This window comes from Zalophus californianus, chromosome 2, assembly GCF_009762305.2.
Source record: "Zalophus californianus isolate mZalCal1 chromosome 2, mZalCal1.pri.v2, whole genome shotgun sequence".
Lineage (NCBI taxonomy): Eukaryota > Metazoa > Chordata > Mammalia > Carnivora > Otariidae > Zalophus > Zalophus californianus.
Window position 1 is genome coordinate 75,061,181 of NC_045596.1, and position 72,089 is coordinate 75,133,269.

Consider the following 72,089-nt stretch of genomic DNA (forward strand, 5'->3'; position numbering starts at 1 on the left):
TGATATTTTTTTCACTTTTCAGTAACTTTTTAGTATGATGTAGTCTCATTTGCTTATTTTTGTTTTTGTTTTCTTTGCCTTTGGAGTCAGATCAAAAAAAAAAACATTGTTAAGACCAATGACAAGGAGCTTATAGTCTATGTTTATGGTTTCAGGTCTTATTTTCAAATCTTTAATCCATTTGGATAAATTTTTGTATAAGGTAAAAGAAGTGATATGGTTTCATTCTTTTACATGTAGCTGTCCAGTTTTCCCAACATTTATTGAACAGATTGTTCTTTCCTCATAGCATATTTTTGCCTCTTTTGTTTTAAATTAATTCACCATACATGCATGGATTTATTTCTGGGCTCTCTGTTCTGTTCCATTGATCTATATGTCTGTTTTTATGCCAATAATACACTGGCTTGATGATTACGTCTTTGTAGTATATTTGAATTTAGGTCATGTAATACCTCTACTTTGTTCCTTCTCATAACTGTTTTTGACTAGTCAGGGTCTTCTCTGGTTCTATATAAATTTCAGAATAAATTGTTCTAGTTCTTTTAAAATCACCACTGGAATTTTTATAGCGATTTCACTGAATCTTTACATTGCTTTGGGTAGTATGGGCATTTTTTTTAAGTTGAACATTTCATTCAATAATATAATTTCTAAGTAAATTATTATCACTTACTAAAGACAACTTTTTTTAAGTTTTCATTTAAATTCCAGTTAGTTAACAATGAGTGTAACATTAGTTTCACATGTACAATATATGATCCACACTTCCATACATCACCTGGTGCTCATCACATCAAGCACACTCCTTAATCCCCATCACCTATTTGACCCATCCCCCCACCCGCCTCCCCTGGTAATCAACAGTTTGTCCTCTACAATTAAGAGTCTCTTTCTTGGTTTGCTTTCTCTCTCTTTCTCCCCCCTTTGCTGTTTTGCTTCTTAAATTCCACATATGAGTGAAATCATATGGTATTTGTCTTTCTCTGACTTACTTTGCTTAGCATAATACTCTCTAGCTCCATCCATATCATTGCAAATGGCAAGATTTCATTCTTTTTTATGGCTGAGTAATATTCCATTATATATACCACATTTTCTTTATCCATTCATCAGTCAATAGATACTTGGGCTATTTCTATAATTTGGCTATTGTGGGTATGCTGTTATAAACATCGGGGTGCCTGTATCCCTTTAAATTAGTATTTTTATATTCTTTGGTTAAATACCTGGTAGTGCAATTACTGGATCATAGAGTAGTTCTATTTTTAACTTTTTGAGGAACCCCATACTGTTTTCCAGAGTGGCTGCACCGGTTTGCATTCGCACCAACAGCATAAGAGGGTTCCCCTTTCTTCACATCCTTGCCAACACCTGTTGTTTATGTTGTTGACTTTAGCGGTTCTAACAGGTGTGAAATGATATCTCACTGTAGTTTTGATTTGTATTTCCCTGATGATAAGTGATGTTGAGCATTTTTTTCATGTGTCTGTTGGCCATCTGTTGGTCTTCTTTGAAAAAATGTCTATTCATCTCTTCTGCCCATTCTTTTACCTGGATTATTCATTTTATGGGTAGCATGGACACTTTAACAATATTAATTCTTCCAATCCATGAGCACAGAATATCTTTTTATTTATTTCTACCTTCCTCAGTTACTTTGTTTTGTACTTTCATATTTTTAATGTATTATATGCATATATGAATGTGTATTATATATGAATATATATATATGAAAAATTTCATAATTTTCAGTGTACAGGTCTTTCACCTCCTGGGTTAAATTCACTCCTAGATATTTTATTCTTTTTGATGAGATTGTAAATGAATTTTTTTCTTGATTTCTCTTTGTAATAGTTCATTATCAGTATATAGAAATACATCAGATTTCTGTATGTTAAGTTTGTATCTAGAAACTTTACTGAATTCATTAGCTCTAACAAATTTTGGGGAGACTTTTCTATATACAGTATGATGTCATTTGCCAATAGTGATAGTATTACTCCTTCCTTTCCAATTTGTATGCTTTTTATTTATTTTTATTTCCTAATGGCTCTGACTAGGACTTTTAGTACTATGTTGAATAAAGTAGGGAGAGTGGTCATCCTTATCTTGTTCCTGATCTTAGAAAGAAAGCTTTTACTTTTTCACTATTGAGTTGGATGTTAGCTGTGGGTTGGTCATGTATGATCTTTATTATGTTGAGGTAGATTCCCTATACACATAGTTTGCTGAAAGTTTTTATCATAAATGGATGTTAAATGTTGTCAAATGCTTTTTCTGCATTTAGTGAGATGATCATATGATTTTTACTTTTCATTTAGTTAATATGGTGTATTACATCTATTGACTTGCAGATTTTGAGCCATCCTTGCATCCCTGGAATAAATCCCACTTGATCATAGTGTATGATCCTTTTAATGTATTGTTCAATTTGGTTTGATAATAAATTGGTTAAGGATTTTTGTATTTATGTACATCAAGAATATTGGCCTAAAATTTTTTTATTATGTAATGTTAATTGCTGTTGTGTTTGCCTGATCTGGGTATCAAGGTATTGCTGGCCTCTTGAAATGAGTTAAGTGTTCCTTTCTTTTCGGTGTTTTGGAAGAGTGTGAGAAGGATGGGCCCTAAATCTTCTTTCAATTTTAGTAGAATTCACCAGTGAAGCTGTCTGGTCCTGGACTTTTGTTTTTAAGGAAGTTTTTAATTACTGATCAATCTTCTAGCTAGCAATTGGTCTATTAAAATTTTCTGTTTCTTCATGATTCAGTCTTGGGAGATTGTATATTTCTAGGAATTTATCCATTTCTTCTAGGTTGTCCAATTTTTTGGCATATAATTGTTCATAATATTCTGATTCTTTGCGTCAGTTGTAACTTCTCCTGTTGCATTTCTGATTTTATGTACTTGAGACCTCTCTTCGTGACATTAGTCAAAGGTTTCTCAAGTTCAATTATCTTTTCAAAAAATTAGTTCTTAGTTTTGATATTTTCTATTATCTTTTTAGTCTTTATTTGAGGCCTAGCATATGATCTATCCTGGGGAATATTCCATGTGTATTTGAGAAGAATGTGTATTCTGCTGCTTTTGGATAGAATGTCCTGTATATACTTGTGAAGTCCATTTGGTCTAATATGTTGGTTAAGACCAATGGTTCCTTATTGATTTTCTGTCTGGATGACCTATCATTGATGTAAGTGAGGTGTTAAAGTCCTCTATTATTATTGTATTGCTGTCAATTTCTTCCTTAATGTCTGTTAATATTTGCTTCACATATTTTAATGTTCCTATGTTGGGTGCATATATAGTTGTAAAGGTTATATCTTCTTGCTGGATTGACTCCTTTAACATTATGTAGTACCCCTTTTTGTCTTTCATTACAGTTTTTGTTTCAAAGTCTATTTTGTCTGATACAAGTATAACTATACCAGCTTTCTTTTTGTTTCCATTTGCATGGAATATCTTTTCCATCTCTTCACTTTCAGTGTGTTTGCATCCTTACTTCTCAAGTAAGTCTCTCATATGCAGTAATATGTGTCTTGTTTTTTTTATCCATTCAGCCATTTAAATTAATTATTGATATGTATATTTTTATTGCCATTCTGTTGATTATTCTCTAGCAGTTTTTGTATTCCTGTTCTTTTCTTCTCTTTCTCTCTATTGTTGTGGTTTGATGACTTTCTTAATTAATATTACATTTAGATTCCTTTCTCATTTTCTTTTGCATATTCAGTGTAATTTTCTGCTTTGTGGTTTTCATGAGGTTCACATATACCATCCTGAGTACATAACAGTCTATTTTAAATAGGTAAGTTGTATACTTAAATTTGAACACATACCAAACTCTACATTTTTGCCCCCCCATCATGTTTTATGTTTCTGATGTTACATTTTACATACTTTTATGTTATGTATCCTTTAATTAAGTATTGTAGTTTTTTGTTAATTTTACTGCTTTTGCCTTTTTTTTACTGCTTTTGTCTTTTAAACTTCATAGAAGATTTGTAAGTGATTAATCCAATACCTTTACTATATATTTACCTTTTCCAGTGAGATGTTTACTTTCATATGTTTTCTTATAAAAAACAAGTGCCATTTTTTTTTCAGTTTAAAGAAGTTTTAACATTTCTTTTATGACCAGTTTAATAGAGGTGAATTCCTTTAACTTTTGCTTATATGGAAAACTCTTTATTTCTCTTTCAGTTCTAAATAACAGCTTGGTTGGAAGATTTTTTTTTTTTCCTTTCAGCAGTTTGAATATGTCATGCCTTTTTCTTCAGGCTTGCAAAGTTTCTGCTGAAAAATCTGCTAATAGCCTTACAGGGTTTCTTCCCTTGCACATAACAAATTTTTGTCTTGTTGCTTTTAAGATTCTCTCTTATCTTTTTAACTTTGACTTTTAACTTTTAATTACAACGTGTCTTTATGTGGCTCTCTTGGGTTCATCTTATTTGGACTTTCTGGGCTTCCTGGATCTGGATGTCTGTTTCTTTCCCATGGTTAGGAAAAAATTCAGCCATTATTTCTTCAAATAATTTTTCTTCTTTCCCTCTCTGTTCTCTTTCTGGACCCTATAATATGAATGTTATTCTGCTTGCTGTTGCCCCATAGGTCCCTTAAGTTATTCTCACTTCTTACAATTCTTTTCTTCTTTTTGCTGCTCTGAATGAGTTCCTTTGCTTTGTCTTCCAACTCACTGAACCATTCTTCTACTTCACCCAGTCTGGTGTGGAAACCCTCTCATATATTTTCCAGTTCAGTTATTGTACTCTTCAGCTCTCAGACTTTTGTTTGTTAGTTTATTTTTTCTAGCTCTTTGTTGAAGTTCTATGTTCATCCATCTTCTCCTCAGTTCACTGGCTATCTTTACAGCTATTACCTTGAATACTTTATCAGCTAGATTACTTATCTCTGTACATTATGATCTTTTTCTGAGGTTTTTGTCTTATTCTTTCATTTGGAATATATTTCTCTGTTTTTTTCATTGTTTCTTTTTTCTTTCTTTTGACTCCCTGTGTGTCTTTTTTTTTTAAGATTTTATTTATTTGAGAGAGAGAGAGAGAGCACACGTAGGGAGAGTAGCAGGCAGAGGGAGAAGCAGGCTCCCTGCTAAGCAGGGAGCCTGACATGGGACTTGATCCCAGGGTCCTGGGATCATGACCTGAGCTGAAGGCAGATGCTTAACTGACTGAGCCACCCAGGTGCCCTCTGTGTGTGTGTTTCTATGTATTAGGTGAAATGGCTACTCTCTGTGTTGAAGGAGTGGACTTGCATAGGTGATAAAACTTCTTGTTCAGACTTGCACTAGATCTTGTGTCTTGATCCTTTGTGATTGTTTAAACCACCTGGAATATTCTTGATGTGTCTCTGTTGTTGAGGGTGTGCCAAGACCTGTGTTCCAAGAGATGGGAGCTCATTCAGTACCTAATTTCAGGGTGATTAGAAGCTAGACATACAGGAAGCATCTTTTAAAGTACACAGATACATACTGTCCCATTGCACCACAATTGTAAATCCTCCTGGCCTCCAGTCCGAGAGATCTGAAGTTTTCCCTGGGCAACAGTTGCAAAATACAGACAAGAGTATAAGTTTATTTCTAGGAGTCTCATTAAGCATTAGCAAAGCCAAGGGGGTATGCAAGAATGATGTCTTCATGCTTATGTTCTCCAGAAGAACCTCCCTAGTCTGTAGATGTTTGGGAAACCTGAAGTCTATTCCTCAGGCTGAAGCTCTTTGTTAAGAAAATAGGCCTTTTTCATAGGAACACTAGGGTTATGTTTCAATCTGCTCTCTGTGCAGTGCCCTGAAGGTGGTGGCTTTCCAAGAATCCCTTCCAATTCCTACAATTCCATGTAAATCAGGTAGCCAGCCCCCATTGCCCCCCAGATCCAGGAGATTAAAGGGCAACCATGTGTGGACTTCATGTGCCCACTGACTTTGGCTAGGTTAGCTGGAGAATGCAGGGGGCAAGGGATGCTTTCTGGCTTCAAAAAGGCAGCAGGAAAATGTCTTGACTGCTCACTCCCACAGGATCAGAAATGCAGTAGGAGTGTTTTATCTGTCCACATGTCCCAGGCTTAGGCTGGAAGCATGAGAGTGCCATGACCACTCATGCTTGCCAGCCCCAGCCAAGGAGCACAGGAGTTTCTCGAACACCTACAGTCACTGACGTTAGCAAGGGAGCAAGAGAATGTCACAATTGTTCATGCTCACCTTCCCCAGCCAGGGAGTGGGGGAGTGCTGCAATCACTTGTGCTCTTCAGCTTTAGTAAGGCAGAGGATTAGGGCCACTACTGCTTGCCCCTTACTTCTTTAGCAAGATGACAGGAGGGTGACATATAGGAGCTCACATACTTGTCTAGCAGGGTGCAGTGGGGATGCAAAAATGGCATCTGCCAGGGTGCCTGGGTGGCTCAGTTGGTTAAGCGACTGCCTTTGGCTCAGGTCATGATCCTGGAGTCCCGGGATCGAGTCCCACATTGGGCTCCCTGCTCAGCAGGGAGTCTGCCTCTCCCTCTGACCCTCTTCCCTCTCGTGCTATCTCTCATTCTCTCTCTCAAATAAATAAATAAAATCTTTAAAAAGAATGGCATCTGCCAGCACCTTCAATTCCAGGGAGTTTTAACTGTCCCCTGCCCCTCCAGAAGATTAATAAATGAATCTTTTAGATTAGTAAATGAATCACCTTAACGTATAGTCTAGGCACTTTTCAAATTGCTGTTTTTATGCTGGGTGTTGGGGTGAGTGAGACTGCATGGGAGCTCTTTAAAGGGGAATTGCAGTTTCTTATAGAACTCTGGGTCCCTTGGACATCAGCCCCCTTGATTTTTCTAAGCTGGGCATTTTGGGGACTTATCTCTCTGGCATAGGTCTTAGGGTTTGAGATACCTGACATAGGGCAACACTGTCTTACTCCTCCAGGAGAACTGCCAGAGTAGTAAACTCCCTCCTTATTTTGTGTTCATGTGAAGAATGTTGTTTTTTGGTCTTTTGGTTTTTTGTTTTATTTTTTTATGAGACTGTATCTCCACCTCTCCTACCTATCTCAATATGGTCTTTTTATCCTTTGTTGTGGAGAAATAGTTCATCTAGTTTTCAGATATTTTTTAGAAGAAAACAATCCATTTGTAACTGAAATTTGGTGTGTCAGTGGGAGGAGATGGGTTCAGAATCTTCCTACACCGCCATTTTGCAGAAGTCTCTCACACTGAGTAGTTTTAAAATAGAAGTTATATATAGCCCTCAGGAAGAAAACTATAAGAAAATTTCCATTTTTTGCTATCTATAACTGACTTTGGTCTTGATGTATTAAAATGAGAACAAAGTATTTTCTTATATACCTATTATTTAAAACTTTTAGCATTTCCATAATACATACCTTCCTAGTTCACAGGAAGTCATCTAACCTACTCAAAACCCCATTTGGTTTTTTCAATAAATTCGAGCATCAAAAACATAAGGGTAAAGGTAGCATTGGAACTTGGGAAGTTATTGATTTGATTTTTATGTTTTTTCTTTAACTTCTTTGACATTTATTTATCAGCAAAATTAGAGATATAAAGGTCTACCTTTAAATTTTTTAAATTTGAGAATATTTTTTAAAATACTGGTTCATTGGCTATTAAATGATAAGCAACTGATAAAAAGAAGTCATCATTAAGTATGATACAAATGTAGCAGTGTAATATTTTGAGGTGTTGATCTGGCTTTTACATTTCCCCATTCACCGGAAAGCTTTATTTATTTATTTGTTCAAAGTATAAAGACAAGAAACATCCTTTTATTTCAAAACCAAAACTTTTAATTTCAAAATCCTAAACTTTAAATTATTTAGATATTAAAATTTATGTTATAAGTAATTTAGGAAACTAAACAATCAGAATTAATTTTGGGTGGTAACTTCTGCTACCTTACTTCTACCACCACCCCGAGACTGGATAAAGTTGGTCCAGAAAAGTTAAAGAGTAAGAAATGAAACAAAAGTTTAAATGTTGATGATTCCCTAGAATGAACTTTGTCACCCATGTATAAATCCTGTGGTGAGGATGGAAACTACTGATAGATTTTAGTTTGGGGAACTTAAGAGCAGATGAGAGCCTGAACCACCTTTGCAGTTAGGGAACAGAAAGAATCAAGAATCAAACTCTTCCCCTTTCTAGCTTGATGTGAGAGAATAGGAAATATCTGCATGGGCTCTCCATGTAGCCAGTTTTGAGATAACTTGATAAAATCCCTGCGTGTACCTATCATGGATCAGGCAGCCACAAAATGTTTGCTTCTACAGCTAGGAACAGACAAAATGGCACCTCAGTCTAATAAACCTGGAAGACTATTGAGTCAAGATGAAGCAATGTGTCAAAATTAACCAAAAGTATTTGTGGACCCACTATCAATAAGCAGAAGTGAATGAGGACTTCAAAGTACAAACTGTCATAAATACATGACCATGACCTTTTTAGGTATATCTTGCCTCCCAAGCCTAGGCATTGGTCTTAATTAAGTCCATAAGAGAAACAACCCTATGAATTGAAGACCAATTTGCTAAGTTTAGTACTTGGTGCCTGGTAGAATGGAGGCTCAAAGTTAAAATGAAGTTTAATCATAGAAAAAAAATAACAATCCTCATACAAAAGTTATAGGCTAAGAATTGTAGCCATTAAGGCAACAAAGATCACTACTATTTACTGAATGCTTACAAGGTGGCAAGTATTACATTAGATGCTTTACATAGGTTATCTCAATTTTACTAACAGTAAAGCATACTCTACAAATATTCCTTCTTTTTTTTTTCTTAAACATTTTATTTATTTATTTGAGAGAGAGAGAGCATACAAGTAGGGGGAGTGGCAGGCAGTGGGAGAAGCAGGCTCCCCCCTGAGCAAGGAGCCCAATGCAGACCCTATCCCAGGACCCTGGGATCATGACCTGAGCCAAAGGCAGACGCTTAACTGACTTAGCCACCCAGGCATGCCAAATGTTCCTTCTTGGACAAATTATTTTAATGACAGACTTATTTCACTCTGATGATAAAAGTTGATATTGGTATACCCTCTTATAGTTGCTTAACACTATACACCTTAGATAAATATTGAATTGTTCTTATACTTGGTAGTTTTATATCTAGCAATTTGAAGTACCTATTCAAACCGTAATTAGCTTAATAGTAATGTCCCCTGTCTTTTAAAGCCACTTCCCATTAGTAAGACCTTTATGATTTCCCAACACAGTTGGCAACAATTTTATCTCTATCAAGCAAAAGACAATTAGAGGTATTCACTATAAAATAAATACTGATGTGAAAGGCTTTATCTTGTCTTGGGGCTTTCTTTAGCCTTCAAAAAAATTAATTGGCCCCAGAGGCTTAGGTGAATTTTAAATTTTTGAAGAGGGAATTAGACAAGGGAGGACGGGTGTTAAAATTATCATTCCTTCTTTTCCTAAGGCACCCCCTCAAAAGCTACTCAGAATGGGAAATGTGTGCTTGAGGCCTTGCCCAGGAAGAACTAACAGGAACCAGACCACATTTAGCTGTGACCTTTACAGTATATTTCTAAAAAGCGAATTCAGCCTCCAGACTTGCCAAAAGGTATAAATAAGCTTTATGGTTTTGACCTTAGCTAACTGAGGAGCAACCAGATAAGCTGACATCCAAAAAAAATTTGCTTTTATTTTTAAAACATTTCTTTCATGCTTATAAATTCTAATGGTAGAATGAGTGAGAGTAGGGATGGGGCAGCAGAAAAGCTGGCTGGGTAGGTGAAGGGTGGTTTATTTTCTCTCAATAAGCTGATAAAACTATGATGGAAACTCACATATAGAGAAAAGGAGATCAATTGTTTCTACCAATCTAACCATTGTGTACATTTTTTTGTCTCTGCACGTGTGTGTGTGCATGTGCGTGTTTAAATCATTGCATTAAAGCTAAGATTACCAAAAAAATGTTAAACCCCTCCAATATGAAAACAATCCCTGGGTATTTTTCTTGACCCTGCAAAAGTAAAAAAGCATGAAATAGTTTGCCAAGAGGAACAGATGTTTCGGTTGTATATTTCTTACTCCCTGGGCATGTTTGAGAATTCTAAATATAAACGTTCAAACAGACAGGGTGCAAACACACAGGAAGTTTGGGGGAGTGTGAGAATTCATTTAGGCGATTCAATCTGATTCACAACTTTGCACATGAATCAAAAATCAGGAAAATTGGGGAAAAGATCATTTAGACATATTAACATGTGTATAGCATAGATCTTAAAATGAAAGCAAATGTAGAAAGGTAACCAATCTCATGATTAACTTACACTACATAAAGAATAAATAGAAACAAGTTTTGAAGACATACACATATTAAATTAATTTAGCATGATCTTCTCAATGCTCTTATATGACAGATTGAATGGGGTCACATAGGTAAATTCTCAAATTTTACTCACTTTTAGTACATTTTTATATATTTAGTTAAACAATGAAAATCTCTCAGCAGAAATGTCAGTAGGGTCAGAATGAATATTCTAACTAACCAACACATTACTTGGTCCATAGTCATCTAATATAGGATAATAATCTAAGCTTGCTGATACAGATGCTATAACCAAATTAAGCTCTGAACCTCTAATGGATAGTAACTATAGGTTTCATTTCCATATTTAGGAGTCCATTCAGTCCAAAGTCCATTCTGACATATAGAATGAATAATTAACAGTCTCCTTTACAATGGTAATATAGTTTATTATCATGAAATAATATGTTTCCAGGTGATGTCATCAGGATAATGACATGGGTTGTTCCTGACTTAAATCTCCCTCATAAGAAGACCAACTAGCAACTATCCATAAACAAGATACCACTGGAAAAATCCCAAAACCCAGGTGTGAGGCTGAAGCACCTCCCTGGACCACAGAAATCAAGAAGGACCACATTAGAAGAGGAGTGGCTAGACTCTGAGCACTTTGCCCTAGCCCAGACAGGCACAATACCACAACAAGAGGGCTTCCCTGAGCCTACAGTTTTTCCAGTGAAAAATAGAAAGCTTAAGGTTGACATCTAGTTTCCCCTAGCACTGCAGAATGCTTCCGTGGAGGCAAATTGAGGTCTCACCCAGTAGAGATGACTCTGCAGGGTTTGACCACTGGGAATCAGAAAGAGAAGAGAGGGGGGATGGGGCTTACAGCAACCAGTGCTCAGATCTAAGACTACATTCCTCCTTGGAATGATCCTTGAGCAGAGATCCCAGCTAGCAAGCATCTCTGCTCATCTGCAAAGCAGAGCTGGTGCCCAAGTTAAGCCAGGGAGTTTGGTTGGCAGTTCTACTTGATTTCAGGTACTATTCAACAAGCCTTACTGGATCTGGAGACTGTTTTACCTCTCATTCAGGCAGGGAAACAAATCTGAAGCCCTGCCCAACTGTTGAGTATCACCTCCAGTCCCACATACCGAGGAAGTGTGACCAGAGAGCCTGGGCAGCTACATTGTCCCTCCTACAACAGCACTTACAGTGACACCTATACAGAGATTCTAGCTAGCAATTCTGCCCAAGCCAGTAATCCTGTCTAGTCGGGGAGTTCCACTGGTACTTCTGCCTGATTTAGGTTCCCACCCAACGACCCATACTGGCAGTGAAACCGATTCTAAGGCCCCACCCAGGCAGGGAAGCAAATCTGAAGCTCTGCCCAACTAGCAAGAAGCCTGACCAGAGAATCCAGGCAACTGCAAAGTCCATTCTGCAGCTGCAAAGTCCATTCTACAGCTGCCTTTGGGCAGGAACCCAAAGTACTACGCAACTGTTAAGTAGCCTCTGGCCCCCAATAAATGAGGGAACCTGAACAATGGCCTTGAATAACCTCAGTAACCAGACTTTAATATTGTCCAGCTGTGAAGTCCAGCCTGCAGCTTTGCCTGATTGCTGAACCCAGCCTATGGCAGGGAACCCAGACAGTGACTCCACTTAATCATGGAGCATAGTTTGCAGTCGCACATGAAAAGGAAGCGCAGCTGATACCACCTGACCTCAGAACACTGTCTCTAGCACCACCCAACTGCTGAATACAGCAGGAGGTTCACAAGACAGGCAAGATTACATCTATTGTTATGAACTGGAAGTGTGCTCATTCTCCTGCTCTTTTTCCTTCTGAACATTCTACAGAATATCACATTAGTCCACAATGTTGATGATGTCATTTTAATTGGACCCAAATGGCAAAAATTAGCAAATGTTCTAGATTACTTGTTAAGCCCATATGGGCATTGAAGAATGGGAAATCAACCCTAAAAAGAGATGCCTGTCAAATAAGGGGAAATTCTAGGGGATCTAGTATTCTGGCACCAGAGTCTTGCACCTTGCACCACCTACCTGAAGCATAACCTCTGATAGTTACCTTCAGATTTTGGAGTTAGCCCATTCCATTCTTTGGAATACTGTTACCATTTATCAGATGATTCTAATATATTAATTTCAACTGGGTCCCAAGGGGGTGGTGGAAGGGAAAGGCATTCTATAGCAAGTCCAGGCCGTGAATATACAGCACTGACACTAAGGACAACAGGACATGGAAGATCATATGATACTAGGGTGTGGTATGTTCCCTTGAGAAAAACACATCACAATGCAGGTAGAACATCTAGAAAGATTTAATGTGAATGTTGCAAGTCAGAGCACAGACCCCTGTGGCTCTGGAGGAAGGATTTATGCTGTCTGCCAGAAAGGACTATAAGCCTTTCAAAAAGCTACTCCTGAGGGGAGAAAGCTGGAATAATTTATGTTGTAATCCATTAGAATCAGAGACATCAGAAGACACTCAAGTTTAGCTTAATATGGACAGATATACATATATAAATACCTACAGACGTGTTTATACTCTGGGATACACACATATAGGTACTTGTTCAGTCAGCCAAGAGGATATAGAAACAACACATTAGTAGCAATTGGCATACCTAGTTTACAGATCTTGTTTTTTAACACAATTTTCCGGTAAAAGAACCTAGGGCTCCTTGGAGAAATGGTTGATCCTTGGGCTGGTACAAGAATTAAATACACAGTATATTGGAGTATCTTATTGTGCCTGAATAAAGTAAATCCTGGGCGGCAGGGAGGAATGGTGATGATGGGAGTATGTAAAGGGACACAGGAGCAATGAAAAGACCTACTAAAGGCCAAATCTGTCATGATGAATTTGCAATAAAATAATTACAACCCAAAGTATAAAATACACATACATGAGTCCATACTTATATAAATACATGATGGAATAAATAAATGAGGGAGAAGAGGCAAATCTCCAATACAAAAGAATTCAAATAATTTATGTAGATATTCTGCCTTCTAGGAGATGAAATACTTCTCTCTACTCTTTACATAAGGAATGTGCATAGTGTTTTCCTCCCAAAGGATAAAGTATGAAGGAGGGATAAAGAGTGTATTTATAAGTAGAGAAACCCGATGAATACCACCTTAGCCAAGTTATCAAGGTTAACATCAACAACAGTAAGTCATATTAATAACATATTTCTTTGATGTGATATAATGAAAAGAGCACTTTCTCTTTGTGGTGTTCCTTCCTAAAATATAAGTTCTATCTAGTCATGAGAAAAATATCAGAAAAATCCCTATTGCGAGACATTTTATAAAATATCTGACTGGCAATCCTCAAAACTGTCAAGACCATCAAAAACAAGGAAAATCTGAGAAATCACTATGGCCAATATAAGTTTTAGGAAACTTGACAATTAAATGTAATATTGTATCCTGGAACAGAAAAAAGATATTAGGTAAAAAATGAGGGAAATCTGAATAAATTATGTACTTTAAGTTAATAATAATATAGCAATACTGTTTCATTAATTATAACAAATCTGTGGGAGAATATGTTTGTTTGGAGCTCCATAAACAAACATATTAATATAAGATTTTAATAATAAGGAAAACTGGATAAAGGGTATATGAGAACTTCCTGAGTAATCTTCTCAATTTTTCCTCTAAATGTAAAACTTTTCTTAAGTTTATTTTTTAAAGGAAACTTTCTTGAATGCTACTTGAAAGCTACTGAGCCCAAGTTGAGATTGAGCACCTGACTATGGCACACTAAAGAGGTATATAAACAAAATTATCCATCAAGATCCATGTACTATTGGACCCAACAAGGCATAAGATCAGGCGATCCCTTCGTCTGTTGAAGGGCATCTCGGCTTTTTCCACAGTTTGGCTATTGTGGACATTGTTGCTATGAACATTGGGGTGACTGTGGCCCTTCTTTTCTCTACATCTGTATCTTTGGGTTAAATACCCAGTAGTGTGATTGCTGGGTCATAGGGTAGCTCTATTTTTAATTTTTTGAGGAATCTCCACACTGTTTTCCAAAGGGGCCATCCCACCTTGCATTCCCACCAACAATGTAAGAGGGTTCCCCTTCTCCACGACCTCTCCAACATTTGTTGTTTCTTACCTTGTCAGTTTTTGCCATTCTAACTGGTGTAATGTGGTATCTCAGTGTGGTTTTGATTTGAATTTCCCTGATGGCTAATGATGATGAATATTTTTCATGCGTCTGTTAGCCATTTGTATGTCTTCTTTGGAGAAGTGTTTGTTCATGTCTTCTGCCCATTTTTTGATTTGATTATTTGTTTTTTGGGTGTTGAGTTTGAGAAGTTCTTTGTAGATCTTGGATATCAGCCCTTTATCTGTAGTGTCATTTGCAAATATCTTCTCCCATTCCGTGGGTTGCCTCTTTGTTTTGTTGACTGTTTCCTTGGCTGTGCAGAAGCTTTTTATCTTGATGAAGTACCAACAGTTCATTTTTGCTTTTGTTTCCCTTGCCTTTGGAGACGTGTCTTGAAAGAAGTTGCTGTGGCCAATGTCGAAGAGGTTACTGCCTATGTTCTTCTCTAGGACTTCGATGGATTCCTGTCTCTCACTGAGGCCTTTCATCCATTTAGAATTTATCTTTGTGTATGGTGTAAGCGAATGATTGAGTCTCATTCTTCTGTATATAGCTGTCCATATATACAATGGAATATCACTAAGCCATCAACTTTTGCATCAACATGGATGAAACTGGAGGAGATTATGCGAAGTGAAAAAAGTCAAGCAGAGAAAGTCGATTATCATATGGTTTCACTTATTTGTGGAACATGAGGAATAGCACGGAGGACATTAGGAGAAGGAAGGGAAAATGAAGGGGGTGAAGTCGGAGGGGGAGACGAACCGTGAGAGACTATGGACTCCAAGACACAAACTGAGGGTTTTAAAGGGGAGGGGGGTGGAGGGGTGGGTTAGCCCGGCGATGGGTATTAAGGAGGGCACGTATTGCCTGGAGCACTGAGTGTTATAACCAAACAATGAATCATGGAACACTACATCAAAAACTAATGACGTACTGTATTGTGACTAACTTAAAAAAAAAAAAAAGATCAGGTGATCTCAGCAGCAAACAACCCTAAAATAGAAGTAGAACATTTGCAATGCATGCATACAACTACAGAGGGCATGTGTAAGCTTCCCAAACAAGGGGCCAACACCTCTCTCAATCTTGCACCAACACCTCTCCCTCAATTCACATATATAAACATGTATGTGTTTCCTATGACCTGCTTATAGAGGAAGTGCTGATTGGGTTTGGCAGGCATAAAAATGAACTGTGGCTTTTCTACAGCTTAACTAAGTAGTGGCTCTAAAAGACAATAGTGAGAAGAAATTCACCTAATGGGCAGAGTTTAGGGCAGTGCATCCTATGATACACCTAGTCTGAGAAGAGATGTGGCTTTATTTAAAGATATACACAGACACAGGACAGAACAAAATGGCTTAGCTGACTGATCAGTTGGCACAATGTAAGAGGAAATTTGTAATGCATGTTAATGCCCATCAAAGAGCATTCACTGCAAAAGAGATACTAAAATGAAACAAAACAAACAAACAAAAAAAACCCCACAGTGGACAGAATTACTTTGGTTAGTAATCCATCCTCTATGCTCATCTACTAGGACTGACATCTATTTCAGGTATGGATTTTCCTTCTTGTTTACAGTGCTTCATCCGACACTGCTATCAGAGGTCTCAAAAGATGTCTGATCCACTGCCGTGTGATTATGTGTACCATTGCCTCAGACCAACGGACTCACCTATTGCACAGAGGATTCAGCATATGACCATGAAATCCACTGGTCCTACCTCATACTACTGGACAACATCCCTAAGCTGCCAGCCTGATACAGCAGAGGAAGTGTTTCAGAAGTATTGCATATGCCCTGGTTTGGAGGTAACAGCCAGTAAGCACAAGGCACTACACTTCAGAACAATATACAGTTTAAGTCAATGGCTATTGTATGATACTCTGTCATTAATAAGTGAACCTACATGGGATAAAGAATGTAGAGATAAAAGTAGGAATGGTCCTCCTCACCATCATTCCTACTGACCCATTTAGGAAATTTGTGCATCTTATCCCCACAATTCTAGATTCTAAGCATTTAGAAGTCCTTGTTCCCAGAGAGAGGAATGCTTCCACCAGAGGACACAATTAGTGTTTCCGTAAACTTAAAGCTATAGCTACTGACTAGACAATTTGGATTCCATGTTCCAGTTGACTAACAGGCAAAGGAAAGGTGACTTTTTTTGGCAGGTTATAATTGATTTTGAACATTATGAAGAAATAGGGCTATTCTGCTACATAACGGGGACATAATAGATGATATGTTTGTCACTTATATTATATGCCCTGTTATTTTGTGGGTTTTTTTTTCCATCCCCAGTTTTATATTAAAATGGGCAAGTACTGACAACACAGTGTCATAAGGAGATGGTAATAGGGCTTCAGAGAAGAGGGTCTGAATTACACACTGAGTAAGTCATTTAGACAAGCAAACTCCTAGCCAAGTGGGGGCAAAATTTAAAAGAGAAAGTAAAAAAGGGAGATAATGAGGGTCAGTTAATAGCATGGGACCAAATATGGTAGCAAGAACTATAATTCACACTACTAACTTCCTCTTATAAATTTTTTTTTCCAAAAATTGTAACCAATCCAAATCCTAGGGAAGTATACCTGAATGGAATGAATCTAATTTGACAAGCAGAGCTCATGGATACAAGCAGATGACTGTAGTGGACATTGTTGATACTGCATGAAGATCTCCTTTACTAATCTGTGTACACATAATCTGGCTACAATGAATATTGGATGCTAAAACTTGTAGCTGCCCCTTTTCCTGAATAATTGCCACTGGCCAAATGGGAGTTCTTTCATATAAAATATTATCCCCACATACCTGGGGCAACCCGCAGTAATTGAATGATAAGGCAGTACAAAAAGCTGTCTTTGTTGCTTCAAATAAACCAATTCTATGGCACAATTTATGCTCCAGTTTCCCATAAGATCCAGCTGAAGCAAAAACCCATCCGAGACCACTTCCTTACTGGCCATGTTCTCTGTACTATTCCCTTTCCCTCACAACTTTCTCTTGAGACTACCCTTTCAATAAACTGTGAACATTGAAACAGGTCTCAGGTCTGCTTCTAGCTAACTCAGTCAAAATCAAGTTATTCATGAGTAAACAGTAAATAGAAATTTTTTCAGGGAAGAGTTTGGGTCATTTCTTACACAGAAACTCTATCGTCAGTTTGTTTGTTTTTCTTTTTCAGTTGCTTTCTAAAGTATTAGACATTGACCAACAACTTAAAATACCCATCCAACAGGACTTTGTCATACTGCTGTACATATACTATCTCATTTAATACTCAAATAACCCTATTAAATAAAAGCACTGTTATGATGTTCCTTTTAGAGGTGAAGGAACTGAAGGTTATAAAAGTTTTAAAAACCTCCCTTCAGGTTCTAACATAAGAAGAGAAGGAAGCAGTATCTAAGCCCAAATTTTAGCTCAAACTGCAAGCTACTCATGAAGTCTAGTCTGAAAAACAGTAAATCCATTTATTTCTGTAGGTGAATGGTTTTCTTTTTCTCAGCTTATTCTCAAATAAGATGTGCAGAAACACAATACATGATGTAGACAAAATAGTTTTAGGTTCTACAGTTGAAACAGGGTTGTAGAACATGGACCTGTACATGCTCAACCCCTCTGGACACTAAAATTGCTTAATAAGATCTCTGAATTTCTGCAGAGAACAATTTGAAAATGATTATTCTGTAGTATATCTATTTAACAGAAATGGCCCATTGTTTACCCAAAACTTGCTCACTCTTACCCTTTTTTCCCTGATAATAGAATATACTTGTGGGAAATTAAGTCATGACTGGCATTAACTAGAAATGTAATCTCATTCCCATATACCTGTGATTTTTCAAAGGTGGGCTTATAAACAAATTTTGATTACTGAGATCTTTGGGAAAGTTTTCTACAGATGATTGTGCATGCCAAATAAAAACACAAAGTATTATAAAGAGGCTTTTTGTCCTCTTCTCTCAGTTCTCCTGCCTGAAACATAGATACAATGCCAGAAAGTGCAGCAGGCATCCTCCAACTCTGAAGCAGCAAAGTCAAAACGCTAAACATGTGTGGAGCAGAAATTTAGAAAGAATCTGACATCCTGATGACGTATTTAAATCAGCTTAAAAGTAATGAATGCCTCCTTCTAGACTTCTTGCTATTTGAGTAATACAAGGCCCTATTTCTTTAAACCACTATTTTTTGGTTCAGTGTACTATTATTTGGATGCATCCATTCCTACTTGATAAAGCATATATTTCCAAATATACAATAGTCTGATTGATTGATGTAATCAAATAGATTACATTTTTTTTAATTCTGTGTTTTACACTGTAATACCTGCAAGCTCCTCCTGATCCAAATAATAAAAATCCAATCTTTCTATCATGTTATTGTCTTTAGGTTTTCCCAGGGATTCCCAGGGTCATTTAATTGGTCTCACTGCAGCTGTTCTCTTTGTGCTCACCTGCTGCAGCACACCAAATGCTTTTAGAAAATTGTGCAAATTAATAACCAAGAGACCTGTTTCCATTTGGAAACATCGAATAGGCATTAAACAATGATAACCCAAACTGCCAAAAATATAAGAAACGGTGCTCAACCTCTTCTTCCTTCCTGAATTTTTTTTAATTTTGATTTCTCTACTATGTAATCAATCTTGCTAAGTGTTTAGCAATTTTATTAATCAATTTAAAGAATTAACTATTAGGTTTACTTATCTTCTCTATTTTGGTTTTTCCAAATTATCACTTTCTTCTATTATTTTTTATTTTTATTTTTTTAAAGTTTGTGTTTTTTACTAACCTCTCCATATTTCCCCACCTCCAGCAACCAATGTTCTATTCTGTTTCTGTGAGTTTGATGTATTTTGGGGCAGGAGAGGGATTCCACATATAAGTGATATCATGCAGCATTTGTATATTTCTCTGACTTATTTCACTTTTCACTTAGCATAATGCCCTCAAGGTCCATCCATTTGTTGCAAATGGTAGGATTTCCTTTCTCTTGGCAGAATATTCTATTGTGTATACATACTATATCTTTTTTTCCCACTTATCCATTAATCGACACTTAGCTTGTTGACTTGACTATTGTGAATTAATACTTTGTGAATTAATACTGCACTAAACATGGAAAGGCAGGTATCTCTTTGACTATTGTGAATTAATACTGCACTAAACATGGAAAAGGCAGGTATCTCTTTGATATACTGTTTTCATTTCCTCTGCATATATACTCAGAAGTGGGATTGCTGGATTGTATAGTAGTTCTATTTTTAAGTTTTTAAGGAAACTCTATATTGTTTTCCATAGCAACTGCACCAGCTTATAACAGTGTACAAGTGTCCCCTTTTCTCCACATCCCTACAACACTTACAATCTCTTGTCTTTTTGATGATAGCCACTCTGAGAGGTGTGAGATTATATCTCACTGTGGTTTTGATTTGCATTTTCTTGATGATTAGCAATATTCACCTCTTCATATACCACTTGGCCATGTGGATGACTACATGGAAAAATGAAATGGAACGAAAATGAAAAATGAATGGAAAAATGTCCATTCAGATCTTCTACCCATTTTTTATTATTTGTTGTTTTGCTATTGAGTTGTATGAGTTCCTCGTACATTTTGGATGGTAACCCTTTACCAGATATATGGTTTGCAAATGTTTTCTCCCATTATGTAGATTGCTTTTTCATTTTGTTCATGATTTCCTTTGCTGTGTAGAACTTTTTAGTTTGATGTAGTCCCATTTGTTTATTTTTGCTTTTGTTGCTTGTGCTTTTGGTGTCAAATCCAAAAAACCATTGCCATGACCAATGTCAAGCTTATGCCTTATGTTTTCTTCTAGGATTTTTATAGTTTCGGGTCTTACATTTAAGTCTTAGAATGCATTTTGAGTTGATTTCTGTAAATGGTAAAAAATAGTGGTCCAATTTTGCCAAAACAATTTACTGAAGATGTTGTCCTTTCCCCATTATACATCTCGGTTCCTTTGTCATAAATTAAGTGACCATATATATGTGGATTTTTCTGGGATCTTTATTCTGTTCCACTGATCCGTCCTCTGTTAAAGACTGCGCTGGAATTTTAAAAGGAACTACAATGAGTTTGTAGATCTCTTAGAATAATACGAACATTTTACTAATAGTAATTCTTCCAATCTATGAGCAGAGAATATCCTTTCATTTATTTGTGTCTTCTTCAAGTTCTTCCATCAATGTCTTATTATTCTGCTTATTTCTCTCCTACCACTAATTTTCATTTAAGTTTCCTTATCTTTTTATAGTTTCTGAAGCTAGAAATTCACATTACTCACTTTAAGTACTTATTCTCTATTATAACCATTAAAACTTAAAATTTTTAATGAAATGCTGATTTATTTGCATCCCATAATTTTTATATGTTGTATTTTCATTATCATTCCAAAGTCCTAAACCTGTATAATTGGGGTTGAGTTTATTTTGTAACAATAGAGGCTTTCTTTGCTGCTAATGCCTGAGAAACTTATAAAACATAGGCAAAAATTGTGTGTTTTAAATACAGAAGTCCAGAATATTTATAAAACAGCTCTTACTAACCATTTGTTAAGGGATGCTCCTGGTGCCCTAACTACACTCTGCCTTTGGAGTGTACTTATGTGGAGATGGAGTTCCCAGAGCATTAGCTTAGGCTCTGGGGCAAAATATGGAAAGATTCCCAGTGTATGCTCAAGATGAGATGCTGGCAGCACATTTGACCCTGGTAGCAGGACAACGTGGACTGGATCTATACTTACCACAAAGTATTCTCTTGCTCTAGGCCCCACTCAAAACAAGGTATTCTGACTCTCCCTACTAATGAGTAGTAGCATATTTCAAGTATATTATATGCTGCCTCACAAATTAGGTGAAGCTTTCATGGCTCAGTTCATCTTTCTAAGTGGTATAAAATAAAGGTCCTTCACCAAAGGCATCTAACCTCCAATTCCAACCATATGCTCAGGGTTTGAGAAGTAGCTCAGATATTACAATTGGGTGAGTAGTAATAATTTTCCTTTTGGGGAGCTAACATCAGTCTTTTGCTCACCAGCTATCAATTTTTTTAGGTCGCATATGTCAACACCTTATTCAGCAGCCCTACTCTCAAAGAAGAGTGATCTATTGATTAATTTGATCTATTTGATCACTATCATAGTGATCTAGGATCTATTAACCATCAACACAGATCCTTGTGGGATAAAGTACCTAGAGGTCACTTTGACAATGCTCTCAGTTAGGATAATTATATTTTTTAAAAATGTAATTCCATAGAAAAACTTTGAGAAATGAGTAAGAACAAGGCTCTCAGCAAGAGCAGAAGAACTGGGTTTTTTAGTCAGAGTCCTTTAATCATGTCACAGGTATACTCTCAAGGAGTATTAATTATCCTGATATTTCAAACTGTTATCTGTGCAAAGTAACTTCCAAGTCTTCAGTAAAAACAAACAAACAAAAACTTTTACATGAAGAGGTGCAAGTACTATCAGTTAGAAATGGTCTGGAGCTCATTGACAGGATATACATGTGGCACCAGTATTTGCTATACTTTACCCCCTAAATTACCTTCCTAAAGTACAGAGATAGCTCTTGAGTTACAAAGCTGTAGACATGAGTCTCATATTCCCCTGGAAACATTTAATTCCAAAGTGTAAAGACCCCAGAATCCTTCTCATTTTATTTCCAAAGAGACACTTAGAAGAAGAGGAGGGACAGCTGCCTCTTCCGTTTCTATAAATGCCAAATTTATTTTTTGTGATCCTCACCTACAGTAGAACCTGTTATATACAAGATGATTTATGCTTCTTCTCACATCACCCCAAAGACAAGAACTTGGGCAAAGAAAAGTCCCAGCAGTTATTACTATATATAAATAATAATAATCTACCCTGTTCTAGAATCTTCATGTTGGCATTCAAGATAGTTTTAGTAAATATAGACATTAAAGACTTAAACTCCTTTTCCTGCCTCTTTGTCTACTGTCAAAAGAAGTCCAAAATGACAAAGCAGCAGCCATAATCCTAAAGGATTAATGGACCTTTACTGTGTTCCCTAATAGAAGCATACTTCCCCTTGCCTCAAAGCCACCACTCCCCACACTTTCGGAATCATTTCTTTATTCCAGCAGTACCTAAAGTTGTGCACATAAAAATAAATTCCCAAGTGGGTCATGGGAAGTTGTGATTAGAGGAGCAAATCTTATTTCTACGCAATAGCTCCCAGACCAGTGCATTTACGTTATCAGCAATATAGTGCCACAAAATGGCCATTGGTTCAAATTATATTTTTTATCTTGAAATATAGCAGCCTGAATTCACAAAATGTCATATTCAATTTTGTGCATTAGGTAAGCATTAACTAGTCATTACAATGTTTTCCTATTCAGATCTTGGGCATGACTTTTAGCACTTTTCCCTCCCGCCATAGGAGATGAGAGTCTCTATAATTCTCTCACGGAATCCTTCTACATTTCACAATTTGCTGTGAGTAGGTAGTTAGCTAAAATATGCCTATCATTTTCTTTTTTCATTACACTTCATTGCATTTCTTCTTTTACTGTACTGAATAGAAAATATCCAAATGCACATTTATTTTAATTGCCAGTGCCATCATATCTCTCATACAATGGCATAAACCAGTGTTTCCTGGAGTAGTCTGAAAAGTCTAAGGGTAATCTCAACCCCTTAGTATAGACTGGTTCAGAAATGAGGCCTAAGCCAATTAGAAGATAGCCTAGCCATGGAAACAGATATATGAATAGTCCGAGATTTCTGGAAAGGGCTCACACTTAGGAGAAAGCAAGTACAAAAGATGGCCTCCACTATTCCTTGAATATCATGGTAAATAAATTAAAAAAAAAAAAAAAACCTATATGAGGGAATCACAGGAAAATGAAGCCACCTGACTATACCTAATCCTGACACATATATTGCTCTAGATGCTAGTTGTAACCTAAAAACATCCTCATTCATTAGACCAATTTACGTCAGGTTTTTAATTTCTTCCAGCAAAAGTCATCTTAACTGATATATGTGGTATAACTGAATGCTATCTGTCCAAATACAAATTTTATCTATCATAAGTAAATTTAAGGGAGAAAATAGAATTGCATTTAAGATTAGACAGTAATTATTACTTTTTAGGTATTTTTTCAGCTTAACTTAGATAAGATTTATAATGTTCTATAAGGCATACAACATGGTGATTTGGTATATGTACATATTGTAAAAGGATTATTAAATAAGGTTAGTTAACATTTCCACCACTTCATATAACCACCATATTTTTGGTATGTAATGAGATCGTTTAAAATTTACTCTCTCAGCAACTTTCAAGTATACAGTATTATTAACTACACATAGCATGCTTTATATTACATTGACAAAAATTTTTCAATTTTTAACTGGAAGTTTATACTCTTTGATCAACACCTCCCCATTTCCTCCACTGCCCCCCAACAACCACCATTCTACTCTGTTTCTCTGAGTTTGCCTTCCTTAGATTCCACATATCAGTGAGATCATGCAGTATTTGCTTTTCTCTGACTTATTTCACTTAGTACAGTGTCCTCAAGGTCCATCCCTGTTATCACAAAAGGCATGATTCCTTCTTTCTCATGGCTGAATAATATTCCTGTGTGTGTGTGTGTGTGTGTGTGTGTGTGTGTGTGTGTGTGTGTGTGTGAGTGACATTGTCTTTATCCACTCATCCATTGATGGACACTGCTAGGTTATTTCCATGTCTTGACTATTGTAAATAATGCTGCAATGAACATGGGGTGCAGATGCTTTGAAGTGATGATTATAAAATTCACTGTTTCCAAATTATACCCTGAAGTGGGATCAAGTCCCATCTGTTCAATAAATTGATGTCTAATCTTTTACTCATGCCAGACATAATTATATTAGATTGGATCCCATGAAATTCTATTTTTGAAAGTAAAAAATGATCAAATATTAAGTTTTATATGGGTGAAATAAATAAATGAAGTTATGGATCAGTGACTATATACAGAATGCAAATGGCTGATACTGTGCAGATCAAGAGGTAAATAAAACACCAAAAATGAATATGAGAATCATAGGAAGCGGGTAAAGAAGCCATTTATTACCTGGAAATCACTAAATAAATACTTTGTGTGTAACAATAATGATATTCACACCTTCAGTATATTATTTCCCATCTTATAATTAGAATCACCTAAATTCAGAAAGTAAGTTTTATATCTTTCTTGGCAAACCATGTGGGTCTTTTTTTCCCCTTAATTTTGTACAAGAAAAAGATTTATTAAAGGGTGGCATAGAGATATATAGCAGTACATCTTGGTTATGAGGCATTGCAACAGTCTTCTTTTATTGGGGAACACATAGACTCTTTTTTTCCAGATGTAAGTTAAGCAGATAATGTTTAGATGCAGGCTCGTTTATAAGAAGGAGCATCTGGTGGCTCAGTTGGTTAAATGTCTGCCTTAGGCTCAAGTCATGAACCCAGGGTCCTGGGATCGCCAGCACATCAAGTTCCCTACTCAGCAGGGAGTCTGCTTCTCCCCCGCTTCCCGACCTCTGCCCCTCCTCCCACTTGTGCACTCTCTCTCTCTAATAAATAAATCTTTAAAAAAAAAAGAAAGAGCATCTGAAAGTTCTGTAATTGATAGTAATATAAAGGAAATATATAATCCACAAAGTTGAACATCAGTTTACATATAGAATTGAGCTACAACACTTGTTCACCATGCAGAACACATTATTCTTTTATTAAAGAAAGTGGAAATTAATCTGTAAGAAATATTCTGAGCAAGTTCCAGACCTAGAAAGCAATTTAAAGTAAGATTCAAACTAGAAAACATGCTGCCCATTTTGTTTTCACATTATGTGATATATTTTTTTTTCCAGAATGAAAAAAAAAAAAAAGTAGGGGCTCCTGGTAGATTCATAGCCACAGTAAATTTACTCTTGAATTTAATAAGCCAGGATGATAGAATATATTTTCTTTGGATTTCACCCTTTTTAGATATTTTTTTACTTAAGAATATGAGTACAAAGAATATTTAGGTTAACAGTAGACATGTAGACTGAAAATATATTTAAAAAAGAAGTACTTCAGGAATGGCAAAGCAAGACCTCTGAAAAGCTGCACCCCCATAAAAGCAAAGAGAACACTGGGAAAGATTGGCCACATCAATTTTTTCAGAACTCTAGAAGTTAAACAAAGTTTTGAAACAACCTGAGATATTATTCAAAAAAAAAAAAAAGGTGGCTATCAATAAGAAAGTGCTAAAACAGGCCTTATGCCCATTACTTTATCCCCACTGCACGGTAGTTTTGAAAACTAATAGCTTGCCTAGAAACACCTCTGAAAATCAGCAACCTAGCAGTCACTGGAGACTAGATCAAGAACCCCTCATAAGGTTCCATCCCAGAGAAATGTCACTATTTACTTGTCTGCATGTTCCCCCAAAGCTTAATTCTCAGGATCTGTCTTTATTTCACTTGACTCGGAGCTTATTCATGGCAAACAACTCCTACCATGGGTTTTTACTTTTTTTATTTTTTTAAAAGATTTTATTTATTTATTCATGAAAGACAGAGAGAGAGAGAGAAAGAGAGAAAGAGAGAGGCAGAGGGAGAAGCAGGCTCCCAAGGAGCAGGGAGCCCAACGCGGGACTCGATCCCAGGACCCTGGGATCATGACCTGAGCCGAAGGCAGACGCTTAACCATCTGAGCCACCCAGGCGCCCTACCATGGGTTTTTAATCTACAATAATTATTGGCAATTGTTTAAAATCTCACCTTCCTGAGGTGACAATAACAACTGGGACTAAAGAAGAGGGTAACCAAAAATTTAAAAAATGACAGATGGAGAATGAGATTAACACAAGACTTCGAAAGCTCTAACCTATTCCTGGAAATCAAAAAAGAGATTACCCATATAAAAGGCTTATGTTCTTGCCAAAGAGAGACAAAAGAAGACCTTGTCTCTCAGCTCTCTCTGACCTTGATGCTCTGACAAAGAGGAATAAGTTAAGGCAGAGTTGTAAACTGCCTTCCAGAGCATTTAAAGCAAACACCAATACAAACACAGAGCTCTTCTGATAAGCCTGGGAGATTTATTGGTTAATGCATTTCAGGAGATAATCTTTTCAACCATTAGCTGACAATGAAGCTAACCAAGCAGAGACTTAGTGGCCACACAAGATAAAGAATATAGACCTTCTAGAATTAACCAAGGAAAGAGGCAAAACAAACAGCAACAAGGACAACAAAAGTAAAACAGTCAGCAATAACAACAAACTCTGAGGGAGGAAGGAATCTGAGTTGCCAGACCCCACATTATGCCATTTTAAATGTGTAAGTTTCAATAAAATATCATGAGACACACATAGGGGGATAAAAAGCAGTCAGTAGAAGCTGTCCCTCAGAAAGTCCAGACATAGGACTTAATATTCAGCTTTAGGCTAGGTGATATATTATGTTCAAAGTGTTAAAGGAAATCATGTCTGAGGAATTAAGGAGACTGTGGGAACAACATCTCACCAAACAAATATTAATCAAGAGAAAATTCTATCTATTAAAAAAAATTCTGTAGTTGAAAAGTATAGTAACTGAAATGAAAAAATCACTAGAGGATATACACAGCAGATTAGAATAAATAAAAAAAAGAATGAACTTGGAGATAGATCAATTATGATTATCCAGTTCAAGCAACAGAAAGAAAAAAAATAAAGAAAAATGAATAGAGCCTGAGAATTCTGTGACTTAGCACCAAGCATACTAACATATTCATAATTGGAGTCTCAAAACAAAAGTGAAAAAGAAGCAGAAATAATACTTGAATAAATAATAGTAAAAAAAAAAAACTTTCCAAATTTGATAAAAAAAATTTATCTGCCCATCTAAGAATAGCTGCAAGAAGGATAAACTAGAGAGATCCACATATAGACACATCATAGTGTTACTGACAAAAGCCAAAAACAAAAAGGATGCTGTAAGCAGCAAGAAAAAAGCAATTCATCACATGAGAAAATCTCAATAAAATTAGCAGCTGACACTTCATCAGATAATAGATGCCAGATGGCAGTGGCATGACATATTCAAAGTGCTGAAAGAAAATGAATATCAACCAAGAATTCTGTATTCAGCAAAACTATCTTTTAAAATTGAAGGAAAAATTAAGACACACCCTAATAAACAGAAACTGGGAAATTTCATCACTAGCAGGCATATCCTATAAGAAATATTAAAATGAGTCCTTCAGGAACAGAGACTAGACACTAATTCAAATCCATGGGAAGAAATAAAGAGCATTAGTAATTGCATAGGTTAACATAAAAGACATTACAAATGTATTTTTCTCTGTAATGCTTCACTTCTGTACAAATGTAAAACTGTGTTGATGAACTTATATAAAAGTGCATATTTATAGGAAAATATGACAAAGAAGGGGAGTTTAGATATATATTGGGACAAAGTTTTTGTGTATTATATAAACTAAGTTTGCTGTGATATAAACTAGATTATTTTAATTAGGATGTTAATTGTAATCTTTAGGGGATCTGTCAAGAAAATAATTTTAAAATATGACATAAGAATGAAAGTAATATACTTGAAAATATCTATTTAGCAAAAGGAGTAAAAAAATTAAAAAGGTAATGCCCATATAAGAAAGACTTAACATATAGAGAAAACAAATAGCAAAAGTGTCAGACTTAAATTTCTTCTTATCAGTATTTACATTATACCTAAGTGCATTTAACACTCAAAAAAAAAAAAAAAGACCAATTGGCAGAAGGGATTTAAAATACATGAACAAACAATTATCTTTGAGTGATATAGCTTATTCAAAGACATAAACAGGTTGAAAGTGAAAGGAAATAAATAGATATACCATATATCATAAAAGAGCTGCAGCTGATACATTATCAGACAAACTTAAGACAAAAATTATAAGGATAAAAGGCTCAATTTCTCATGTAGATATAATAATTAGAAACATATATGTGCTTAAAACAATGCCTAAAAATATATGAAGCAAAAACTGACAGAATTGAAGGGGAAAATAACAATTCAATAATCACCTGAGACTTCAACATTCCACTTTATATAATGGATAGAAAACCTAGGCTGAAGATGAGTATAGAAATAGAAGGCATCAACAACACCAAAAAATCAAGTAGATCTAGGCATCTAGCCATAATCACATGTATTAAAAATCAGCACCTTAACTTTCTACGTGAAGAAACAAAACAGAGAAGAGCAATCAAAACCCAAAGGAGATAGGAGATAAAGAATAGAACAGAAATAAATGATATAGACAAAAACCACAAAGAGAAAACTGACAAAATCAAAAGATGCTTCTTTGAGAATATTTAAGCAAAACCGATAAAACTTTAGCAAGAATAACCAAGAAGATACAAGACTTGAATTACTAAATTTAAGAAGAAAAGAGGGGCATCACCATCTCCTTTACAGAAAAAAAAAATTGTAGGATAATACTATTAGGTAATATAAAGTACTGCAATTGTATGACCAAAAAATGTAATAATTTAGATGAAATGGACAAGTTCTCAGGGAGATACAAACTACTGAAACTAACTCAAAAAGAAATAATCTGATTAGGCTTATGAAAGTAGAGATATTCAATTATTAATCAAAAAGCAAAGAAAGCTCATGTCCAGACCACTTTGGTGGTACATTCTAACAAATGTTTAAAGAAATAACATCAAATCTTCAGAAATTCTTCTAAAAATAGAGGAATAAAGATTTCCCAAATCATTCAATGAGGCCAACAACACCTTACTACCAAAACCAGACAAAGATATCACAAGGAAAAAACCATCATACTAATATTCTTGATGATGCCAAACTACTCAGACAAATACTAACAAATTAAATCTAACAAGTAGAATATTATATACCATGTTCATGTTGGCTTTATCTCAGTAAGGCAAGGGTGTTTCAAAAAATAAAAACAACCTATGCGTACATAATATTATTTAGAAGACCAAAAACCACATGATCATCTTAGTAGATGTAGAAAAAGCATTTGACAAAATCCAATACATTTTCATTATAAAAACATCCAACAAACTCAAAATCAAAAGGAACTTCTTCAAATGATAAAGCGTATTTATGAAAAATATCCAGTTAATGTCATACTTAATGGTGAAAACTTTTCATCTAAGATCAGGAAAAAGACAAAACAAAAAATATGAATTCTCTCTACTTCTATGCAACATTAGAATGGGATTCCTAACCTGGGCATTTTGACAAGAGAAAAAATAGAAAGCACCAAAATTAGAAAAGAAGGAAAACTATCTCTCTCTCTCTCTCTCTCTCTATATATATATATATATATACACACACACACACACACACACACATATATATATAACTATCGCTAGAGCTAATAAATGAGTTCAGCAAAATTGCTGGATACAAAATCAATAAATAAAATGAACTCTATTTTTATACACTTACAATAAATCAGAAATGAAATTAAGGAAACAACTCCATTTATAATAGCACCAGCAAGAAAAAAATTGGAATAAATTTAACAAAAGAAGTACACACTTAAAACTATAAAAAACAGCCAAAAGAAATTAAAGAGTTCCCAAATAAATGGAAAAACATCCTGTATTCATTGATCAAAGATTAGAATAGCAAGGTAATACTACCTAAAATGGTCTACGGATTCAATGCAATCCCTATCAAAATCCCAGCTACCTTCCTAGTAGAAACAGAGAAACTGTTCTTAAAACTTTTACATGCAAATACAAGTGACAGAACAAGCCAAAACAATTTTGGAGAAAAAAGAATAAAATTGTAGGATTCATACTTCCTTTTTGTTTTATTTTTTAATTTTTTTTAATATTATGTTCAATTAGCCAGCATATAGTACATCATTAGTTTTTGATGTAGTGTTCAATGATTCATTAGTTGTGTATAATACCCAGCGCTCATCACCATATGTGCCCTCCTTAATACCCATCACCCAGTTATCCCAGCCCCCCACCTCCTTCCCTTATGTAACCCTGTTTGGTTCCTGGTCCAGAGTCTCTCATGGTTTGTCTCCCTCTCCGATTTCTTCCCGTTCAGTTTTCCCTCCTTTCTCCTGTGGTCCTCCACACTATTCCTTATGTTCCACATATGAGTCAACATCATGAACCAACATGGCTCATATTTGGAAATACAAACCAAAACCACAATGAGATACCACTTTACACCAGTTAGAATGGCAAAAATTAACAAGAGAGGAAACAACAAGGGTTGGCAAGGGTGTGGAGAAAGGGGAACCCTCTTACACTGTTGGTGGGAATGCAAACTGGTACAGCCACTCTGAAAAATAGTATGGAGGTTCCTCAAGATGTTAAAAACAAAGTTAACCCAGAACCCAGCAATTGCACTACTAGGTATTTACCCCAAAGATACAGACATAGTGAAAAGAAGGGGCACATGCACCCCAATGTTCATAGCAGCCATGTCCACAATAGCCAAACTGTAGAAGGAGCTGGGATGTCCTTCAACAGATGAATGGATAAAAAAGATGTGGTTCATATATACAATGGAATATTACTTGGCCATCAGAAAGGATGATTACCCACTATTTGCATCCACATGGATGGAACTGGAGGTGATTATGCTAAGTGAAATAAGTCAAGCAGAAGATTCATACTTCCTGATTTTGAAACTTACTAAAAATCTACATTAATTAAGACATGTGGTACTGGCACATATACTAACATATAGATCAATGAAATAGAACCAAGAATACAGAAATAAACTCTTACATTATGGTCAATTAATTTTTGACAGTGTTACCAAGATAATGCAATGGGGGACAAATAGCTGTTTCAATAAACAGTGCTGGGTCAAAAAAAAAAAAAAAAGACACCAAAATTGTTATCATCATCCTTGATGTTATCTCTTTTATCCTCCAGGCAGCAGAGAAGCTTTCAGAGAAGGAAAACCTGTGTCTTCTGATAGAGGAAATGGGTGGCATTGATAAAATTGAGGCTTTGCAACTTCATGAGAACCCTCAGGTTGCCCTGACTGCTTTGAACATTATTGAGAACCATTTTTCTGAGGGAGAAGAAAATGGCATAGTATTACCAGCCCTGGACCAAAATCATAAATTCTTAAACTGCTTAACAAAACAATACCAAGACCCCATGACTCCTAAACCAAGGAGCAAACCCTAATGGGTAACTTCTTTAAGAACCTTCTATGTCTTGGCATGGCACAGGTGTAAAGCTTTTTAAACTAAATGTTAATAAAATTTTCGATATCTTCAAAAAAAAAAAAAGAATGCAAAGAATGAATTTATTCCATACTTCATACCATGTAGAAAAATTAGCTGCAAAAGAATGAATTTGTTCCCATACTTCATACCATGTAGAAAAATTAGCTCAAAATAGATCATAGGCCTAAATATAAGAAATGAAAAGATAAAGCTCAGGAGAAAATATGGGAGGACATCTTTGTGACTTCAGGTTATGCAATAATTTCTTAGATATTACACCAAAAGCATAAGCAATAAAAGAAAAAAATAGAAAATAGTTAAAATAAACTTCATTAAAATGAAAACCGTGTGATTTGAAGAACACTATCAAGAATATTAAAAGATAACTCAGAATGGTTGAAAATATTTGCAATAATTTACTGACAGTAGTATTTTATGCACAGTAAAAAGAACTCTTAGCACTCAAAAAAAAGGCAAGTAACACAATTAAAAATGGGAAAAACATTTGAATAGACATTTCTCAAAAAAATATACAAATGGCCAGTAAGCAGATGAAAAGATGCTCAACATAAGTAGTCATTAGGGAAATGCTAAACAAAACCACAATGTGATACCACTTCACATTCTACAAGAATGGCTAAAATAAAAGATAGGCAATAACAAGTGTTGCCGAGAATGTGGAGAGTTAGAACACTCAAAATTGCTGGTGGGAATGTGAAAATGTGAAGTACAGCTGACTCTTGAACAATGCCGAGATTAGGGACACCGACCTCCTACACAGATTCCTGCATAATTGAAAAACTGGGCAAAAATTATGAGTCTCCCAAAACTTAACTACTAATAGCCTACTGTTGTTTGGAAACCCTACTGTTAACATAAATAGTCAATTAATACATATTTTCATGTATATGTATTGTATACTATGTTCTTAAGATCGAGTAAGCTAGAGAAAAGCAAATGTTAAGAAAATCATAAGGAAGAGCCAATATATTTATAGTATTGTATTTATAACAAAAATGTGCATAAATGGACTCATACAGGTCAAGTCTGTGATATTTGAGAGTTGACTACATTTGAAAACAATTTGTAGGTAGCTAAAAAAGTTAAACAGAGATACCATATAACCAATTCTAATCTTAGGTAAAAATCCAAGAGACTTAAAAATGTATGTCCACACAAATACTTGTACCAAATTTCCAAAGAAACATTATTCCTGAGAGCCAAAAAGCAGAAACTATACACATGTCTATCAATTTAGGAATAAAGTGGAATATTATTTGGCCATAAAAAGGAACAAAGTACTACACATGCTCCAACTAAATGAACTTTGAAAATGTTTAGTGAAAAAAATCACAAAAGACTGCATATTATATGATCCCATTTATATGAAGTGTCCAGAACTGGCAAATCCATGTTGATACGAAGTAAATTAGTGGTTTCCAGGATCTGGGGGAGAGAAGAAAGAGACTACTAATGGGTACGCAGTTTCTTTTGGGGTGATGAAAATATTCTAGAGTTAGGTAACGATGAAGGTTATATAACTCTGTGAACGTACTAAAGACCACTAAATTGTACTCTTTTAAATGGTGATTTTTATGCTCTGTGAATTATATCTTCATAGATCTGTTATTATAAAAGAAAATATAACTAGGAAGAAGAAACCTATAAGAACATCTTTGTCTTCTAAAAGATTGAAACTGGTGGTGAAGTGCAGAGTCAGAGTCTTAGTTTGGACCCTCTGGAAAGAAAGAATCAAATCTATAATTCAGGAAGGGGTGCAGAAAAATGTGTATAAATGTGCCTTATAGAGTATGTGAAGATATGATACGGGGGCAACAAGGATTTGATTCTTCCAGGAAAAATTACAAAAATGTCTCTCAAAATTGTTCACCTGGCTCATACTCTTACATATTGCCCCTGGGGATGTTATATTTCCTGGCTACATGGGGCCAAGCAGGCAACAATGGAGAAAGTAGAGACATGTATGGTCACATTACGACCATGGTGGGCCCCTTCCACCATAGAGAGAATTAAAATTTTCATTTTATGACTGCATTTGTATGAAGATAAATATATTACTATTATATACTAAAACATTTAAAACACTTCTATGGACTCCTAAAAGCAGCATGGGCCTTGGCACTACATCTAATGGATAAGTCAGTCCTGAGGATGTGAAACAAGTGCATGGAGTAGTAGTTAGCACAGGGTGCATCTGAGTGCACAGAACTATGGGATGAAGGTATGTGACTTCCAGGCATTAGAACCATCTGCTATCATCAGTCATATGAATAGATATTTTTATTTAAGGCAAATATCATGTCTTCTTATAACATCTTTCATAGAAAATCATTTCTAAAATATTTGCCTTACTACTCTAAATCACCAACTATATTTCATAACTGGGACAATATATAATAGGATAAGGTTATATTACAAGACAAAGTGATGCCTGATATGATTTTGTGACATTGTTTATCTACTAGTCCTTGAAAATTGCATAGAAAGTAGATTTTTTTCTATCTAGCAAAATGAATCAACGCAATAAAAGAGACCACTGTAATAAGGCTGATGTCAGAGGTAAGATAACACCTACCTTGTAGGCTCCTTCCATGTTATATTAAGAAAAATGCACAATGTACACAGTGGTTGTTGTTTGACCCAAGGTGTAATCGAATCTGTGAAATAGTGAAGTGCTTTGTAATAGAGTTTTATTGTAATTGCTGTGTCAGGTTATCGATCTTATAGCTCTCTCCGAAAGAGAGAAAGTTTGTCCTGCTGCTTTCAGGTATAGAGAATGGTGGAAGACAAAGTTTATGTCAGCTAAGGTGGCACTGACCCAAGAGAGGCTGGAACACTGAACAAAGAAAGAATCCTTCTCATTACAGGCTAGTGCAAGCAGAATAAGAAATAATCAGGTAAATGATGTTGATGGAATAGGGAAGGGGTTAAAAGGAGAAAAGTAACTTCATAAAAAGTTCCTCTTGTACTGGAAGTTCTGAAGAGAACTGAACTTAAGATGCTTTTGTTAAATTTTCCACCAGTTGCTATAAAGTTATGAGAAGCCTCTGAGAGTAAGAGAGGCAGCCTCCGGAAAGTATTTATAGATTTATAAAGGGAATAAGGTTAAGTTTCCTTGGAGACATAGTTCTTTCAGGCCAGATCTAACTTGGTCTGAAGTAACTTGAATAGTAGGAAAATTTAACTGAATATTGTCTGCTTCTTTTTCCTAAATCAACCAAAACATTGAAGATTTACAAATTTTAGATGAGAAAGGGACTTTTGAGAATAAGCCCTGCATCCATACTCTAGACATTATTTCCACTGAGACATAGTTTATGAAAATATTAAAAATTGTTAAAATTTTGTAGTCATTCATATTTAGAATCATTAAAACTGCTGTAGGGGAGATCCTTACTTGTTCCCTTATCATAGAAACATGAAGAGAGTCACAACTTCTTAAGACTAATCTAGAAAACCATTGTTATAAAATTAACATTTTGTATTTTATGTCAAAACCTTTTATTGTCTTTCAATTTTTGAAATGTATTTTTAAGTTCTATACCACTGTGTAAAGCAATTGTAGTTTTGTTAAATTTGATTAAAAAATTAAATATTCAAGTATATATACTAGGAACCTGCATTCTAAAAAGTCTCCCAGTCTTTTTAATAAAAGAAAAGGGAAGAAGATTTTATATATATATATATATATATATATATATATGATTATGGTTTATGTCTACTTGTATCTAGCAATATATTAAACTCTCTAAGCTGCCTCGTGTATCTCTCAGGCAAGAAGCATAGAAAACTACATTTTCCAGACCAACTTCCTAGTTGAGTTCTAGTTTAGATTCTGCCAAAGAAAGGCACTTTCACAAGATTTTAGAGATAGATAAGAACAAAAATTTATTTTTGTCCCACAAACAGTGGACAGGCACATTGACTTTGAGAGCAAGGTTATGCTATGTTTTCTAGATCTCCTACGAATCGATTAATTAGGTACTTCAGGTAGCTGAATTTAGCAGTACTGGTTTCCTATAATTTCTGCAACCTAAAAATTTCCTGAGATCATCATGCACTTTCTCTGACATTTGTTCCCCCACCCTTCCAAGGGTATTGAAAGCACCTAATTAAAGTTCTTGTGTGAAATATTTTCCTGGCAAGACCTTGACACCTATAGCTTGTGAGTAAAATGAAGGTTAACTACATGCCTAAATCCTGGTGACTTTTAACTTATACCTATATGTATGTAAGACTGCATCTCCATTTCAAGTCCCTGTCTTTATTTATGGGCCTTCCTCTAGAACTCAATATACTGTATATCCAAGAGTATCTTCCCAGTCCCTGCTGATTACAAACTTCATTTTCAGGCACAGAGGCTATTCTTTTCACGGTATCAGAGAATTCTCTCTAAATCCGGGGCCAGGGTGTGAGAGTCTGTATACCTGGCCTGCTGAGTTAGAATACAGAAGACATATTACCTTGGTCACAATGTTATAAATGATAAGGGAAAAAAATTTAACCAGGACTCTTACAACTTCTGTCATACTAAGGCTTCTGAGTGTTATAGGAGCACATACACATTTTTTTTCACTCAGTCAACATGGGAGCCCAATATCTAATAAACCAATCATTCTCTAATATTATTACTATGCATAAGATTTACTCAAAATCTGTACTAAAATAAAGATGGGGTAACATCAGCAAGATGACAAAATAGACTTCCTGATTTCAGATCCCCTCACAGAAAAAGCAACTATCCATAGACAAGACACCTGTGTAAGGATCCCAGAACCTGGAGGTAAGGCTAAAGCATCCTGTTGAACCATGGAAGTTGGGGGGAAAATACATAAGAGCAAAAGGGGCAAATTTACTTGGACTGCATCACCCCTCCCCCAGGCAGGTACCATGCTTAACTGAGGATCTGTAGTTTTTCCAGTGGGAAAGGAGAGCCCAAGGTGGATATCCAGCTTCCTCAGCATTATGGGATGTTTTCAGGAAGCCTACTTAGGTATTGCTTCATGGGAATTGCTGGAGGAATCAGCGAGAGACAGAGAAGCGGGTCAGGGCTCATAACAAAGAGTGTGCAAATCTTGGCAGACTGAATTCCAGCTGGTAATAACATCCAAGCAGAGATTCCCAACTTGTGGCTCTCTTCATCTGCAGAGTGAAGCTGGTGGCCCCATCTGGCCAATAAGCTTGATCAGCAGTTCTTAGTTCTGCTCAGTTTTGGCAGGCCATCCCAGCAATGGAGCCCATCCTAGAGCCTTCCTGGCCAGAGAAGTTACTAGTTCACTCAACCAGGAAGTATGGCCAGAGATGCTAGGCAGCTTTGGAGCACATCCTACAGCCCAGTAGGGCAGAGAAGCAAGTCAGTAGTCCCTCTGGACTGTTTAGAAAGACTAGAAGATGAGACTGCTTTCTCAAAGCACAGATATCAATGCAAGGAAATGAAATAACCATCTTGAACAGAAATCTGCACCCCCCATGTTCACTGCAATAGTATTCATAATAACTAAGATGTGGAAATAACCTAGGTGCCCATCCATGAATAAATAGATAAAGAAAATGTGTGTGTATATACACATACAATGAAATATTCCTCATCCACATAAAAGGAAGAATCCTGGCATTTGTGAAAACATGATGGACCTCGAGGCCATCAAGCTAAGTGAAACAAATCAAAGACAGAAAGACAAATACGTTATATCATCTGTATAGGGAACCTAAAAAGCTGAATTCATAGAAAGAAGACAGTTGATCTGTGGTTGCCAGGAGCTGGGGGATGGGGAAAACAGTGAGATGATGGTCAAAAAGTATATACTTCCAGATATAAGATGAATACGTTCTGGGAATGTAATGTGCAAATAGTGACTACATATAACAATACTGTATTATATACTTGAAAGTTGCTAAGAGTGTAGGGGCCAAGGGCAGGCCACCCCAAAATGTGCCACTTTGGCATATTGATTATTTTAAATGAAAGTTTCTTAATAAACAGCCAGCGTAAGGAAAATCAGACCCTTATCTGTCCTCCGAAAGCAGGAAACAAACCTCCCATATAAAAAATATGCTCCCAGGGTACCTGGGGTGCTAAGTTGATTAAGTCGCCAAGTCTAGACTTCAGGTCAGATCATAATCCCAGGGTCCCGGGACTAGCCCCATGTTGGGCTCCATGCTCATTGAGGAGTCATTCTTTCTCTTTCTCTGCCCCTCCCGCAACTCGCACTCTCTCTCTCTCTCTAAAATAAGTAAATAAGGGGCGCCTGGGTGGCTCAGTTGGTTGAGCGACTGCCTTTGGCTCGGGTCGTGATCCCAGGGTGCTGGGATCGAGCCCCACATCGGGCTCCCTGCTCGGCGGGAAGCCTGCTTCTCCCTCTCCCACTCCGCCTGCTTGTGTCCCCTCTCTCGCTGTCTCAATCTCTCTCTCTCTCTCTGTCAATTAAATAAATAAAATCTTAAAAAATAATAATAAATAAAATAAAATAAGTAAATAAATCTTCAAAAAAAATATATCCTCCCTATACCAAGAAGGGAAGAGATATCCTTATCACTAATGACAGGGAATTTAAAGCCAAGAAAGCTATACAAACAAACCTTATTACTTCTTTTTTAATCTACTACCTCAACCTAAATTCTGCTTAGAATTTCCTACTAACTAAAACCCCCAAACACCTGTTTTCTTTACCCTGTAAATTCCTCACAAATTTATTGTCTCTGCCTAAAATGTATAAAAACTACCTGCCTTGGTCATTTCTTTTGGTCTCAATATCATTATTGAGCCTCCATGTGCATGTAATAAAACTTTGGGATTTTTTCTCCTGCTAATCTGTCTCATGTAAATTTAATTCTTAATCCAACTGGAAGACCTTGAAGGGTAGAGGAAGAGTTTTTCCTTCCCTGCGAGAGTAAATCTTAAATATTCTCACCACAATAACAAAAATGAAAGGATAATCATGTAAGGTGAAGGTATAACTAACCTTATTATGCTAATCATTTTACAATATGTATGCCATCATGTTATACTCCTTAAACAATGTTACATGTCAATGATATCTCAATAAAGCTAGAAAAAAAACACAGAAGGAAAAATGTCTCGTTCTTACCTACCAAAGACTGTCAGGTGGGCTCAGGAATGTGTATTTTTTTTAAAGATAAATTTGGTAGATAATTATGGTGAATATATTTCAACAAAGAAATTTATAAAAATTGTCTTAAATCATTGATGGAAGAACAGAATTTTTCTATAAAAACTCTAAGGTTTTATCTTACACTAAAAGAGCTTTGTTAAGAACATGTCAATAGGAAACATTCATTCTGCCTTTCAGAGAGTCCGAATTTAACCTGGTGAGCAGAAAGATAGGATATCATAGGCCAAGGATATTCCCACCTTTAAAGCATATTAGTTATCCTATAAAAAGATCTATTTTGTGTTTAATCAACAAGTGGTATATCTTGATAGGAATAGCCTTCAATAAATTATAGTCCCTACATCAAGAATCCTTTGCAATGTGATATCACTACTCTTTCCATCAAGATGTGTAGTTTATTTCTCCAACACCTTCAATATGGGCTGCCTTCATTACTTCTTTGTCCAATAAAATGTGCCCATTTTAGAGATGAGAAAGCAAAAGAAGTTAAGTAACTTGCCCAAGGTTACATGGCCAGGAAGTGGCAGAGCCAGCATTTAATCAGTCTGGCAGTCTAGGTCAAAAGTTCATGCTCTTAATATACTATTTTGACATGAATGAATTGAATCATCACAGAAAGCACCCAAACTAGATGATAAAAATTTCCAATAAGAAAAAAAAAAAAAAACTGAACTCCAGAAAACAAACTGAGGGTTGCTGGGGTGGGGGCGGTAATTGAGTGATGAGCATTGAGGATGGCACTTTATATAACGAGCACTGGGTGTTATATTCAACTGATGAATCACTAAATTCTACCCCTGAAACCAATACAGTATATGTTAACTAAATTGAATTTAAATAAAGAATTTAAAAAAGAAAGAAAAAGACAAATACCATATGATTTCACTTATATGTGGAATCTAAAAAACAAAATAAACAAACAGAAACAGACTCACAGATACAAAGAACCAACTGGTGGTTGCCAGAAAGGTTGAAGAAATGAGCAAGATAGGTAAAGGGGATTAAGAGGTACAAACTTACAGTTATAAAATAAGTAAGTCATGGAATGTAATGTATAGCATAGAGAAAATATTCAAAAATATTGTAATAACTTTGTGTAATGACAGATAATAGATCTATTAAGGTCATCATTTCATAATGTACAAAAACGTCAAATTTCTATGTTGTACACCTGAAATTAATATTATATATCATTTATAAATCAATTTTAAAAAATAAGAAAGAATACAGAAACAAAAAAGAAGTTGTACATAAGGTGGCAAGAATAATCTGGGTTTACTTCTTACTTTAAAAAACTTTGTTTTCCTTTTTGAATACTAAATGTTATTTGTAAAGGCTTGTTTTCTTTGCTGCAGTAGAGATAAAGTATTTTTTGGACATTAAAAAAAAGAAAAATAGGTTTTAATGAAGGAAAAACAATGTGCCATTTTTAACTCTAATTCAAATTTGTTAAAATATTATCCACCATCAGGTGAGGATGAAATTTTCAAAGACTTTTATTATCCATTTGCTATTATTCTCTATGGTAAGAAATTGTGGATTGTATAAATGGATTCTAATACTAGTAATCAAATTGCCAAAAATGACTACATATAGTCTATGCTAGGGTTTACATAAAATACATGATAGCTGGTTCCCATTTGTTTTGGTTTACAATTCACAATGTGAAGAAAGATCAAACTGATGTCACAAATGTTTCAAGTGAGTCACAGTACCAATGAGATGCACTCATAAAGGATTTCTGAAGAATGGTTACAATTGATAGGGCTAGAGATACCTCCTAAATTGCTTTTTCTCTGCAATAACATATGGTTTGAAAACTCAGCAAACATCTTTGAGTATGTTTGACTAGATGCCAAATTAAGAATGGTGAGAATATTCTCCAACCTATATCTTATATTTTTAATTTCCAATTCTTACATTGTTAAAAATAAAACTTTTAATAAAAACTAAATTAACTTGAAAATTAGGAAGCATTGATCTCTTACTGATTGTCAATAGTCTGAGCACCCATAACAGAAGACCATAAGTCCCCACGTTCTTTCTCAGGAGTGTCACATTCTGTTGCTAGATGGCAACGATGATTAATATGACATGATTTCGATGAAAAAAGAGAAACCAAAAGAAAATGGAGCAAAAATCAGATGCCAGAGGTAATTTCTGATGAGTAAAGAAGTTCAATTCAATCACCAGTGAAAAATCAATGAAGTGAAAATGGACTGCTAAAATCACGCTCTGGCCATTTTAAAATGTCCCCAGCAACACCATCCAGTATCTCCATCTGTCCAGGGAATCTCTCTTTTCCTCCCCCACTGACTTGGTGCTACAATACAGTATTTTAAACTGTCTAAAGGCCTACAAAAATTTTACGGTTCCTGTTCTTATATTAGACCTGCGCATGCTCTACAAGACTTCTAAAATGTCCAGCACTCCTCCCTTATATCCAAAAGAAAAAGAAAAAAATCCTCAAAGCCATTCCTAAATAACATTTGACTTCCTGGCATTTACCTGAGTAGTCAATCCTGAAACATTCTCAAATTCACAAGAAGAACATTTTTACCTCAGAATTTAACCAGAGAACCATAATCATTTTTTGATCTATGGATCACTCCAGGGGTCTTGTAAAGTCTGAACTCCTTTTCAGAACAATGTTTTAAATGAATAAACTACATAGAATTAAATATAAACCAAATTATATTGAAATATAGTTTTAAAAATATTAAAGACAAATTATATTGTTTCTTTATTAATATCTAAAATAATAAGTTCCACTAGTATGCCTAATAACTACAATAATTTTGGAATATAAATGAACATAAGCTGTATTTTGAAATCTCTTCAGTAAGTGTGTTATGATATATAAAATCTCTGACTTCTATTAATGACAAAGTCACATGCACTGCTGATACTATAGTGATATATATATTAATTTTTCCCTCTAATTCATAATTCTCATATTTCTGTGTATGGACCCCTGAATCCTATCCACAGACCCTTGGGAGTCCATGGACCTCAGATTAAGAATTGCTCTTTTTATAAGAGAGGCATAAACTGTCACCTTAAAGAACTACTTTGCACATTCTTTCCTCACAATGATTTGAGCATTATCTGATATTACTCTGCAAATTAATATCCAAATACTCCCACAAGCTATCTCTTCTCTGTAAACATTAGTGTCACACTCTATTTATAGTAGCTTTGAAAAAGTCGAGAAAGAAAGACTATCATTGTTGGGCTCCTGTTCTCACTTTATTTGGAATATGACCTAATATACATTGTTTTATGTGCTTGAGGTGTTAATAGGCATAATGTGTTTGTTCATTTTTATTACCTACTTCACGAGCCACTTACCCATATGTATGGAGATTGATTGGCATCATATTTTTAATAACAAGAAGGAGACGAGTGTTCTAATGTCGCACTGCTTATACCTATTATGTAAATGCATTACTATAATTGACACTCTGGTACTTTGTGTCTCTCTGTGAATCCTAAAAGTGTCTTTTTGGAAAAATTGTCACCGAAAACATTTAAATCTGTGGACTAAAGATGCTATAAAATGCTATTCCTTTCACTGTAAGCAGACAACTGCCAAAGTATAATGATGATAGAACTAGCTACAAATGTGGCAAATTCATTCCTAGTATACCCCTATTATTCATGTAGCAATTAATTTTTGCAAAGCACTAAAGAGAAACATATTAATGGAAACTATCTATATGAAGCAGCTTGATAGGCTATATTAGAAGATGCTGGCTGCATTGGAAACAGAATGTGTAGAGTCAAGAAAGGCATCCTTGCTCACCCTTTAAAGGAGCTCTTCAGTCATTCACCAGATAACCAGTGAATGATCATTTGATTATGGAGAATAAAATGGAAGAATGCCTTTATTAAATTGCAACCATGAGATTCCCGTAACCAAATTGTCCTTAGTTTTGGTCTTTATTTACTTCAGGATTCCTCACTGAGGAATAAAAGTTGTGATTAGAAGAAGTACTGGCCATTCATTCCTTCTCAGTCCTGTCACCACTTTCTTTTAGGTGATAGAAGTAAATAAACTATATATTTTGCTATAGTTATTTTTAAATTACTCCACTTTAAATTAAATAAATACATGTCTCGAAATTCAAGTAGTTTTATAATCTTTAAAAAAACACAGAAGTTATACGCCCCACTTCAGATTCACTTTACTATTATTAATCCTAGGAAACAATAATTTGTAATGTTTCAAACCGATTCTTCTCCTGATGCCTCTGCATTTGTAACTAATATACACTTGTTGCCACTTCCTGATGTTTGAGTTTTGAATATAACATTTCCACAACTGGAACATGAGAATTTAGATATCTCATATACTGTATTCTCCACTCATACTCACACCTCCCTTCTTCATTCCCTTCTAATATAGAAGCATTCAAATTTCAAGGATTGGTATTATTTTCCACGTTTTCATCATCACCAACAGAAACATAAACCTCCTCTCCATGTTGAGATTTATATATAATGTATACATATAAATATACATATATATAATTCATAAATATATAAATATGTTTATAAATATGTGATTTAAGTTTATTTATTGTTTTTTTGCCACCTGAAAAAAATCCCTCTCCAGACTAACTTTCCTCCTATTTCAGTGTTCCAATGTGGCTGGTTGCTTTCCAGGTGTGCTGCTTAGCTGTCATCCTGGGATTTCTCTTCATGTTTATCCAGGGCATCACCTTTACCTATAAGGTGTTTTTAGTTTCTGTTTTCTGAATTCTATATGATTGTATTTCTTGGTTTAGTCATCATTTTGTGGAGCTTATCCTCTAGTAGCTAGTGAATTGAGTGAGTTATAAAGATATTTCATGTCTGAAAATATCATTATTCTCTCCCTCATACTCATCTTTTGATTGAGTATGGAATTCTAGTTTAGAAATCTGGAGCAATAAATTTTAAAGACTAAACACTAGTGTGTAGATTTACTATAGGGAATTCCAATCCTTTTTGCAATATGTTTTTATTTTTCAGTGATTTTAAGAATCTCTATTTCCTCACCCCTCTGAAATTCCATGATGAAATATAACATCATATGGGAATTTTTTCATTTAATTGATTGTTTTGTGAGATCTCTAATTCAGGAAGCTTATTTTCTTATTTATTTGATAAGTTTTTTACCCATTCTTTTATGTTATTTTTTCCTTTGTACAATTACTTTTATAGGATTTCCCAGACAGACCCTCCAATTCTGTATCTTCTTGTCTTTTGTTGTAATTTGAGATATTTCCTTAAGTATTCCCTCTAAGCTTCGTGAATATTTCAGTCAATTTTCATATATTTGAATTTTTAAAATATTTTTTATTTAATATATTACCTGAGAATTTCAATTTTGCTGATTTTTAAATACATTATCTGAATACTTCAATTTTGCTCATATTAAGGTAACTATGAATTCATGCCCTTGTCTTAATGTTTACCAATTTAATTAGAGTCTAGGTAATTTTTTTATATAGCCTTACCATAAAATACACTCATATGTAATACTTGGCCATGTATATTTTGCACCTAACACGAAAATTATTGATTTTTCATTAATTTCATTAATAAATTTTAAAACTTTATATAGGGTAAGTTATTTTTATTGAAAGGAGCAATTTATCACTTAAGTACATGGTCATCATTTTATCAGAAATGATGAGTCTACAGATAGGTTATGGAGACCCTGGAAAAACTATAAGCCATATAATCACTGTTCTACATATTGCTTTTCTTCTCTCTTAACCCTAACATCTAACCCAGGGAACCCTTTCACCATTGCCATCACAATACAGGGAGAGACATATGCCCATGTGAAAATGTCCATGTAGCATTTCTTTCAGGCAAAATACAAATAAAAATAATTTTCTTTTTGTTTTTAAAAGTAAATATGAGGGAGTGCTGTTTCTGTAATGGCAAAATCAATGTCTACCAACAGATGAGTGCATAAGTTAAATGTCTAATATTATTTGATCATAAAAAAATAAAGTGCTGATATACAAATGACGTTTGAGCACATTATTCTAGATGAAGGAAAGCTGTCATGAAAATACCACATATTGTATGATTTCATTCATATGAAATGTGTAGAAAAGGCAAACATAGAGACGGAGAGTCAGTCAGTGGTTGAGAGGGCTGCAGGGCAGAGAGGAAACTGTGGCTGACTGCTAATGGGTGCAGGGTCTGTTTGGAGTGTGATGAAAGTATTCGAAAATTAGACTGTAACAATGGTTACACAACTTTGTGAATATACTAAAAATTACTGAAGTGTAAACCTTAGGTGAATTTTATGGTACATGAATTATTTCTCAATAAAGCTTTATTTAAAAGATTTATTTATTTATTTATTTTGGGGGGAGGGACAGATGAGAGGGGAGAGAGAATCCCAAGTGGACTCCATGCTGAGCTCCAAGCTGAGGTGGGGCTCGATTCCTGAGATTATGACTTGAGCAGAAACTAGGAATCGGAGGTTGAACCAACTGTGCCAGCCAGGCACACCACTCAAAAAAGCTTCTTACAAAGTAAATGTGTTTATTACAGAAAATTAAAAAAAGTTACACAGTTTGAAAAAAAAAAAAGGAGTCCCTTACATAGGTCCTTATGCAATATAGCACTGTTAACATGTTCATGTATTTATATCTTTCTTTTTGTTCATTTTACTCATGTTCACATTGTTAATTTCGTATTCTAATTTTACAGATTAAATACTAAACTTTTTTCCAACTGAGGGATGTTGGTTAATAGAATATATTGGCTTACTACTCCATGAATTAAACATTTTGTCATTTGACCAACCAATTCAATAGTGTTGGGCATTTGGTACTTGACTTTCTGTACTAATTATAGAAGATACCCTAGAACTCCAGGGTGTCTAAGAAATTCATATGATAGTGTTCTTTGGAAATTCATTATGCGAATTCAAGAGTTATTTGACACTGAAATTAATTAAATAGATTTGGCTAACCCTTTCTATGGTAAATTTCTCCATTTGTTTAGACTCCAGTTTTTACAGTTATTTCTAGACAACAGTTTCTTCTCATTCCACACTTTATAAGTACTTATCAAGTTTATACAAAACTATTCTATCACATAAATGTTATTCTTAGTTCTCTCAGCAATCTTTCTTTTTTAGTTATCAAGACATTTTAGTATAGTGAAGACTAATCATACATATGGACACACACAAAAATGCTACAGTAATCAAGACAGTGTGATATTGACAAAATAAAAGAAAAAGAGATCAATGAAACAGAATAGAGAACTAGAAATAGACCCAAACAAATATATTTAGCTGATGTTTGACAAATGAAGAAAGACAATCAAACGAAGAAATTAAGTATTTTTTTAATAAATGGAACAATTAGCATGTAGTTAAAACAACAACACATCTAGTTGCAAAAACATGAACCTGGACACCTACCTTACACTTCCACAAAAATTAACTCAAAATGGGTTATAGATCCAAATATAAAATGTAAAATTATAAAACATCTAGATGATAACATAGGAGAAAATCTAGATGACCTTGGGTTTCACGATGAATTTTTTAGATACAACACAAAGAGCATGGTCCATGAAAGAAAAAATTAATAAGTTGGACTTCATTGAAATTAAAACTCCTGCACTACGAAAGATATTATTAAGAGAATGAAAAGACAAACTGCAGACTTAGGGAAAATATTTATAAAACACATCTGATTAAAAAAAAAAAAAACTTGTATCCTAAATATAGAGAACTTAAAACTCAACATTAAAAAAACAACCCAATGAAATAGTAGACAGAAAACCTAAATGGGCACCTCAACAAAGATACACAGATAGCAAATAAACACATTAAAAGATGCTCAACATTATATGCCATTAGGGAATAATTAAAATTAAAATTAAATATCACCACACACCTCTCAGAATGACTAATTCTAAAACATGAACAAAACCAAATACTGGTAAGAATATGGAGCAACAGGACATCTCATTGTTGCTGGTGGGAATGTAAAATGGTACATCTACTTTGTTTTGAATTCTACAGAAACAACCACATTTCTTTTTGTTTTATTTCTCTTATGATGAAGTTTCAGCCAGTCTTTCAAGTTTTGAAAATCATTAATAATAAGTTAATCACAGCCTTTTTAAATCTTTTGCTTCCTGCAGACAGTTTTTGTTTTGTTCTGCTGCTGCCCTGAAAGCACCTGCAATTAGCTACAAGCCAAAATTCTTCACCTTTAACAAAGAACTGTGCCAGAAATCAATGGAAAAGGACTATGCAAGGTAATTTTTCGTGCAATTTACTCAGCATCTCTGGTTCTCAGTTTCTTCATCTATAAAGTGGGAACAGCAAAGACACCTACCTCATAGGGTACACTTCTGATAGCAGTGTTTAAAAAGCTCTAGACCCATTTCAACAAACTGAGTCAGAATTTCTAGAATTCCAAGTAAGGAACAGATAAGTCCATGAGAGGCTAACCCAAGCTCATGGCTTGTGGGAGTTGTTTTAGGTTTTCTTTTTCATTTTTCCAGCTTTACTGAGATATAATTGACAAAATGGCATATATTTAAATTATACATTGTGATGTGATATTCATATACATTGTGAAACGATTACCACAATAAAGTTAATTAACATACCCATCACCTCATAAAGTTACATATTTTGTGTGTATATAATGAGAATGCTTAAGATCTACACTCTTAGCAAATTTAAAGTATACAATACAGAATTTTGAAAAGATGATGGAGGAGTAGGGGACCCCATTCCAACTGGTCCCCAGATTTGAGCTGGATATCTACCAGACCACTCTGAGCAGCCACAAAACCAGCCTGAGATGTAAGATCTGGATCTCTACAAACAGAATATCACAGGCGGTTGGTTTCAAGGTACAAAAATGGGGAGCCGTGATTCCACGAGCAGATATCAGAGGATAAACGGCAGCGGGAGGGAGGCTGGCCATGGGGATCCTACACCACTGGTGAGTGACAGCCTCCCACGCTGGGGACCCGGCACACACTCTCAGACTGGTAGCAGTGGGGCAAGGACTTTAGGGCAGCCCCCAAGACAGAAACCCAGAGCGGTGGGGTTGCACATGCGAACTGGGGGTGGCTGGCGGTTTTAGAAGCACAAAGGGCTGAGACATGCCCCAACCTGGAGGCAAGGACTGGGAGCCCTGCTGAGGGGCGCACAACCCAGGACGCTGCAGTTTATAGCAACATGGACAGAAATGGAGATACTGTGGCCTGGAGAGCTCACTGAAGCACAGACTGCGATCTCTCTGCTCTGAGGCAGAGGGTTGGAAACTGTCTCTTTGCTCTGACTCTCTGAAGAGACGTGAAAAGCTGCCAGAGAACAAAAGCCCCCCAAAAAACAGTTTTCACTGAGCCCATACAATGCCACGGGGGGTAGGGCAACTCTGCCCAAGCAGGGCTGCCTGAGTTACAGCACAGCAGGCCCCTCCCCCAGAAGACAGCCTGGGAAAACAAAAGGCCAGCAACCCTAAGGTCTCTTGAAAACAGATGCATCCTGCTTGGGTTGTGGTTAATAATTCGGACTGTATACAATCCCTCAACCACCCATCAACAGAATGACTAGGAGGAGGAACCCCCAAAATACGAAAGACTCAGAGATTATGACTTATGCCAAGATTTACAAATGGATGTAGATATAACCAAGACATCAGAGATGGAATTCAGGTTAGCAATTGTGAAGACAATCAATTAATGGCAACATAGATTCTCTAAGGGCAGAATTGAAAGATGAATTGGCAGAACTTAAAAATACTATCAATGAGATCCAATCGAATCTAGATAACCTAACAGCTAGGGTAAGTGAGGCAGAAGAACGAATTAGTGACTTGGAAGACAATTTAATAGATAAAAAGGGAAAAGAGGAGGCCAGGGAAAAACAACTCAGAATCCATGAAAATAGAATCAGAGAAATAAGTGACACCATGAAGCATTCCAATGTCAGAATTATTGGGCCAACCAGGAAATCAAAGAAGAACTTAAACAATTCATGGAAACCAATGAGAACAAAAACACATCAGTCCAAAACCTATGGGATACTGCAATGGCAGTCCTAAGGGGGAAATACATAGCCATCCAAGCCTCACTCAAAAAAACAGAAAAATCCCGAATTCACCAACTAACTCTACACCTTAAAGAACTACAGAAAAAGCAACAAATGATGCCTAAGCCACACATTAGTAGAGAAATAATTAAGATTAGAGCAGAGATCAATGAATTAGAAACCAGAAACACAGTAGATCAGATCAATGGAACTAGAAGCTGCTTCTCTGAAAGAATTAATAAGCTTGATAAACCACTGGCCAGACTTACCCAAAGGAAAAAAGAAAGGACCCAAATTAATAAAATTATGAATGAAAGGGTAGAGATCACGACTAACACCAAGGAAATAGAAACAATTATTATAAATTATTATCAACAACTATATGCCAATAAACTGAGCAAGCTGGATTAAATGGAGGCCTTCCTGGAAACTATAAGCTGCCAAGACTGAAACAGGGAGAAATTGACAACCTGAATAGGCCAATAACCAGTAATGAGATTGAAACAGTGATCAAAAACCTCCCAAAAAAACAAGAGTCTAGTGCCTGAATAATTCCCTGGGGAATTCTACCAAACCTTCAAAGAAGAAATAATACCTATTCTCCTGAAGCTGTTTCAAAATAGAAGGAAAGTTTCCAGACTCATTCTATGAGGCCAGCATTACCTTAATCCCCAAACCAGGCAAAGACCCCATCAAAAAGGAGAATTTCAGACCAATATCCCTGATGAATATGAATTCCAAAATCCTCAACAAAATCCTAGCTAATAGGATCCAACAATACGTTAAAAGGATCATCCACCCCGACCAAGTGAGATTTATCTCCGTGATGCAAGAGTGGTTCAAATTTCGCAAATCAATCAATGTGATAGAACACATTAATAAGAGGAGAGAGAAGAACCATATGGTCCTCTCAATTGATGCAGAAAAAGCATTTGACAAAATACAGCATCCTTTCCTGATTAAAACTCTTCAGAGTATAGGGATAGAGGGAACATTCCTCAATTTCATAAAATCCATCTATGAAAAATCTACAGTGAATATTATCCTCAATGGGGAAAAGCTGAGAGGCTTTCCCTTAAGATCAGGAACATGTCAAGGATGCCCACTCTCACCACTATTGTTCAACATAGTACTAGAAGTCCAAGCAACAGCAATCAGACAACAAAAAGAAATAAAAGGTATTCAAATTAGCAAAGAAGTCAAACTCTCTTTTCGCAGATGACATGTTACTTTATGTGGAAACCCCAAAAGACTCCACCCCCAAATTACTAGAACTCATACAGCAATTCAGTAATGTGGCAGGATACAAAATCAATGCACAGAAATCAGTTGTTTTCTTATACACTAACAATGCAACTGTAGAAAGAGAAATTAGAGAAATGATTCCATTTACAATAGCACCAAAAACCATAAGATACCTCGGAATAAACCAAAACAAAGAGGTAAAGGATCTATATTCTAATAACTACAGAACACTCATGAAAGAAATTGAAGACACAAAAAGATGGAAAAACATTCCATGCTCATGGATCAGGAGAATAAACATTGTTAAAATGTCTATGCTACCCAGAGCAATCTATACCTTCAATGTCATCCCGATCAAAATTCTAATGACATTTTTCAAAGTGTTGGAACAAATAATCCTAAAATTTGTATGGAATCAGAAAAGACCCCAAATCGCCAAGCAAATGTTGAAAAAGAAATACAAAGTGGGGGGCATCACGTTGCCCAATTTCAAGCTATATTACAAAGCTGTGATCACCAAGACAGCATGGTACTGTCACAAAAACAGACACATAGACCAATGGAAGAGAATAGAGAGCCCAGATAGGGCCCCTCAACTCTATGGTCAAATAATCTTCAACAAAGCAGGAAAAAACATGCAATGGAAAAAAGTCTCTTCAATAAATGGTGCTGGGAAAATTGGACAGCCACATGCAGAAGAATGAAACTCGACCATTCTCTAACACCATACACAAAGATAAACTCAAAGTGGATGAAAGACCTCAATGTGAGACAGGATTCCATCAAAATCCTAGAGGAGAACATAGGCAGTAACCTGTTTGACATCAGCCACAGCAACTTCTTTCAAGATACATCTCCAAAGGCAAGTGAAACAAAAGCAAAAATGAACTTTTAGGACTTCATCAAGAAAGAAAGCTTCTGCACAGCAAAGGAAACAGTCAACAAAACAAAGAGGCAACCCACGGAATGGGAGAAGATACTTGCAAATGACACTACAGACAAAGGGCTGATATCCAAGACCTATAAAGAAATTCTCAAACTCAACACTCAAAAAACAAATAACCCAGTCCAAAAATAGGCAGAAGACATGAACAGACACTTCTCCAAAGAAGATATACAAATGGCTAACAGACACATGAAAAAATGTTCATCATCATTAGCCATCAGGGAAATTCGAATCAAAACCACACTGAGATACCACCTTACACCAGTTAGAATGGCAAAAGTTGACAAGGCAATAAACAACAAATGTTGGACAGGTTGTGGAGAAAGGGGAACCCTCTTACACTGTTGGTGGGAATGCAAGCTGGTGCAGACACTCTAGAAAACAGTATGGAGGTTCCTCAAGATTTTAAAAATAGAGCTACCCTATGACCCAGCAATTGCACTCCTGGGTATTTACCCCAAAGACACAGATGTAGTGAAAAGAAGGGCCATATGCACCCCAATGTTCATAGCACCAATGTCGACAATAGCCAAACTGTGGAAAGAGCCAAGATGCTCTTCAACAGATGAATGGATGAAGATGTGGTCCATATATACAGTGGACTATTACTCAGCCATCAGAAAGGATGAATACCCAACTTTTACATCAACATGGATGGGACTGGAGGAGATTATGCTAAGTGAAATAAGTCAAGCAGAGCCAGTCAATTATCATACGGTTTCACTTATTTGTGGAACATGAGGAATAGCACGGAGGACATTAGGAGAAGGAAAGGAAAATGAAGGGCGGGAAATCGGAGGGAGAGATGAACCATGAGAGACTATGGACTCTGAGAAACAAACAGAGTTTTAGAGGGGAGCGGTGGGGGGATGGGTTAGCCCGGTGATGGGTATAAAGGAGGGCATGTACTGCATGGAATACTGGGTGTTATACGAAAACAATGGATCGTGGATCACCACATCAAAAACTAATGATGTATTGTATGGTGATGTCTGCTACTTACTCTCGGATGATTTAGGAAAAAAAGTGGAAATTATGGAGACAGAGAAGGAAAAAGGGAAGGGGAGTGGAGAAGGAATAAAAACAATGCAACCACCGAATATTTACATTAGTTCTAGCTCAAAAATACACAGGTATTCATTGTACAATGGTTTCAACTTTTCTATAAAGATAATTCCAGATGATCACATTGAAATTGAGTGCTCCATAATCTTATCCAAAGTTACTAAATTTTATGTTATTTTAGATCAACAATTTTAATACACTAGCTTTAGTTTATACCAGCCTGCTTTAAAATTTCAAACTTCGAAACACTGGTTTACTATAGGTAAACACACTTAGAAACATTTGCAGTTGTGAACATGATTGAAGAGAAAAAGATTGTCAACAAAGGAAATAAATATTCTGCATAATAAAGTTTAAAAAAAAAATCTGCCATTAGTCAGCTATGAACTTGTGGACAATTTACTCAGCATCTCTGGTTCTCAGTTTCTTCATCTATAAAGTGGGAACAGTAGATACCTACCTCATAGGGTTGTGATTAAATTAGATAATCCATGAAGATTAAATTAGATAATCCATGTTAAGTGCATAGCAATATCTGACACATAGTAAACACTTAAATAATGATAGCCTATGACAGAAAAAAAAATCTCTGGACAAAAGTCATCCTTCTGCATTCTGCATTTTTTAGAATAATCTGTAATAACATCCACCCCACCCCCTATTCTTTTTCTTAATGTAGGCATTTATTGCAATAAACTTCCTTCTTGCAACGCCTTTGCTTCATCCCCTAAGTTTTGGGTGTTGTGCTTCCACGGCAATGGCTGTTGGTTACCTTAATGCCAAAATCTGCCCTTGCCCTCTGCTGCTGCTGAGGTCCATGCCAACAAACACTAGGAAGACTTCTGCTATGAAAGCTTCAGGGAATCTGACTTCCATGGGGCCTGTTGAGGCCCTTAGTGGCAAAGGTTGCAGGGGCTCTATGCAGAGTAGGCCACTGGCAACTGCGATGACACCTGCTACATGGCTGATCCTGATAGTTCCTGCCCTTCTTCATTGCTCCTCACTGTCTGCAGTCATCTCAGCCAAGCCAGTCTCCCCAGCAATCTTTTTTGTGCAGTTATTCTGGCTTTTGCTCCACCATATTGCTGTAGATTCTTAATTGTTCTTGTATTGTTTTCCTGATTTCATAAAATTGTTTATCTGTTTTCTTGTAGTTCTCTGAGCACTTTTAGGACAACTGTTTTGATTTTTTTGTCACATAATTCATGGATCTAAATTTCTATAGAGTCACTTACTCAAAGTTTACTGCTTTCCTTTAGTAACATCACGTTTCCCTGTTTCTTCCTGATCCCTTCCCTGTAGCCTTGAATATGTGTCTGTTGGGTAGAAGCTAGATGTGAGCAGTGGAAGGAACTCCCTGAGGAAGAGTCCCAAGTCCTTGAGGGAGGAATGATAGAGACATGAGCTGAAGGCAAGGACGGTCATAAATAAACTACACATTAAAAGCCTGGGGGCACAACATCCTGAACTTATGGCTTCCAAGACTACAAATCTTGAAAGTGTCTGATAGATCAAGAGCCACAGGTGTAGAGCATGCCCTCTCCTCTTCCACCTCTGCCCCAGGGTAACCCCTAGACGCCTTATAATGCATTTGCGTTGTTGGTACATTGCCCCCCCCAACCATGGAGAAAGGCTGCCATAACAGTTTGGGTACAAACCTTATAGGGTCAAAAAGTCCCCTCCCAACCTGTGGGAGGAGTTTCCCAAATTATTGGAGGCTGCCCCGATTAGAGACCACCCTACTGTACTTTACAGCTCCTCCCAGCCAAGAGACACCCAATAAAATCCAATCCCAAAACAAGCTAGGGGCCAGTTCCACCTTGCAGAACCTGCCTGCTATCCCACCTTGAGAATGTACTTTCACTCTAATAAAGTCTAATCTAGTGATGCAGGACACCAAGTGCAGAAGCATGTAGTGGCTCTGGGCTGAAGGGTGTGTGGTATCTTGCTGGGTCGGGCATCTGGTGTCCACAACACGGACAGCTGCATGATCTTTGGTGAGAGCTGTAGGGGTCTTACATTAGATGCACAGGCTGTTGGGGTCTTCAGCAATGCCTTCAGGTCCAGCAGCTAGAGATCAGAGCAGGCTGCAATGGTGGCCAGAACTGGTTCTAGGCATACTCTTGGCTATTGGGGCTGGCTGCTGATACCTGCATGGTGGCAGTGGCCAGTGTCAACAGTGAGGGCTGGGGCCAACTGCAAGCACACAAGCAGCTGCTGGGACACAGGCTGCCCATGTGTACTTGAGTTAGAGCCAGTAGTGTGCAGGCCTGGGTAGAGGGGCTAGAGGCAGGCCTATGCAGCAGTGAAGGCCAGTGACAGTAGTAAGGGATCCAAGCCCACAAGCAGCTGTGGGCTGCTTGGCTCTCTCCACTCATAATTGGGTGACTATAGAGGCTAACTTCCAGCCTGTGCACAGTGGTGGGGGCCAGCTGTTGGAGCATAGCAAGCAAATTGCAAATGCACAGCTGCCGAGGCTGGGGCTTGTCTTTAGATATGGATCCTAGGCTCCAGAAGAGGGTGGGAGGGGGGGAAGTAAAAAAGGACTCAGGCAGCTAGCTTCTGCTAATGCAAAAACCTATGACCTGAAAATGTTACCAGTGAAATCTACAGAGGGTCCCCAGCACTGTACTGGCTTTTGGTTTCCTCAGTGGCAAAAGCTTCCAGGGACCTCTGCAGAGCAGATTATTGGGGTCCATGAGGAAGTCATCAGTGATGAAAACTGAGGGATCTGTAGCATCCACAAGGTCTGTTGCAGTCCTCAGCAATGAGCTGTTGTGATTCCCTGCAGAGCAGACCACTGGGAGCCATGATCATTCCTACCACCTGGCTGATTTTGGTAGTGTGAAAGAAGATTCCAAAGGGAAGTAATCATCACAAAGACAGTCATGTAAAATAGGGGAGAAGGAAATAAAGCAAGGCCTATGCATGTTTCATGGTTCAATTTCTGGAATACCATGGACTTTAAAATTTGTCAATTGCGATTTGTCAATTGCATCTGGACCACTTTCTGGAACACATCCTTCTACTTTGGATTGCAATGAACACAACATAGCATCTAACTAACTAAATAGCTGATCTTATATTAGGTAGCCAGTTTAACTGGGTCAGTATCCATCATAATTCCTTCAAAACAAGTTATGTAAACTTGTATTTTTTTTGCTTTTATAAATCTACACTCCGCTTGAAATTTGGGTCATACCTTCAATTTCACTCCACTGAAAATGTAATCTATAAGACCCCAAATAAATGGTTTTGGTGGCTTTACAGCCTCTTCTTGGTAGACAATAGCCTCTACCTGACTTACTCTTAGCCATCTCTAGACATCTCAGCTTTGCTAATCTCTGGGTGGGGGAAAAAGAAGCAGATCCTTCATGCAGTACCCCCAAATGCTGGGGAAGCCAGTTGCTCACTTCACTCTTCTCTTCCCTTGGGGGAAACTCTTGGCTCTAAGCAGTACCTATCTGGAGGTTGGAATGATGCAGGCAAAATAAAACTGTTCTTCCTACCCTTTTGTGTGGTTATTTAGGATTTTTGCTCCACTGTGTTGCTGAACATTGTTTAGTGGATATTTGAGTACCCCCAGAGCTATTTTTGTTGCACAGAGTGGTCTAGTTGTTCTTTGTTGGGAGATGGAGGCTGGGTTCTTCTATTCCACCATCTTAGTGACATTCTGTAAGTTCCTAATTGGACTCTTGAGCCCCTCCAGGTCTATTTTCATGTATGAAGAGCTGTCTAATTCTTGGGGTTTTTTTTGGGGGGGGCACAAAGATTAGTATCTTCTATGCCATCATCTTACTGATGTCACCCTGAAGTTTGACTTCTCATCACATGACTTGGACAATTTTTTATTCCTCCCTCTTCCACATGAAAGGAACTTTTGATTATATCAGACCTATATAGATAATCCAAGATAAGCTCACTATTTTATAGTCAGTTGATTAGTAACCTTCATTCCATCTGAAATCGTAATTGCCCTTTCTCATGTAAGGCAACAGATTCACAGATTTCAAAGATTAGGATATAAGTATCTTTTGGGGAGAGTGAGGCATTATTCTTACTACCATAACAGTTCTTGGCTTCACTTTTAGCTTATGAGGCTTTTAAATGTTCAAACTGAGATTTTTTTTTTTAAATGAAAACATCCAGCAAAGCAACTCTGTGAAGGTCAATATGGTAAATTACTTTTCCTTTTATAAATAATTAAGCCCAATCTAATGAGGCCACTCTTATTTTGTGATCAAGAATAATCTTACTTTGGGGCACCTCGGTGGCTAGTCAGTTGAACTTCTGACTCTTGGTTTCAACCCAGGTAATGATCTCATGGGTCATGAGATCAAGCCCCACATCAGGCTCTGCACTCACAGGGAGTCTGCTTGAAGATTCTCTCCCTCAGCCCCTCCCCACAATTGCTCTCTCTCTCAAATAAATAAATAAATCTTTAAAAGAAGAAGAAGAATCTTTTTTTGAGATTCCTTTGACCAAAATAGAGGTTACTCTCCAGAAAAATTTTGTGTTTCATCAGTAAACTATGCACCATCTATAGCACACCCTTCTGGGTTATCAGATTCTAGCCCTATCTTTTAAGATATTTCGCACTTCCTTCTAAGTTGCAGGTAATTGATGGATATGTTAATTGTCTTACCTGGTAGAGATTCAGTTGACTTCCATCAGTTTTGGTACCTACTGGTAAATTGAACTCAATCTAATTACTTTGTCCAAATTGTCAATCCCTGACAAAGTCACAATTTTATCAAGTTTCTCTAATACTGCCTACAATTCCCCAAACTTACTTTTCCAATATTTCTCTCTCCTGTCTGACTTGGTATAAAAGAGAAGTAAGACATGACTGCCCAGATCACTGTCATGACTCTGGGTTGCCTTGCGGCTGGCCCTTTTCCTCAGGATCTGAAGAAATTCTGCAAGCTGAAGCACAGCTACTTGATATAAATCTTGAAGGATTCACCACTGCAACAGACCATGTATGGGCCAGAATTCTTCTTGGACAAGCTGTTGTCTAGACCATAAAGAAGTCTGGCAAAATACTAGGGTCACACAAGCAAGAAGTAACCAAGACTGTGGTCAACATAACCAAGAACACAATTTCCTAACTAAAAAGCTTCAAGAACTCAACTAGTAGTGCTGAATAACTTCTAACAACCTCTTAGAGTCTGCTAGACTGGTTAATCTTAAGGTTTAATACCAGACACTTTATTCTAAAATAGTCTTACATCAAATTTTTCAATTTAATTTTAGGCCTCTCTCTTATAAGATGCCTGATTTCTAGGACAAAGGTTCTCAACTTTGAACCACCCATCAGATATTAGAACTAGTTTTACAGAAAAAAACACCAATAAGAATCCTCTAGAGACTATTTCTTACATGCTGCTTCATCTCATTCAGGAAGTTTATGATCAATTCAGCATTGTTCATAATATCTGTTCAATTAATATTTGTCTTAAACAAAAGAAAGGGCTAAAACATTAAATTCTATCATGAACTCAATAGAACTCCCAGATGACTTGCTTGTTTACATGCCTCTATAAAACTCCAGATCCCTTCTTTTTGAGACATTCTTCATTAATAATTGTTTCCTTAATACTATAGCCTAAATAAAATTATCTTCTTAACTGTTTGTTACACTTTGACTCTTACAATGTAAACTCTTTATAGTGTACTTTTTCACCAGGGCATTATTATGTAATAATATAAATATGAAATTGATGATGATGGAAATAATGATAATGAGATGATGATGATGACAATGATGACAATGGTATCTAACACCTATAATTATGCTTATTCTGTTCCAAACCCTATTTTCAGCAATGATTTAACCTTCATTAGATGTCCATGAAGTAGATATTATTAATATCTCCATATAACCAATAAGAAAACCCAAGAACAAAGATGTTGGGGAACTAGCTCAAAGTCAGAGAGCTACTAAATTATAGAGCAAGGTTTCAAACACACGCGGACTTGTTCCAAGGTCTGTGTCCTTAAGACTTACATCAACCACCTTACTATTAAGCTTCTAAAGATAACCTTTCTTCATCTAGAAGTCTCCTCCCATGTGATTCTGCTTCTTTGGATCCCTGTTATGATTATCTTTACCTTTCTTAAGGTGTTGTTATACAATTGCCTAAATACTCTATTCACTGCGATTGTTTATAAGGGCACATTGATATGTATTTTGTCCTCCAAACAAAATCCTTCATGATGTTATCTATTTTTTCTTAACATCCACTTTCATGATGTATTTTTATTTCTGTTACATTTAATTTGAAAAGGAAAGTATAGGGGTACTTCGGTGGATCAGTCAGTTAAGCAACTGACTCTCAATCTCAGCTCAGGTCTCGATCTCAGGGTTGTGAGTTTAAGCCCTACATTGGACTCCATGCTAGGCATGGAGGCTACTTTTAAAAAAATGAATTTTAATTCATTTTTTTAAAAATGAAAAAAGAGCATAATTATTATGAATTGTCTCTAGAGCCTAGTACCTTGGTTTGAATACTTGTTCCAATACTTACCAGCTTTGTGTCACCTTGGGCATATTACTTAATAGGCCCTGGCTCCATCCTCTGTAAATAGGCAAGATAATGGGGTCCAGTTCCTAGAGTAGATGCTATACTGAGGGAGGCAATGAATATAAATCACTTAGTGCAGCATTTGGAACATAAAAAGTGCTTGATCACCATAATTACTTTTTTAAACTCTACATTTCACTATAAACACTTCAAGGTTAGTGATCAGTTTATATTCCTCTCTATATTCCATTTTTAAGACATGAATTTAAACTTACTTTATGGTCAATATTTTTTATAAAAAATAAATAATTTAGATCCATTTGACTGACAGTATGAGCCAATTTTTTATAATTCTTAAATATTATATTGTTTCTACTATTTTCCATATGTTCACATTACCTCATGCAACAGCCTGATGTTTATTACTCATTTAATTACTTGGAAAAACCTCAGGTTTTTCTGAAAACTTGATGATTTCAATGCACAACCTTTTTTAGATTTTAGATAGAGATATACTGTTTATATATGTATAAATATATATAATCCTGGTCCAAGCATAGTGATTCCTGCTCTCTGTACTTCATAGGTTTGTTATCATAATGGAATTTGATAATGCATATGAAAATACTTTATAAAGTACTATATGTAAAATTTAATGTATTACTGATATTTAAATAATTAACATGTAAGGATGAGGATGAGAATGAGGTAAAATGGAATTGATCTACATCTGGATACCTTCTTCACATGGATGCTTAATATCCCAAATATTCACAAAATTGGAATATTCTTCACAACTAAGCAATTCATGTACCTAGTTTAAACTACAAAATGTGCAGCAAAAAATAGCTCTTCTCAATCTACCCTTACCTAATTCCAAGTTCTATAAATGTCTTTCAAATTTATTAGCTCTTTTTACTTCTTTTTTTTAAGATTTTATTTATTTATTCACCAGAGAGAGAGAGAGCACACAATCAGGGAGAGGGGCAGGCAGAGGAAGAAGTAGGCTCCCGGCTGAGCAAGGAGCCTCATGCAGGACTCAACTGACTGAGTCACCCAGGCATTCCTTTACTTCCTTATTTCTAAAAATCATGTTTTCCCTTCTACTTTGATTTTTACCTTTGAGTCAGTATCTTCTGTGGAAGAGAGTTTAGCTCTCTCCTTTGACTTCCCCCAACTCTGACATAGTCACACATCCCCATCTCCCAGTGAATCTATAGGATTTTGATTGAATCAATATTTGGCATTTTCATTATAAATGGTATATATATATTGTTTATAGCTCAGCCACAGAGTGATCTTATTATATTTCTTTACTTTTATCTGGAGTTAATAATTACCTTTTCCTTTAATATTCTATGTGCCTGTCATTGACTTACTCCAGCCATGGAACTAAACTCTAAGTCTTAATAAAGTTAAACACAAGGGGCACCTGGGTGGCTCAGTTGTTAAGCATCTGCCTTTGGCTCGAGTCATGATCCCAGGGTCCTGGGATAGAGCCCCACATTGGGCTCCCTGCTCGGTGGGAAGCCTGCTTCTCCCTCTCCCACTCCCCCTGCTTGTGTTCCCTCTCTCGCTGTGTCTCTCTCTGCCTCTCTCTCTCTTCAATTTCATTCTCAAATAAATAAATAAAATCTTTAAAAAAAATAAAGTTAAACACAATAGTCAGTATAGCAGGTTTTGTTTTTGTTGTTCAAATATCCATCCTGGAACCAGTGGTCCTGCAATTCCATTCTAGATTGTTGTTCTCCAGGCATGCTATAATAGATGTATTTTAGGCCTTTGCTTCACTTTCATCCTAGAAATTCTCTTCATCTTGCCCCTGACTGGATCCATATTTTTCCTCTTTTCCTTCAACTTTTTTTTAATTATGTTATGATCCATATTTTCTGAAGCTCAAGTTTTCCTTCCTCTTGGTTTATTCCCTCATTCACATATTGTAGAAGCTCCTAGAATAAAGGCTTACATTTGAGGGATCTGGAGATTTTATATGGATGAATATGCCAACTGGTATATAGTAGTCTGTGTCCAAACAGGAGATAAAAACTACACATAAATTAAACAGGAGAAGTTAAATATATAAAATTCAGGGGGCGCCTGCGTGGCTCAGTTGGTTAAGCGCCTGCCTTCAGATCAGGTCATGATCCCAGAGTCCTGGGATCAAGCCTGGCATTGGGCTCCCTACCCAGTGGGGAGTCTGCTTCTCTCTGCCCCTCTGCCCTTCAGCCCTTCTCCCTGCTTGTGCTCTCTCTCTCAAATAAACAAAATCTTTATATACATATATATATAGCATATATATATACATATATATATATAAAATTCTTAGAAAAGAAAATATAAGAAAACTCTATGTGATAGCATGTGAATGAAGGAGAATGCCTAAGAAGGACAAATTTAAAAGGGTTTGGAACTTCTTAGAGAATATGCAGTTCAACACAGCAGATAGCTGTTTGTGGATTTGGCCAGGCTGGTCTTGGTCTGTAGTCATGAGGCAAGCAACTGATAACCTGTCAGCATGAGGTAGGGAACAAGTAATCAGCAACTGGTAGTATAGCAATGCAAAGAAGGGCGATATGTTTTTTCAATAGCCCCATATTGTCTGTTTGCTTTTTACTGGAATTTCTGTTAAGATACTGAACTCCTAGACTGATTCTCCAATTTTCTTATTATTTCTCTCTCATAGTCCAATGGATTTTGTTGCTGTAGTTATGTTTTCTTGACTTCCCTTGCTCCATAAACTCCATGAAGTTAGACATTGTCATTTCTTTTGTTCATGGATGTATTCCCATTGCTAAGAACACAGTCTGTGCCATAATAAGAGTTCAATAAATATTTGTTGAATAATTGTTTAGTGTATACTGAATCTCATATTTTTGGTTTTTCCATTGTTATACATTGATCCTGGGGTCCTGGGATCAAGTCCCTCATCAGGCTCCCTGCTCAGCAGGAAGTCTGCTTCTCCCTCTCGCACTCCTGCTGCTTGTGTTCCAGCTCTCGCTATCTCTCTCTCTCTGTCAAATAAATAAATAAAATATTTTAAAGAAAAGATGACTATGACAAATAAGACTAAGTTCTCTGTGAACTAGAAAGTGGGGCCTCTAAATATGTCAGTGCCTTGATCGTAGACTTCCCAACTTCCAGAACTGTAAGAAATAAATTTCTGTTGTTTACAAACCACCCAGTCTATGGTATTTTTGGTATAGCAGACAAATAGACTAAGACATATATTATGCCTTGGAAATCAAGTGTGATTCCCAGAGTGTCTGGAAGAATGGGTAAATACAGGCTTCCTTCAAAAAGAAAGGGAGTACAGTTGGGGAAGCAGGTTTCTTTCAACAGAGGATGAGTTAAGTTTTGGGCAAGGTGAATTTGAGGCCCTTTGGATCATCCAAGTGCATATGTCTAAAAGTTGGATAAAAATACGGAGAAAAACTATGAACTAGAGACACCCAGTGAAGCCTCATTTGCATAGAGACAAGAACATCACCTCCTTTGGGAAATTATGTTGGGCCTCTTTAAGTAGATATAAATATTTTCTTTTCTCCTCTCCTATTTAACTTATTTATGTGTCTGTCAGTAAAGACATCACATGATGTAATTATTTGTTTCTATATCATTAAATTTAGAATTTCTAATGCAAATAGAATATTTTTTTCTGTAGTTTCTGTTATTTTGTATGTGTGTTTAAGTTATCTCATGTAATAGTAACTTGAATGAAAGACTATAATTGCAAACAATCTAATTTTCCATAGGTTGCTTAATATGCAACTTATTTGAATAGCATGAGCAATATTCCCTTGAGAAACTTGTAGGATCTATCCTTATTCCAGTGATCGAAACTGTTATTTAGCATAATTTTACCTTCAAGTTTGTTTACTATTAGAAAAAGATAATCATTATAAATTTACAATTAAATAGTGGTATCATTTCAATATTTTAAGTAAATAATAGTATCATTTTTCACAGTTCAGGATAGTAAATAGAAACCATAGAAACAGTATTGATATCATAGATTATTTCTGTATTAGTTTCCTATTGTTGCTATAAGAAATTACCATAGACTTAGTGACTCAAAACAACTTATATATGTTATCATACAATTCTAGAGCTCAGATATCCCAAACTATGCTCATGGAGCAGAAATGAAAGGTAGGGCGGTGGAGCAAGATGGCGGAGGAGTAGGAGACCTGGATTTCATCTGGTCCCAGGAATTCAGCTGGATAGGGATCAAACCATTCTGAACACCTACGAACTCAACAGGAGATCGAAGAAAAGAATAGCAACAACTCTCTGAACAGAAAAGCGACCACTTTCTGGAAGGTAGGACGTGCGGAGAAATGAATCCAAGGCAATATTCGGGAAGATAGACAGCAGGGGAGGGGGCCTCCATCGGATGCTTCTGGCAAGTGATAGAGCAGTGGAGCACAAAATCAGAACTTTTAGAAGTCTGCTCTGCTGAGGGACGTTGCTCCAGTGGCTAAGCGGGGGTGCGGGACCCTCGCGGGATAGTGTGGTCTCAGGAACCTTGGGGGTCAGAGAAAGACCCAGGGTGTCTGAGTGTGGCAGAGCTCCCAGGTATAAAAGCGTGGAAGCTGGCTGCAGAGACAGAGCCGAGTTGCGGGCTTTCAGCTTGGGGTTCCCATAAACTGTGATCAGCGACGCAGTCGGGTCTCTGCTCCTTCAGCAGAGACACAACAAGCAGCAGATCCGGGAAGACTCCCCTTCCTCCCCTGGGAGGAGCAGCATGGGAGCACACCACAGGGATCTGGTGCGTTTGGAGACTCCACACAGGGTTGGGTGGCAGAGATAGAAATGCTCGGTCACAGGCCGGGTGAGCACAGAGTGAGGCCGGAGACCGGGAAGACGGGAATGATTGACTGCTTTTCTCTGGGGACGCACTGAGAAGCAGGGCCCCGAGTTTTCAGCTCCTCCAGGGCAGAGATTGGGAGGCCACCATTTTCACTCTCGTCCTCCAAAGCTGTACCAAAAGCTTGCAGGGAACAAAAGCTCCCGAGAGCAAACCAGAGCAGATTACTTAGCCCTGACTGACAAGGGCAGGGCAATTCCACCTCCAGCAAAGACATTTGGGAACCACGGCAACAGGCCCCTCCCCCAGAAGATCAGCACGAACAGCCAGCCAAGACCAAGTTTACCGATCAATGAGAATGACAGAACTCCAGAGCTAGTGGAATACTGCACATAGAATTCATGGCTTTTTTACCATGATTCTTTAGTCTTTCAAAGTTAATTTTTTTAACTGTCTTTTTTTTTTTAATTTTTCTTTTTCCCTTTTTCAACCAACATCTTATCAATCCCTTTAAAAAAAATTTTTTTTTATTTTTCATTTTTAGAGTCATATTCTATCCCTTCAGGTAGTTACCCTTATTTTTGGCATATATATTTAAGTTGTTCTCTCTTTAAAATTTTGAGATATAGTTTCTTCTAACAGATCAAAATATACCCTAAATCTCTAGTGTATAGCATTGTTCTAGTCTCCTGCCTGATCACATTCTCTCCCCATTTTTTTCTTTCTTTTTTTTTTAATCCTCTTCTTTCTTTATTCAAACAACTTATCAATTCCTTTTATAAATTTTTTTATAATTTTCATTTTTACAGGCCTATTCCACCCCTATATCGTATCAACCCTTACTTTGTACGTATATAAGTCTTTATTTCTTTAAAATTTTGGGAGGCACTTCCTTCTAACAGACCAAAATACACCCAAAATCTAGTGTGTGGCACTGATCTATGCACCAGCCTGATCACATTTGATCATATTCTGTTTTATTTTGTTTGTTCTGTTTTTGTTTGTTTTATCTTTTTCTTTTTCTTTTTTTTCTCTTTCTTTTTTCTTTCTTTTCCCCTGGTTTCAGGTCTTTTCTGATTTATTTAGAGTATATTTTCTGGGGATGTTGTTACCCTGTTAGCATTTTGTTCTCTCATTAATCTATTCTCCTCTGGACAAAATGACAAGATGGAGAAAATCACCTCAACAAAAAGAACAACAGGTAGTACCATCTGCTAGGGACCTACTCAATACAGACATTAGTACAATGTCAGAACTAGAGTTCAGAATCATGATTTTAAAGATACTAGCTGGGCTTGAAAAAAGCATGGAAGTTATTAGAGAAACCTTTCCTGGAGAAATAAAAGAACTAAAATGAAAACACAACTGTTCATAATCTTTGGGATGCAGTAAAGGCAGTTCTAAGAGGAAACTATATAGCAATACAAGCCTTTCTCAAGAAACAAGAAAGGTCTCAAATACACAACCTAACCCTACACCTAAAGGAGCTGGAGAAAAAAAAGCAAATAAAGCCTAAACCCAGCAGGAGAAGAGAAATAATGAAGATCAGAGCAGAAATCAATGAAATAGAAACCAAAAGAATGGTAGCAGAGATCAACGAAACTAGGAGATGGTTCTTTGAAAGAATTAACAAGATTGATAAACCCCTGGCCAGACTTATCAAAAAGGAAAGAGAAATGACCCAAATCAACAAAGTCATGAATGAAAGAGGAGAGATCACAACCAACACCAAAGAAATACAAACAATTATAAGAACATATTATGAGCAACGCTATGCCAGCAAATTAGATAACCTGGAAGAAATGGATGCATTCTTAGAGATGTATCAACTACCAAAACTGAACCAGGAAGAAATAGAAAACCCGAACAGACCTATAACCACTAAGCAAATTGAAGCAGTCATCAAAAATCGCCCAAAAAACAAAAGCCCAGGGCCAAATGGCTTCCCAGGGGAATTCTACCAAACATTTAAAGAAGAATTAATACCTATTCTCCTGAAACTGTTCCAAAAAATAGAAATGGAAGAAAAACTTCCAAACTCATTTTATGAGGCCACCATTACCTTGACCCCCAAACCAGACAAAGATGCCATCAAAAAGGAGAATTACAGACCAATATCCTTGATGAACATGGCTGCAAAAATTCTCACCAAAATACCAGCTAATAGGATCCAACAGTACATTAAAAGGATTATTTACCACGACCAAGAGGGATTTATCCCTGGGCTGCAAGTTTGGTTCAACATCCACAAATCAATCAATGTGATACAATACATTAACAAAAGAAAGAAAAAGAATCATATGATCCTCTCAAAGATGCATAAAAAGCATTTGACAAAGTACAGCATTCTTTCTTGATCAAAACTCTTCAGAGTATAGGGATAGAGGGTACATACCTCAATATCATGAAAGCCATCTATGAAAAACCTACAGCGAATATCATTCTCAATGGGGAAAAACTGAGAGCTTTCCCCCTGAGGTCAGGAATGCGGCAGGGATGTCCACTATCACCCCTGCTATTCAAAATAGTATTAGAAGTCCTAGTCACAGCAATCAGACAGCAAAAAGAAATCAAAGGCATCCAAATCGGCAAAGAAGTAGTCAAACTCTCACTGTTTGCAGATGATATGATACTTTATGTGGAAAACCCAAAAGACTCCACCCCAAAACTGCTGGAACTCATACAGGAATTCAGTAAAGTGGCAGGATATAAAATCAATGCACCGAAATCAGTGGCATTCCTATACACCAAGAACAAGACAGAAGAGAGACAAATTAAGGAGTCGATCCCATTTACAACTGCACCCAAAACCATAAGATACCTAGGAATAAATCTAAGCAAAGAGGCCAAGGATCTGTACTCAGAAAACTATAAAATACTCATGAAAGAAATTGAGGAAGACACAAAGAAATGGAAAAATGTTCCATGCTCATGGATTGGAAGAACAAATATTGTGAAGATGTCAATGCTACCTAGAGCAATCTACACATTCAATGCAATCCCCATCAAAATACCATCCACTTTTTCAAAGAAATGGAACAAATAATCCTAAAATTTGTACGGAACCAGAAAAGACCCCGAATAGCCAGAGGAATGTTGAAAAAGAAAAGCAAAGCTGGCGGCATCACAATTCTGGACTTCCAGCTCTATTACAAAGCTGTCATCATCAAGACAGTATGGTACTGGCACAAAAACAGACACAGAGATCAATGGAACAGAATAGAGAGCCCAGAAATGGACCCTCAACTCTGTGGTCAACTTATCTTCAACAAAGGAGGAAAGAATGTCCAATGGAAAAAAGACAGTCTCTTCAACAAATGGTGTTGGGAAAATTGGACAGCCACATGCAGAAGAATGAAACTGGACCGTTTCCTTACACCACACACAAAAATAGACTCAAAATGGTTGAAAGACCGAAATGTGAGACAGAAGTCCATCAGAATCCTAAAGGAGAACACAGGCAGCAACCTCTTCGACCTCAGCCGCAGCAACTTCTTCCTAGAAACATTACCAAAGGTAAGGGAAACAAAGACAAAAATGAACTATCGGGACTTCATCAAGATAAAAAGCTTTTGCACAGCAAAAGAAACAGTCCACAAAACCAAAAGACAACCGACAGAACGCAAGAAGATATTTGCAAATGGCATATCAGATAAAGGGCTAGTATCCAAAATCTGTAAAGAACTTATCAAACTCAACACCCAAAGAACAAATAATCCAGTCAAGAAATGGGCAGAAGACATAAACAGACATTTTTTTCAAAGACATCCAAATGGCCAACAGACACATGAAAAAGTGCTCAACATTGCTCAGCATCAGGGAAATCCAAATCAAAACCTCAATGAGATACCACCTCACACCAGTCAGAATGGCTAAAATTAACAAGTCAGGAAACGGCAGATGTTGGAGGGGATGTGGAGAAAGGGGAACCCTCCTACACTGTTGGTGGGAATGCAAGCTGGGGCAGCCACTCTGGAAAACAGTATGGAGGTTCCTCAAAAAGTTGAAAATAGAGTTACCATATGATCCAGCAATTGCACTACTGGGTATTTACCCAAAAGATACAAATGTAGGGATTCGAAGGGGTACGTGCACCCCGATGTTTATAGCAGCAATGTCCACAATAGCCAAACTGTGGAAAGAGCCAAGATGTCCATCGACAGATGAATGGATAAAGAAGAAGTGGTATATATACACAATGGAATATTATGCAGCCATCAAAAGGAATGAGATACTGCCATTTGCAAGGACATGGATGGAACTGGAGGGTGTTATGCTGAGTGAAATAAGTCAATCAGAGAAAGACATGTATCATATGACCTCACTGATATGAGGAATTCTTAATCTCAGGAAACAAACTGAGTGTTGCTGGAGTGGTGGGGGGTGGGAGGGATGGGGTGGCTGGGTGATAGACATTGGGGAGGGTATGTGCTATGGTGAGCGCTGTGAATGTGCAAGACTGTTGAATCATAGATCTGTACCTCTGAAACAAATAATGCAATATATGTTAAGAAAAAAAAAGAAGAAGATAGCAGGAGGGGAAGAATGAAGGGGGGGAAATCGGAGGGGGAGACGAACCATGAGAGACGACGGACTCTGAAAAACAAACTGAGGGTTCTAAAGGGGAGGGGGGTGGGAGGATGGGTTAGCCTGGTGGTGGGTATTAGGGAGGGCACATTCTCCGCGGAGCACTGGGTATTATGTATAAACAATGAATCATGCATCACAAACTAATGATGCAATGTATGGTGATTAACATAACAATAAAAAAATTTAAAGAAAAAAAAGAAATGAAATAGGAAAAACTACATTCTTTTTCAGGCACTAAGGGAGAATTCATTTCCTTGACTTTTCTGGATGGTACAATTCCCTGGCTCTTGGTCCCTTCCTCCATCTACAATGTACATCACTCCTTCCTGCTTCCTTCATCACTCTTTTATTTTTTCCTTCTTCAACCTTCCTGCCTCCCTTTTACAATGACATTTGAGATTCCATTGGGCCCAACTGGATAATCCAGGATAATCCCCTGACTTAAAGATCTTTAATTTAATCACATAATGCAAAGTCCTTTTCGTCATATAAGGCAACATATCCTGACCTGGGATTACTATATGGACAACTTGGAACGGGAGCATTATTAAGTCTACATAATATCTTTTTAAGCTACATTTAAGTCATTTAATTTAGGCAAAATTAAATTTTAGCTAAATTGTCTAGATATTCTTTTACCTTCCTAATTATTAGAGGTGGACACCTAGAGACACAGACCAGATATGAAGGGAAGGCCCAATGATGCCATTGTAATTGTTCCTCATTCTTAACACTTTGTACCAACAACCTTACTCATAAAAAATTAAGTTCATAGGGAATAATGGATTGAGTGCTTTCTCTTTCATTTTTAGCATTATTCAAGAATCTATTCCTTAAAACTATACTATGAAGTTAGTATATGTCAGACTCAGTGCTGGGGCTGAGAAAACATATATAAAAGATATGGTAATGCATTCAAGACATACATGACCAAATGAAGAATGAAGAATTTAGATCAAAGTTATTCTGCAATGTAATGAATACTATAAGTATGAACTTATTTGTTAGCGTATTAATCATGTTTTTGCTTCTTCCTTGTCATTCTGAATCTTTGTTTTCAGTAAGCTTAATATTTTTTTTAAAGATTTTATTCATTTGACAGAGAGAGAGAGAGAGAGTACAAGCAGGGAGAGCAGCAGAGGGAGAGGGAGAAGCAGGCTCCTCACTGAGCAGGGAGCCTGATGCGGGACTCGATCCCAGGACCCTGAGATCATGACCTGAGCTGAAGGCAGATGCCTAATGACTGAGCCACTCAGGCACCCCTGAATATTTTCTTTTGATACTTTCTTTTGCTTAAAAATATCCTATAGATCTTTATATAAAAATAATATGTATAAATAATAAAAACCATTTACTTATCTTACCATAAAACTTATATATGCCTCTTGTTCACTAGCTGCATGTGTGAGTTATAACCATCTTCTATTGTGCATTATCGGTGCTACCCTTGAGAGAACAGTAGCTCATAGAGTCAAATATCTAGGACATATTAAGAAAGTAGGAGAACTCCTACAGGGAAAGTTAACAGCTTATGTGTACCTAACTCTCAAAATCAACTCAGATGATTGTTGTATTCCAACCAACTGTACATTTGGCTGAACTGTGCAACACCTGTCCCAGTTTCAGTCACCCCTGCTGAGTGTGCCCATGCTTGAACCACTTCACAGATTAATTATTGCAATTCCTTAATGTTTTGTCTCCAAAAACAAGCTTTAAGGGTAATGCAAACTTTACTTTTACAAATCCAAACATTATAGTGAGGTAACTAAAATATTTAAAGAAATGCATTGAAAATTTAAACTTTCATTTATAATTAAATAAGCCAGAAAGCAGCATCTTCTTTTATGATTATCAGTTGGGATTATTTGATTTCAAGAAACAGAAACTCATTCTACCCAAATCAAGCAAAATGGATTCTATTGGAAAGATATTTGAGACATGGAATCAAAGAGATGCTAAAAAAACAGATTTAAAATTATAGACACTAAAGTACCTCTAGAGTCCAGAAAATAGAAACAAAATAACATTCCCATAGCAAGATGATTATGGTCAATTTTATCCCCTTGGCATGACTAGAAATCTATCCATTTTAATTCCCATTTTCCTTCTGTTCACGATCCAATTTTCAGCAAGTAGCAATATATTAGTCTAGCCTAGGAAACTTGCCATTGGTTAGTGGACATGGGGGAAAAAGAAAATTTCTCTAAATGAAATTGGGCATGATAAAAAGTAGAATATAGGCATTGAAAAAAGTTACATATTCACCACCTACAATGCATATTTATATTTTCAGTATTACATAAAGATATTAGATAAAGAAGGATTCTATTGGTCTGTGACAGTAAGTGATGCTTAATTATTTATGTAATACTTACAAGTTTTAAGATATCCTAACATGACTCTCAGTTTAAACTTAGAGATGCAATGAACTGAAAAAGAAAAATTTCCACCCTTATAAGAAAAACACTGGGCATGCAGAAAATGATTTGTGTGTGGAGGGGTGAAACTATCAAATAATAGATGTCACAAGACAAATAGTCATCCAAAAGGAATACACTTGCAAGGAGAGATAGGAACCAAGCATTTGCTTACCTGTGAAAGAAACCACTGGACACTATATAATCTTATAGGAATAGTAAACTAGAAATTTCCAGAGTATGTGTTAGTAATAGAGTGAAAATCTCCTGGGGAATGGAATAATAGGGGAATTCTCATTCTTTTACAGGTTTTTTGTTCAGGAACTCTAACAAAGAATCCTGAGAAAGTTCATCTAGTGAGAATGGAGACCAAGAAACTTCTGCGGTACCTGGATGGCTCAGTAGGTTAAGCATCTGCCTTCAGCTCAGGTCATGATCCCAGGGTCCCAGGATCAAGTCCCACATCAGGCTTCCTGCTCAGCGGGGAGTCTGCTTCTCTCTCTGCCTGCCACTCCCCCTGCTTGTGCTCTCTCTCTCTCTGACAAATAAAAAATCTTAAAAAAAAAAATCTGCAGGGGGAAGAATAGAACCTGAGAACAAATAAAAAATCCATCTCAGTTGGAGAATGGGAACTCCACCCAATTACAGTTTCCCTGTCCATTTGGTTTGTTAAGGCTAACATAACAAAGTACCATAGACTGCATGGTATAAGCAAAATAAAATAAGTTTGTTGTCTCACACTTTTGGAGACTAAAGTTCCAAAACCAAAGTGTCAGAAAAAATGGTTTCTTCTGAGGTCTGTCTCCTTGGCTTGTAGATGATTACCTTTGTTGCTGTGTCCTCACATGGGTCTTTTCTTTGTCTGCATGTATCCCTGGTGTCTCTTCGTGTGTTCAAATTTCCATTTCCTAAAGAGGTACTAGTCAGATTGGATTAAGGCCCACCTGAACAGCCTGATTTTTAACATGACCACTTTTTTAAAGGTCTAAGGTCCAAATACAGTCACATTCTGAGATACTGGAGTTCAGGGATTCAACATATGAATTTGGGGTTAGGGGGGTAAGGAGACACAATTCGGCCCATAATGCTGTGTCAACTAAGAGAAAAAAGTAAAGTCTTAATCTACCAAGAAGAGCACCCAAGCACCAAGACTGAAAACTGGAGGACACTCACTGCAGCTGAAAAATAAATGGGGAGGAAAAAAAAACACTTTATCTACGGAGGAAGGACAGATACATTTGTGAAGGTCATACTCCCAAGACATGGGCCTACTGTGTACTCCAGAGACTAAGACTTACTCAGCACATTAGCATATGCTGCCTGTCCTACACTCTACCACTATACCAACACACCTGTAGTAATAATACCCGTGGATTACAGTCGGGAAATCTGTAGGAGACAGATTCTCTCTGAGGAGCATCTCAGATAGGGGAGAGTTGAAGCCAAAAGTAAAGAAAAAACAAGGTCACTAGGGGAATCTGAGCCTTCTACTGCTCTCCAGCAACAACACACTTCAAACAGCACAGCTTCTAACTAGATTAACATATATGCTCTTTTTACAGG